This window comes from Erithacus rubecula (assembly GCF_903797595.1).
Source record: "Erithacus rubecula genome assembly, chromosome: 1".
Lineage (NCBI taxonomy): Eukaryota > Metazoa > Chordata > Aves > Passeriformes > Muscicapidae > Erithacus > Erithacus rubecula.
The window spans coordinates 57,942,400-58,014,488 of NC_136658.1; positions in this window are offsets into that span (position 1 = coordinate 57,942,400).

The following is a 72,089-nucleotide window of genomic DNA, read 5'->3' on the forward strand; positions in this document are numbered from 1 at the left end:
CTTGCTGGTGAGTCTGGAAACACAACTGGCTTTTTTGTCCATGGCTCCTCTTCAGCCAAAAGATCTCATTATTCTAAAGTGTTCCTAAAGCAAGTCTGAGATTCTGGTATACTGACTGCTACAAGTACACAAGATGCTTGAAATATATAATTTATTGTTATAACTTGCTAATTTTATTAATCAGTCTTGATTAGGAATGAAGCTTAAATTTGGAGTATATAGAGAATACTGTTGAAAATACAGAATGTTATTTCTTAGGGAAACAAGAAGGCAAACCAGTGATGAATATCCCCATGTTTTTAAATCAAACTCTGAAATTAGCACAATTCTATGGAAGTTAATGTAATTGTTCTGGTTGAACACTAGATTTGGCCCATTATGTTGTATTCTCTCTTTGATTTCCTCCCAGCATGGTTTTATTATGACACAGCTTTAAATCATAAACTTATTCAGTCTAAGAGACTATAAAACAGAGTAATCAATTTTTATTTTTGATGTATTTGGTTATTTACAGCTTCATTGTCCAACTAGGGAATATGCAGCACTGATATACCACCACTGCTTTCAACAGAATTATACCCTTTTATACTGAGGCTGAATTTGGCAATAACTGCTAAAAATGAACATATCCAGAAAATGCAATAAATTGCAATTTGTCATAAAACTCTGTGAAATAAATGGCTTGGAATCTCCTATTACTTAAAGTTCTAAAAAATTATGTTTTACTGTATCAGGTATAATTTGTTAGTAACACCCAGATGGTAAGCGGTCTAGAAATGACTTTCTGGGTGGAAAGGATCATATACTGAAAAAAAAAAATTACTCTTGCAGTATAACCTTGAGATCAGTCAAGGCCACAGAGGATAGTTTTCCTTAAAGTTTATGTTGTGGTAAGTTTGTTTTTTTCCTCTGGCCAGCTGAGTTGACTTGCAGGAATGAAGGCTGAGTTTCTGTTGCCCAGACCCACAGAATTGTTTCAAACATTGATTTCTCATTGTCCATCAGATCTATTACCATGAAGCAAGTATAATACTTCTCTGCAGCAGTGTGATGCTGAGGACTAGATTTCAGTGATCTTTTAATTTCTTTTTTGTGATCAAATTTTAGGGTTGAAATAAATTTCATGCTACTAAATGAAAATACATTGAAAATGTCAAGAAGGTTTTCAGATACAGCTTTGAAATTTATTTTCTATGAGGCAGTAAGTTCTTCCTGGTAATTTTATTTAGACTTAAACTGTATCCAAATTGGGAACAACTGTTTGGCTTTTTAGACAATGCCCTGGAAATTTTCATAAACATTTGTGGAGGCAAATTCTGGAAGATGTCATATTAAATGAGGCGAAACATAAACATTCCAGTTTTTCACATCACATGGCCAGGTACTTAAAAAGTGTTAAAAGTTACATTTTAAAGAATAGAGCAAAGCAAATAATGTGGTGAAAGAATACAAGATAATTGACCTTCACTTATAATTTTGGGCAATTTAAGATTGATTTCTGACTATTGAACCAGTATCTAGCTTACCCAAACTTCATTGCTTTGCTAGTAGAAAGAGTAACTTTTCCTTTCCTACCAATTTTAGTTTAATGTAATTCTCTCAGTAGTATACTCTCACACCTTTTTGCAGGAAACCTGTTTCAAATTTCTGTATGAAATGCATCACACCAGAGCAGGGGTATGATTTTGTTGCTTGCTTGGAGAAGTCTAACATCATGTGAGATTCCATGTGGAACCTCCTCCACCTTCAGGTGCCATTCCTGGAGCTCATCACATCACTACCTCAACTCTTGGCCCAGGAAGATGCAGACATTTGGGATGCCCTCCCATAACACATCTATCTTTTATTTTACTTTTACTATTTTATCTTATATTTTACTGTATCTGAGATCTGAACTTGCAAAGAATGAAAATGCTCAAGCAAATGTTGGAAATATACCAAATTCCAACATGATTTGACACTCAAGAATAAATCAGATGTCAAAAGCTCCTTGACTGTGCACAAAACAATGTCAGGTTCTTGCAACTCAGATTTTATGGTGGCTTTATTTAGCAGGTGTTTCCTGTCAATTTGTTTAGAAATGCACTGTATGTTTTTATTCATTTGTAGCTGTCATACTAAGTCCCTTTTTCATCACTTATTACTAACAAGACAAACTCCTAGAACTTTATGGCTAAATATTGTCGTCAGTTTACTTAGGGAATTTTTGGGATAACAATCTAATTTACAATAGTAAACTGGAGAACAGAATTTAATCTCAAAAATGTGAAGAACTTCATAGACATATGCCAGCAAAAAATAAATGCATGGAAATGAACTGCATTTGGTCAAACTCTTGGGTTCATTTTACAGTCTTATTATACTTTAACTTTTCCAATCTTCTTCATTGTTCATTAATATGTACATTTTATAGAAAGACATACTTAATGATCTGTAGGAAACATTTGTACATAGAATGTTGTTTCTTCCAGATTTCAGTATGTCATAGCAGCATTAGGCACATATTTATATAAATGGACACTTTTGATAGTTTCTTGAAAAATTTACGAAGTTTTTTTTATGGACTGGCTTCTCTTGTTGTTTAAAATGAGTTACTTTGTAGCAGATGCCTGGTGTAATTTATGTTAATGTTAATTAACAATATTTGAAGCAAATAATGATAAATAGATGCTCCCCCAACATTATGCATCTAGTTGTCTAGGTAATCAAATTAGCACAAGCTTTGCCAGTGTTTAGACATAGGTCTTTATTAGAAAAAGTATACATCATTCCAGATGTGAAATTTCTTATGCTTATTATTTTGATCAAACGTGAATCACAAAAATTACTCTAAAGAAATTTACTGCCTTTGGAAACTATTTATCTTTGATTCTAGAGGTTAAGTTTTATTTCTCCTTTCTGCAAATATAAGATTAAAAGATATCTACATTTAAAAAAATAATGCAAAGAACTTTGTTTTATAAAATCCTTTGATAAAACAGCTTTCATAATAATGGTAAAATCAAGTATTTCCATCTATTTATAAAATACATAGAAATATATCCTTAAACTGCTTTGGTAACTTAACCATATCATGAAGATAAACTTTTATGTGTTTTGATTTTGACCTCCATACCAAATGCTAACTGATGGACAAAGGGAAGGTACACACTTAAAGATGTATTAAAGTTGTGTGTTACACTTTATATCAATTAAATAAATATTAGACAAACTCCCACTACTCTTTGTTTGGCTGTGTGGGGCTCAGCTGTGTTGCTTCTAACCCCAACTACATCACTTCAAATTACCAGTAAATTAACAGAGTAACACTTTCAACCTCAGAGCAGATTTGATCCAAATAGTCTTTAAATGCCATTTCTGTTCCTATTAACCTAAAGATCGGCATAGCAGATATTTTCCTAAGGCTGCCCAGCAATACAGGGCATTAATGGCTAAGTTGTGACAGCACTTTTCATGATGATTTATGATTCAGTGTTTAACTTGATTACTCCACTGCTGACTCTGAATACTATTTCAATTAGTGCACAGAAGGTCACATCACAAATATTCCTCTATAATCTATTCCTATTAACACTAATACACAGAGTAACCAAATCTTTTCACCCTTGTTGATTCAAACCATCCATAGCACTAACTGCAGACTTGTTTACTAGTTTACTTCTCTGCACACATCTGAAATGGTAATTTTCAGTGCTTTGAGTATCATTAGTAGCTATACCATGCCATCATGAATAAGCGTTCCTTTGCTCCTGTGTGTGGATTCATAATTATCAAAGGTTTAGAACTTCTAAATGGAAGGTACATTTTAAGAAAGAACTCACATCTAAATATTTATTTCACAGCTAATCGCGAAGGTGAAAATAATAAGATGTTTAAGAAGCACAACAGGAGAGGTGAACAAGTTACACTCAGGATAATAAAAAATCTAGGGGTAGAGGTCTCAGTAAAGATGAAATCTGGGAGCCATGCTTTGCCTGATGGTTATGTATCACATTCCTGCACACACCTCTAGCGTTATTGGCAGTAAATGAGGAACAGTTAAGGTTTACAAAGTTATAAAACGGAGCAGGAGGAAGCTAGTCAGCTCAATAAGAAACCTTAATTCTCCTGGTCCTAATCTGCCTTCTGCCACCTCTGAGTCTTAAAGAAGTTACTTTTGTGCTTCAGACTTGAGAAGGAGAGACATCCTAATGCTTCCAGCTCGTATTCTTGGCTGCCTCACTTTTGTCAGGATGGGCTGTCTTTTATTTGTTTCATATATAAGTTTTGTTTGGATCAATAAATTGAACCTCTCTCTCTCCATATCTTCCAAATAGAATTGCATCAGTGGGCATTTTTAACAGGTGAAGGTCAGTCTCTACCAAAACTACAGCAATACCTACTGCCCCTTGCTATGCTACTCCTGCCAGCCCTGTATGCCTCTGAAAGCCCTCAAATGCTGAATCCCAATAAAGATTCCTGGCTTTTGGCTGTTCATGATTGAGTGAGATCATGGGCTCTGTAGAGGTGATACAAGCTCTCTAGATGAAGTTCTGAATTAAATAAATGATGACTTTTTAACAGAACAGAAGAGGGAACAAAATTCCCTGATGTAATGGGCAGGGCTTTAACTAGACAAAAGAGTGGGATTGCTTCCCGGCCTCTTCTCCACAAGCCATTTGCACCTTTAAGACAAAGTAATTTCATGCTAATATCAAGTAGGATAAGACACTCTCATGAAAATAGCTTGCATTTCTAGCCTTCCAGGACTTTAAAAAATGCAAATGCAAATATTATTCGTGTTTTTGGAAAGAATATATTTGCAGTCTTAGATTTTGAAGAAACTTTTTCTGGGTCTGGGAATAGACTTATGTTTTGAGTTGGCTGACTTTACTGGTTGTGAATGCATTAAGGTTTCAATTCAGATCAGGAATATGCTTTTAAGATCAGTAACCAAATCGTTCTCACTTTCCATGTTGTGGTTGGTACTGCAGACCAAATTTGAGAGTGCATGAACTGGATTTCCTCTGGGATGGAATTAACACAAAGAATGTAATCTAGGAGCCACCAAAAGAGCTCCAGCTGCTAATTTATTTTCATCCTGTGGACCAGATTAGAAGTTCGTAATAAATTTTCCCCTAAACGTATTTGTGTATGTCAGGTCCTTAGCAGCAACCATTTAGCTCCAAAGACTTTGTGTGCAGGTCAAAGATAGTGTTTCTTTAGACAGTAAAAATCCAGGCATAAGACTTAAAGATTTTGATTTTTTTTAACAATGTACACATCCAGAAGGTAACAAGAGTGTTTTGAAATAAAATTAAATTACATTATTATTACATTTATTATTTTATAGGTAAGTTCCTTCTTCCTCTCCCCCCTCCCCCAACCAAATATTGTGTTCAGAGCTAGCTTACACAAATCTGTTGTTAATTTGCACACAGATGTCACTCTCTGCAGGACATAAAACCAAAGCAGAGATAGCCAACAGTACTATTTGTTGTGGCATCATATTTACAGAAGCAGTCTGGCTTTCATGGGGTTTTTTTAATAAAACAAAAGCAAGCTCTCCAGAGGGAAAATGGACTAACCTCTAATTTGCTGCTCACAAATATTTAGGTACATACTTATTTATTTGCTGTATCGCATGTATTCTTTTTGAGAAACATAAAATTGTCGAAAATTGAAGTGTTGGAATCACGTCTAGAACAATGCTACTGTTTCCCACTGTGTTGCAAAGTGTGCCTGACTGCAATTTTGGACAATGTTTTCCAGGAGACTAAAATTGTGACTTTTTCTTTTCCAAGTTTTATCATGCTGAAACTTCCAGCAAATATTTAAAAATGAAACACACTGGCAACCTCTTTTCTCACATAGCTGGTAGGAACTGAATTGAGCAGCTAACACGGATATCTGCAAGCTGTTGGAAAATTGCAGCTTGGAAACAGAAGTATAGTGGTAACTTGCAGGTGGAGGTTTGTACCAGCCACCCACTGACTTATACCCCTGGCAAAATGCAAGTAAGCTTAGACAAATTTATTTCAGTCCATAAATCTATAGGCAATCTATACAAATAGCCTCAACTTGCAGCATCTATGGATGAAGAAACACAAAATTGTATTGATCACTATGTAGAATAACTTTCCTTTATCTGTACTGTAAGAATTTTGTCTCCGTTGTAATCAATGTGAAGAATTATGTAAACAGCACCATTTTCTTTTGGTATTTTATCTCTGATATTTGTGATTACAGCACAAATAGGAGCAGTATTAAAGGAATAGTGTGCCTTAAGGACTGAAGAAACTGCCCTTTCATAAGAGATTTCCACTAACACTGAATAAATCCATAGGATTATGTGCAATGTGGCTACATGAATGACTCAACCATCACCTTATTCTATTCATTATTCCATTTCAGTTTTAAAATACAGTTTACTAGGCTTTTTGTAGAGAAGAGGCCCTGCATTTAGAAGGCAGTCCCTTATAGTTACATGAATGTTCATAAACTGATACGCATACATTAAAGCATCTCTGGTAAAAATGTTGCTTATGAAGTGTCATACAATGTACTGTGTTTTAAGTTTAAATTGTATATTGAGTTTCTGTCCAGATTGGTAAGCTATGAATTCAAGGGCAAAGGAATTTGATTTATTCTTCTATATTAGCCTTTTCTGCCTGCGATAAATATAAAGGGATGCCAGTAGCAAAAAGTCTTTTGCATCTTTGGGACCTTTGTTGAACTCCCTTACTGTTCAAATTCTTCTTTTGTGCTCTCTGAAATGTCCAAGTGATTTGAAGAAGAGTAAAAGTCTACCAAAAAATCATGCATGATAATTTCAACAAAATAATTTAATTTCCTAAGATAATCACTCCAGTAAGTGTTACATGACAATGGAAAACTAAAGAAACTGATATTCCTGTACTTCTTGCTTGGTGTAAATTCTAAAATATCTTCAGACAATTCAGTATTCCATGTGATGTATACCCAAAAGCAGTACTTTTAAATATATCTATGGGAAAGAAACTGATGTTTCTTGGATTAAAATAAGTATCATTACTTCTCATGCTTAAGTGAATGTTGGACAACTCCTGATATGTGCAACAAAAAGTGCTGGTTTTTTATACTTGTATTTAACATCCAAAGTCGACCTTCTGGAAGCTCTTTGGCAAATGTCCCAACATTTTCAAATTTCTGAAGTGGTCTGAATCACTGTAGAGGAGAGGGAATGAGAACTATAGAAGAGCAGGCTGGAGGGAACCTGTTCAGGGGTGGACAAAGGAAGAAGAGATTAATAGCAATAGAGAGAGAAAGGACTAGCATGGGCAAAGCAGGATACAGGCTGTGCTGGGACCTTACAGAGGATGAGGAAGGAAAGCTTGCAAACACTAAACAGCTACTTCTATCCAGAGCCTTAAACAGAGTAGCTGAGTTGCAACACCCCTCAGTTGCATGGGACATAACTGCACAACTGGAAAATGAGCATCTTACTCCCTCTGGAGCCTAGGTCACAAGGAAGTGGAATTTGTTATCACTTTCATGGCTTATGTAGTGTGTTTTCTCTTCTTCTTCTTCTTCTTCTTCTTCTTCTTCTTCTTCTTCTTCTTCTTCTTCTTCTTCTTCTTCTTCTTCTTCTTCTTCTTCTTCCTCCTCCTCCTTCTTTCTTTCCTTGTTTCATTTTTTGTTTACTTGGGAAATTGGATACTTAGGCAGTATAAATTTGTGATAAATTTCTTTAGTGTGCAATCTATGCAGAAAGAAATACACAATACAGTTTTCCCAGATACAGTAACTTCCGAAATTAACATTGTTAAGTTCCAGAGATTTTCAAGTGACATCAAAAACTGCTTAGAAATTTACATTCTTCTAAAATTTGATGTTATGAAAGTCCATTGATTGGTGGGTAGAGGAGAATTTAGGGAATTGCTAACGTTCAAACTATTTTAATGGCCCTCACTGAGGTGCTGAATTAAGGTTATGCAGGTACTTTGCCATTCCTTAAATCTGACATGAGTCTTTAGAAATTAATTTTTTCTGTGACCCAATTTTTGCAGGTAATTATCCTTTCTGTTGTTTTCTCTAGTGCAGGGAATACCTCAGCTAAGATTTTCACCCTGAGACTTGGCATATCTCTTTCCAGCCATCACTACAAACAGGAAACAGTGGGAACCATGAAAATTGGTTTGTGAAATAGTTGAGTTTCTAAAGTATTGCATATTCACTGGATTTAACTTTTAAACAAAGACTCACAATAATTTTTACTTATCTGGCTTCTGCTGATCATAACTAAAAATAAATAAATGCATAAAACAGAGAACAATGAAAAACTTCCTTCTGCAACAAAAAATCACCTCTGCCTTCAATTTGATTGTGTCCTAGGGACACGCAGAGAAGGAATTAAAAGGAAAGATCCTCTATCAGCTCCTTTTTGTTAGTGTATTATTTGTCACTGGATCCGTTTATTAGCCTGGAGATAATGTGACAGTTGACTCGAGCACTAACACAGCACTCATTAGTAAGCCTGACAGGGAGGTGCCAGCAGCTACTTGAGATTGTATTTTATCAATCTTCATGCCTCATTTGGGAGGCTCACTACACTGTGATCTACTCCCAGCACTCACTGGGACAGGGGCAAACAACAGCGAGTGCCACTGAGAGTAGGGACTTGCATAAGTTCTCTGTGATGAGATAATCTCTGAGTGAAGAAATATAATGCTGACCCAACGATTCTGCAACATCTACCTGACAAATTCAATATCAAATGTAGGACACTTTTAGAGAGCTTTTAATGTAAATTTTTTAGCATTTCTGTACCCCTTAGGATAGTTATTTGCAGATATCTCTCCAAAAGGAAAATTGAAAGGATACGTAAAAACATTAATGCCACTCTTGAAACAGTTGCCAATCAAAATAAGCAATGCCAATACTTTACGGATTTCATGTTTGCTCTCTCTTTCTTGACTTTTCCCATGATATTTTTGGTAGAGTATGGTAATTTTGAAGAAATGTAATGGTTTAAAAAAAAAATAGGATCATATTGATTTGCAGCACTATGATTCATAAACATGATGCCAATCCCCATATGAAAAGATTTTGTATCATTCCTTCCACAGATATTAAACTGCAGTAAATAACACGAGATAATATAAAAGTGAAAAAACCCAGTGTTTCTCTGTTCCTCTCTGCTCTTCAGAGGGATTAGGAACACATTCTCAGTGCCCCTGGAAAAGATAGTGACATATTCATAAAATGCACACAAGCCAAGATTCTAATTTATTTACACTGTTCAAGAATAAGTACTTTGGGTAAAAAATTAAGTATTGTAAGATTCATGATAAAAGCATGACTCTTGGCAAAACTGGTGCCTGTTGTGTGTATTGCTGAAATATCACATGCTGCTGATAGTTTCCTACTGCTGTGTGTTGGTAATGTCCCCCAGATTACCAGCTGAGGAAACAGAATGTCAGCTTTTGTCATGCAAGAAGAAATGTTTTAATATGTTTAGGAGGTTAGTGCAGTATGAATTACTGAGATACCATATGTCCTCTACAACACATGGCAAATTCATCTTGCCAGAAGAACTGCAAGTAAAAAGAGCTTGGTTGTGTGGTCTGATACCAGGCATATAAAAAAACTCCAATCCTCCCACCATGCTTGCATGCCGTCTTTAGTAATAAATTTTATAAAATCAGTTAAGGATTACATTACAATGATAATGTATAGAATAACTTTTAGAATGTGTATAGAATACTCTGCATTAATTTATTCCAATCTTTTTTTGTGTATTTATGTCTACACTTTTATTCATATTTTTAAAACCTTATCCATATATAGTTTGCTTATATCTACAAAATAATACTTTCTTTTAAAAGAAAGTATCATTCCTGTACCAGAAAATGGTTCACCACAAATTCCAGTAATAAAAAATGAAAAATGTCTATGCCCAGTCAGACTCATTGAGTAAAGACAAGAGATACCAAAGATGACAGAACTCAGAGTCTTTAGTAAGAGGGAGAACTGAGGAAGAAAGAGGTGAGGCTGGGTGCTCATTTGGGAGCATGTACATATGTAAAAGGAGAAGATACTGAAAGGGAAAAAGGAGCCATTCCTTCACCAAAGAAGGTGACCATAATTTGAAGCATAAATGCAGCATTCACAATGGTGTCTAAAATTATACCCTTTGAAGTGATTATGTCCTTTTATTATTGATCATTCACTTGTTGATACTAATTACATATTTGGGGTTTTTTTTTTTTATAATCTGGAAAGGATTTCAGTTTATAAACCTAGAAGTCAACATGTGAATTAATTTGTTCAGCAGTATCATCACTGAAGTAATGTTATGCCTGTAGCAGAAAACAATCAAAACAAGAAAATTCACTGCTAAGTCTTCACCATGCCATATGTCCTCTAATATCTAATTACAACAGAGGCACAATAAGCAAGTCATTAAACTTGCACCCTATTGTGCATAGGTATTAGACAACATGTGGTGCATTTAAAATAAAAGAATGACATTCCACTCAATTCTTTTATTTGTGGCAACAGTTTCTAATGTAGGAAACTTTGGTCTCTCTTTTGGTCTTCTGGGAAAATTGCCAAGATTATAGTTTTTGACAAAAATTATTTAAAAAACACCCTCAGACCTCCAGAATCTGCATTAGCTATTTAAATTAAGTATACATCAGCTTTGTTACAGAGGTCTTGAAAGTTTTCTATATTCAAACATTTCTAATGAGTCTTTTCACCAATTAATGAAACTGAGTAGACACAGGATAGGAAGAAAGGTTCCTTTATGAAAGGTGTTTAATAGGAATTAAACACAGAACAGACCTTACTAGCCCCTTTTTGGAACAGAGATAAATCCATGCTAAAGTGCTACACAGAGAAATGGTTGGATCAGTTTTATTGGAATCTTCATTAACAACCCAGAGAAGGGACTTGACCAAGAAATATTAGTTTGTAGACATTTCAGTAAAATGCTACCAATGACAGGGAATGCCAGAATGACCTTAAAAATCTGAGTCAGTAGGCGAAAACATGGCAGATGAAGTTTAATGCAGGTAATTTTAAAGCATCTAGGAAAAAGTGAAGTTTGAACACAAACTTGGGAGTCACAACTGTGGAAAGGGTCACTCCTTAAATTATTGGTTTGGTGGCTGGGGAATTCCAAAGAAACCTTCAAAATGCTGGTCATCTCAAAGAAGGGAAGGAAGGGAAAAACAGAAACTCTGATTTTCTTACAGCCTGAGACTTCATTAGCTCAATATCTTGAGTAGTGTGGGTAGTTTAGGCCTCTCCGTGGATGAACATAATGAATTTTAGGAGTAAGGGAATTAGGAGGCAGAGTAGCAGATTTATAAGGAGATATTCAGTTTTTATAGGAGGAAGTCAAAGGTGATACAGCTGAAATTCACAAAATCGTGAAGGTGGATAAAGTGCAAGTAGGTTAATTACGTTTATAAATAGTTGAACATTCTCCTTTCTGATACACAATTAGAATATATCAGAAGTATTTTAAGATGACATTTCAAATTGTGATCTCAAGCTTTGCAGATCCCATGAAAGGGAAAAACAACAGAGCCCAGGCTTTAGTTTGCCATTACTACAGTTACTATTATAATTATTTCTTTTGCAGTACTTTTTTTTGTATTTTTAAAACTTAGTCTTATTTTGAAGTTTCAAAATTCTCACTTTATGTTCAATAGATAGATTTTGGTTCATAATATAGTTCTAACTGAGTAGACAATGTTAAACCATGGGAACCAATGCAGTCCTTCATGGCCCAAAGTACAATGATGTGAACTAACCTAGGTAAGATTATAGTTAACAGTGCACAAGATTCAACTGCAACTCTCAAAAACATTGAACTATGTAGAAGTGAGAGTTCAATACAAACTCCACATACAGCCTGATACCATATATATAAACCATCTTGCACATTAAAACCATCACTGTTTTCTGTTATATTTCTACACTTGCTACTTGCCCTTTTCTCTGTTTTTTAACAGTTTTTAGGCAGAAGTTCACTTATCTTTCTTTTATTTTAAGAATTCTTTGGAAACATATCACTCTTCTCTGCTGTTGCAACTCTTCCTATAGCTTCTGCACATAGTACAAGAAAGGGTATTAACTTTCCTTAGCACAGTGTGCTGATTTCAGATGGGGTAGAGTTAATGTTCTTCACAGTGGTTGGTATGGGTCTGTGTTTTAGATTTGTGCTGAACACAGGGTTGGTGATATAGAGCTGTTTTGTTATTGTGAGCAGGGCTTGCACAGAGCCAAAGCCTTTTCTGCTTTTTATACTGACTCACTGGTGAGAGAGTCAGAGATGCATGGAGGTTGGGAGGAGACACAGCTGGGACAGGTGACCCAAACTGGCCTGAGGGATATTCCAGACCACATGGCACCACCATGCTCAGGATATAAAGGTGAGGGAAAGAAGGGGGAAGGGAGGGATGTTTGGCGTGTTGGTGTTTGTCTTCCCAAGTCACTGTTAGGTATGATAGGTTCTGTTCTCCTAGAGATGGCTGAACACCTCCCAGGAAGTGGTGAATTAATTCCTTGCTTTGTTCTGCTTGCATGACTTTTGCTTTCCCTAATAAAATGTCTTTATCTCAATCCATGGGTTTTCTCACTTTTTTCCCTTCTGATCCTCTCCCTTATCCCACTGATGGGGGAGTGAATGCTTGCATGGGGCTTGGTTTCTGTCTGTGGTTAAACTGCGATACAGACTATTAGTGTAAAAGAGGAGGAAAATGGAAAACAATTATGTTCAAAACACAATGAAATAAAGCAAAAACTCTGCTATTAAAATGGACTCACTCCTGTATTACTTTAGCATCTCATTTCAGGCCGTATTTTCAAAGTGTTTTCTTTCCTTGATACAGCCCGAATACAGACATTCCAAATGTACAGATCAGCCATATGAACTTTATGAAATGTCAGTAATTGCTGTGCTTGCACATAAAGTCATTATTTTAAACAAAAAAGCCTCCTTAGATTTCCTACTACCCCTACAAAATAGGTGTAGAGATTAGCTCACATTAAGGTCCAGTGGCTTGCAAAATTAAAACTGTTGGAGCAGAAAAAATCCCTGATCAGATATTTTAAAATCTGAATGATAAGATCAACAATGGGCTACCAATAAACTTCAGAGCTTTAAAATAAATCATCTTGTATCTAAGATTTCTATGTCAAAAAGAATATTTTAGGACTCAGTTTCAAAGTAAATAACTAGCAAAAAAATAAAATCCAATTTCTTTAACTATATTACCTTGTCCATTAGGTTAAGGCTCCCTGAGGTTTTCATAAAAACTGGACTATCTCCAAAGGCTTTTCACCATTACCATTTCAATAAAATAGACTAAATGCAAGCTCGTGTACATGTGTGCCAAAACCACACAATATATGTCTATACTGCTACTTTTCATTAATATCATGTAGGGTTGCACAGAGGAAGAAGGGAGCAGAACTACCTGAACTAAAAGCATTGTAAAAAGCAAATATCTGTAAAGGGAAAAATATGAGGCCTTTAAGTACAGGAACTTCGTTTAGTGCCTAAGAATTAATAAGGTTAATATGTCTTTTGAAATCCATTTGTTCTTATAAATAAGACCTTTAAATATCTTGCTTTAGCTAAACGCCTCTATGGATTGTTAGGCTCATAATGATGTCTTTTAGCAGGATCCTGCTTTTTCTTGTAATTTTCTTGTGATGTTAGTCATGCCATTGTCAAACAAATTTTTTCTTGTTATTTGTTTTTATATGATTAGTTGCTGCCAAAACATAAAATTAAGATTGTGTTATGAGTGTAGCACTGTACATAAGGGGGTTGGTGCTGTTGTGTGTAGAAAAGAGAAACATGCTGAAAAAACAGAAGTGGAAAAAAGATAAATTCTTCCCATGGGAAAGCTTTCTTTATTTTTATGATATAGATTTTTTATTACACAGGAATTAGAAGTCCAATTAAAAATAAATATATAAACCATATCTTGCCAAGCATCTTATGATCTAGAATAAAATACTGATGTTGGCTGCCCTGATATACAGATAGTCCCAGATAACTATGCTGCAAAACATTACACAGTGCTTTAAAAATGCAGCAGCATACAACTTAAATTTTAAGCAGAAGAATTACTACATTTGCTGTTATTACAACAAATGACTGAATGAAAACTTAGACAAATACAAGATTATCTAGTCATACTGTGGGTATGATGCCAAAAAAAAGTTAGCTGTACCTGTTTAGTTTTTCCTGAATGCTTGAAAATGCTGCTGGCAAAACAAGGCTATCTGAAAGGATACACAGATTTTCAAATATTCAAATGCATTCTCATCCGTGTCAAACCTTATATGTCTGTGCCTCTGTGGGAGTGTGTTTGTGTAGGGAAGAATGTCTTGACTTTTTTTTTTTCAGGGTTAGCTTGGGTGCTATTTTTTTGCAAATAACAGCCACAAAGATTATATTTTCACCTTTAGGAAATGCATTTTTGAAACTTTTTGATGCTCATTTAACCTTAAAGTCTATACATGACTGATCTATACTTCATAAGAGAAATAATTCAAACTTGAGATAGATTCTAACCAACATTTTAAAAAATGATGATTTATGAGATGGATAATTCAAATTGCCTTTAAAATTTCTGTTTTACATGAAATATTTTGAAATATACATTAACCTTAGGTATGTTTTGGGCAGTTAGCCAGAATCACAAATCTTCTTTGACAATAGTAGTAAGGTTTTTTTTCTAAACACCATTACCTTGTCATAGACCAATGCTACAAAAATAATTTAATATTTTTCCTAATAGTGTCATCTGCCTTGAAGTTTTATTTGCTATGTGTTTAGATGTCTAATCTCTATTTTGGATGAACTGTGTGCCCTGTGTGAGTGGGAACAAAGCTGTTTGGGAAACCAGCAAAAAGCTGTCACACTACTTGGTCAGTGAGCTGACCTTTGCTGAGGAATGGCTCAAGGTGCTTTTTGTCAAGAGCACTGCTTGCTTTGGTCACACTGTTTGTGTGGTACAGATGCCTTGGGTAGTCTGAATCACCTGAGAAAGTCGTAATAAAATATCTGGTGCTGCTGCTATCACTAGCTCCTCTTTTCCAAAGGGTGCACTATAACTTTCTAATTACAAAATTTAATTTGGTAAGACATCAGAAAAAGAGAAAATAGGTTTTCATTGAGTTGTGGAGATTTTTTGTCACCTGCAGATGCAAATCTTCTGTCTTCTAAATTAATAAAACAATTTAGTTTCCTACTGCACCACTTTAATACTTTTTCACACCTTCTACAAGTTCCTTTCCTCTTCCTGTAGTGCCCACAGTTCCCATGCACTTGACCCCCTGTCTGGGAAAGTGGACACGGAGAGCTCATTGATTCCAGGCTGCAGAGGCGCCAGCAGAGCACCAGCACAGGCGGGTTAGGGCAGCAGGGCCATGGCTACCAGGGAGCAAAAGACTTGCTCCAGTTAAACATCTTTGGCTCTTCTATTACTTTATCAGGCTTGGCTAAAATAGACCAGAGTTTTGTCAATGGCCAGGAGCTGATCAGCTCTGATGGATGATTACTCCTTTATTCATTCATAAACTCCTTTGTTTTCATTAGGGAACCAGCACAAGCAGCCTGTATGTGCAGTCTCTAAGGCACAGGTGAATGTTGGGGTGCTTTTGCCACCCCTCAGAGTTTTCTTGGTCTCACTTCATAAATATATTTTTTTCTCTTTGAAAAGCTTTTTATTCTGGCTCATGCTGTAACAAAAGCATCCCTTTGAGATTCCAAAGCTTTCTGCGGTTTTGCTGCATGCACTTTATAGAAAAAATGCAGCTCAATTCATTCAAATGTTCTGACTGTGGTGATTTCATGCATCATATTAAAAATCTTATAAAATTTTGAGATCATGTCAAGAGCGAATTAAATTCCTCCATCCGATTTAAGCAAAAGGCAGCCTTTGTGAAACTGCTATCCTAGCTTTCTGGGTTTTTTGCTTCTTTTTAATTTTTATTAAAAAGGAAAAAGATCTACATTTATACCATCTTGGCCTAGGTCTGTTCTGTTATGTCCTTAACCTCTCCTCTCAATACTCTTTAGGTAGTTTTGACCAAATTTGACAGTAGACTATAGGTTTCATGGATCACAGATCAGAGACAATGTGTGATGTAAATTGCAAAGTTGGAGAGAGGGACTCCATTAGTGACCCAGCTGAAGAAAATATTGCAACCACTGTTCAACCATCATTAGACATCAGAGAATCTGCACAAAGCAGATGTGCTTTCCCTGAGCAGGAAATGTTCACTGGAAATGAAGCATCTGTGAGGGAGAAAGCATCACCTGTGCCATACTAATCCACAGAACCTCAGCTTTGTTTAGCTCTAGTACTCACTAATCTGTGAATGAGCATGTTATTGAATCTGTCATATGTAGGAGAGTGCACATATTCCTTCAACTAGATGAAAGCAAGTCTTGTTATTTTTTAAACACTGTTACAAATATGGATTCAATTGTAAAGTTTTTAAAATGTGCATTTCATTTGCTAGAGATCTTATGTTGCAATTCATCTACTATTCTTTCTAACTCCCCCTCAGCAACACAATCCAATACAGCAAGATTTACTGTCGCTCAAGTCAGATTACTGAATGTTCCTGATTTCATTAAATATTATGCCTACAACTGCACCATGGAGAAGAAAGCTAAAAGGCTGAGAAGCCACTAATGCTATTTAACAGAAAGTTTTGTTGTTTTATGTCTAGCACTGGGCTAGTGCTGAGTTGGGTAGGCCTCAAGAAAAGTGCCTGCATTCATTCTAGGATATTTTGTAGCACAAGCTTTTCTAAGAATTTGTTAAAATCATTGCACATTCTTATTTGCCACTTCTATGCATTTGATTTGCTACATTACTTTGATTTTCTTTTGGAGGGAAAAAACCCAGTCTCATCCTACTTGTGTCTTTTGTTACCCTTGGCATCTCAAAACACTTAGAGTCTGACCTGTCATGTGCTGTTGAATTAGCAAACAAATTAATGTAAAGATTATAGTATATCCCCATTCTTTTACACCTCCTCAAAAACACTTCAGGGCTTCAATGGCTTGATTAATTAAATCTTGAGTTCCATAAATGCGTATAATCTGGACCAGAAGACCTGGAAAGCATCTTTCCTTTCAAGAGCAGTGTTTCCCTCCCATTAAAGTTCCTCTGTTTTAGTACTCTGAACCAACCAGATTAGTTAATACTGGCAAGAGAGTAGGTGAAGTGGACTTAGACACTATGATCCAATTACTATCTGCTAATGTTTCAGATTGCTTTTTGATGAAAACTGACTAGAGAAGCAAACTTTACTGAAAACAGTGTATAAAATTACTAGTTTGCAACTGGAAAACTTTCTGTAGGAGCTGTTAGCCGTTCTAACAGTGCATTGCCTCCTTTGTACCCTGCACAGTTTCTACAGTGCAAAACTCCTCAGAATGAGGAATCTATATTTGGATTGATTACATATAGCTATAGTCCTTCAGTGAATTTTAGAGCAAATCAGCATCAGAAGTCTTTGATTTGAGAAACAGGGTTTATAATAAAAAAGGTAATGGTTTAGCCAAATGATGTTGATCTGGTCAGTGAGGAATGTTCCCCTCTGTGCTGGTGGATCCTCTTGGGCAGCAGAGAAGGGTTTGGGAGCTCTTTGAAAAATCATTTCTCAAAGTGCTCAACCACATCAGTAATACCACAGTCTAATTCAGCATACTCTAATAAGTACATCTGAGCCCTCTAGAGGTTTTTGTTTAAGAATAGATTTCTACAAAAATACCAGTCTGAAAGTATATATTTTTCAGTGGTGCAAGGACTGTAGAAAATTATTTTTGTAATGAGGTAGCATTTTCCTTTCCCATGTGAAACACTGATGGAAATTACAATAAATAAATGCAATGTCAGGTTAAAAAAAATGTTGTAGTTTCATGTTGTTGGTTTGCAAATTGAATTTTTACATAAAATTTACACTAAATGGAACCTCATTATACAGTGATGAGGTCCAGTATGATCCAAATCGTTAAAATCACTGTACTGCTTAATGATTCACTAAGTGGTACTGCAGTGCCATAAATTTAGTACTAGTTTCATGATTCAAAACACCAGACTGAGACACCAGCAAATCGTATGTGGATCATTAAATTTACAATGAATGTCAGAGATGAAATAAGGGGGAAAAAACACTTTGAGAGATAGGGATAATATGTGCTCTAAGGTGACATCCATCAAGATAAATGATCTTATACTACTTCTGCTTGGATAATAATGGGGGGTTGCTTTTTTGTTATTCTTCATTTCATAATTTCTAAAGGAGTTGAAAGTCTAAGCCTTTTAAGAATTAAAGTATCTGTCATTTTCTGAGTACCTTGTGATCTATTTTATTGGTATTTATACAATATACATATGCTGCTACATTCTCCTCTGACCCCACTGGGTGAGATTCTCCCCTTGATGCAATCAAAATAGTTCAGTTTTGTACATCCTACAGTAGTGGATTAAAATAGCATAGCTAGTACACTAAAAGTGCTATCAGAACCCTTGAAAAATAATGTTTTAAAGTTTTGTATACATATAATGGGTGATCAACTAAAGAAGTTCCTTTTTGATAACAAGAGCAACAACAACATCAACAACAAAAACAATAATCTTTTATATTTCATTAGTATGCACATTCCAACTTACCTATGTAAATATAAAAAATGCTATCTGAAGAAGCAATATAGTCATATTCAAGGTACAAGCACGGAATACTTAATTTTATCAGTTTTACGAGACTGAATAGTTTGTTTTTCCTTTGATTGACTATTCAATTGTTTTAATTCTCCACAAATAGCTGTTCCTCATCATGAATGGAAAAGTAAGAACTCTGGAATTGTGTATCTAGGCAGGAGACAGGTTTTCCAAATTTTACTGTCTTATTTAAAATTTCTTTGTATTTCAAAGACGCCAAATGCAAAACTTAGGACATAAATGCTGTGAAATATAGCACTTAAAAAAGAAAAAGGTAGAAATTACAGAATATAAAAATATAAACATTGATTGTCATTTCAGAAGCTTTATATACCAGTTTCTTTTAAATGTTGACTTAGGTAGCAAAAAGCATGTAAAAAAAAGGCAACTTTTTCCCACATTTTCTCTCTTTCTGAAATAAGATAAATTAAGCTGTTTGCCATGCAGTCAGAAATGCAAAATACAAATATTCTTTTACAAAAGTTTAACCTTTGCAGTGTGTGTGACCTTGAAATCACCTACATTCTGAATTGCTATTATGTTCAATTATTAGTAAGAACAGTTTAGGAAAAGGCAGGAAACATCCACAGTATCAATCTTTCACTCTATCACTCTTTTTGTGTCCCTCAGTAAAGTGTCTCCTGGCCAGTGCTTCTGTCCACCATTTTTTAAACTTCTGGCTTCATAAACAAAGAGTTTCTCTGTTGCCTGCCCTGACCATTTCTTTTTTCATTGAAAATATAAGATCTTTTGCTATTCCTGCTGAGTTCTCAGTTCCTTCCTTAACCCTAGTTTGTGGAATTTTCATCAACCCACAGGATTGATTCCAAACACAGTCCACACTTTGCATGATGGAAGCAGTGATCCATGTTATTACAATAATGCAAGTTTAGGCTGATTGTAGTAATTTCTTTAGGATTAAGTATCAAAGTGGAAAAAAAGCAAATGCTTTTTTTGCACATCCAATAGCTTAAGTCATAGAGAGCTCTTCAAGGTCTATGCAGGTCTTGAATTGGTTTGAAATTATATTTTGTACACTTATTTTAAATCACTGCCAGCCACAGGATTTTTTTTCTAAAAAGGTTTTTTAAAAATATAGTGTCTGTTGTAAGGAGGTTGCCGGCTGTTTGCACTGTGAAATTGTACTTTAAAACAATTTATGCCAGCCAACCTGGATTTATTTTTTTTTTCTTCACACTCGTCTTGTAAAAGTGGAAAGTGAGATGAAAGGAAAATGAATTCATTTACTTTCAGACACAGGAAATGCTACTAAATTTGGATATGTGAAAATCTTGAACTTTCACTGGGGAAAAAAATAAATGATTTGAGGCCCTAGTGATCACACAGAGGATCCAGACAATTTGACAGGTATGAATTTATCTCACTTGTGAATGAATAACCTTTGGTAACTCACTTGAGACTTAAATATTCTGAACACATTTTCTCTAGAACACTTCAAAAGACACAGTTCATTTCTGTCTCTACCAAACAGCCCCTTTGGTTACCTTCAGTTTACTGAGTTTTTTGCTTTGCAAGCTTGGAAAATTAACATAATAAAAGCCTACCAGTGAGTTTTACTCATGAAGGAAGGAAACTAGGTTAACTCTTTGATTATTCTAAAGTCTAAAAAAACCTGGTTTTGTATCAGCTGGCGGGGGGGGGGATAGGGGGGGACTTCATTGATCTCCTCTAAATCTTGCTTCAGCTGTAAATGAAAATACACCTCACTTTAAAATGCAGGCATATATTTCCAAAGCAATGCCTGAATATATTTAGTAGATTACTTCAGTGTAAGCTGTTTTGTGCAAGGTGGACAAGGAGCACCTCCAAGAAATGCTGCATACCCTCAAAGGAAACAGAGAGCTGAAGATATGGATGAAAGCGGAGCAGCCCAGGTGAGAGTGGTGTATCATGGGTTAGAAGTGACCTCAGTTTTCTGAATGTGTTTTGCAGATGGATGAAGCACACTAAACTTGTAGTTTAAGGTTACTTAAACTTAATGGCTGTGTCCCTTCACCAGTCACTAACTACAAACTGGCAGCTATGATACATACAAAAGGACCCAGTACCTCTTTTGCAACGCAAATTTCTAAAAATTCTTGTGCAATATGTGGAAATTATTATGATTTCAAAGTTTTCAGAAGTTGAGTTGTTCAAAATGTTTTATAGTTTCATAATTTTCTGTTGACTAGACATGTGGAACTGAGAAACCACGAGATTATAGAATGGCCGGGGTTGAAAGGTATCTGTGGAGATCCTCAGCTCTGGATTCTAAAATCTAAATTTAGGTTTCTAAATGCAAGCACCAACATGTGAGTTAGGTACCCAAGCTTTCATTTAGTCAATAAAATTAATAGAAGATGAGAGTTCTTAAAATCACACGAAAATAGCTAATAATATTTAGTCAGATGTACAGCCTTGCTTGTTTTGACTAACATTTAGCTGACCAGAGTGGGAGGTGTATTGGCTGAGATGGAGCTCATTTCCCCAGAGCAGCTCTCCCATGCAGAGCTTTGCACTGGTAGCTGGAAAGGAGCTGATAACAGCCCAGTGCTTTGGGCACTGCTGGGCAGCACTGGCACTGCCTCAGTGCCCCCCTCCAGCCTTTCACCCTCACCAGCAGGATGGGCATGGGCAAAATCCTGTGAGGGGACACAGCCAGGACAGGTGACCCAAACTGACCAAAGCGGTGTTCCATACCACATGATGTCATCTCAGATATAAAAGCTAAGAGGAAGAGAAAGGAAGGGGGGATATTGGTTATATACAATATTTGCCTTCCAGAGCAGCCCCTACATATGCTAAAGCCTTGAGTGCCAGGAAGTGTCCAGGTATCACTTCGTGATGGAGAGGAGAGATTAATACAAGTGGATTTTTTTCCTTGTATTGTGCATGTGTAGCTTTCATTTTTGCCTTATCTCAACCTCCATGTTTTTTCCATCTTATTTTTTCTCTCCCTGTGAAAAGTATGAGGACAGAGCAGCTTGATGAGCCCCTCCTGTCCAGCCAAAGTCAACTGAACACAGGAGCTTAGACTCTTAATTTACTCATAGGTACAGATGTTTTGACAATTAAATTGGGGTTTGCACCTCACACTGATAGTCTTGGGGATGCTTATCCACTGTGTTCATTGTTGATAAATTCCTGTTTTGGAAATTCACCAGCCTTGTAGGGCCCTTCTCATAGGGTATGACCATCTGGGACAATACATGCATTTTTTCCCCCTGTCTCTGCAAAAGTCCTCTTTTGTCTGCAGCTGAGGAGATCTAGTCTGCAGGTCTGAAGGAACTACACTGATGGCAGGTTTTTTAATACACATTTATGAGACTAAGTAACAATTTGTTCATTGCAAAGGTGTCCTAATAGGGTAGCAATGGCCCAAGCAGGGAGGTTTTACTTCTGTGAGTGATATGCATCAGTGCTGATGTTCCTGTTGTCACCTGAGTAATACAACTGCTGCAGGTCTGACCTTCTGAAACCACATTAAGGAGACAAGTATGAGTTAGGTGACTAATAATAGCTAATGCACGTGCTTCCTAGATCTGATGCTCTCTCTGCTTCATCTTTTCTTCTGTAAAGCACTAAAGCTAAAAAGAAAACATGTCACTCATCTAAAAAGGATTATAAGCTTTCCTTGAAAACAATAGTGTAATTTAAACAGGCTAGATCAATAAAAGAAATATATATATGTCTTCAAGCAGCACAGTGACAGACTTTTTTGAAGCTAGAGTGCATTGTAGACTAGTCATCATACAATATCTTAACTAATACAAAAAAATGACATATCAATCACTTTTATTGTGCTCCATCTTCATATGACATTTCAGCTCTTTGTATAGATAATAATAATTGTATACAACTCTGTAGAGCTTTGTTTCTTTAGTCTACCCATGTCTAAAGCATTGTTATGTTCAATAGGAGGATTTCTATTTACAATATAATTACATTGTATGTATAATTACATTGTATGTATTTAATTAATCTAAGGCTGTATTTAGTATTGATTGACAAGATGGGCTGAAACATAGCATGAAAAGACTTCATGGTAAATATCAGTGTTTGGTTTATAGCGGTAAAAAATTTTAAAACTACCTTGGTTAAAAATGGTAGTTGTGAATTATGGCAGTTATAGTTTCACACTGATTTGCCAGTGGGGCTGCATCCACAGTGTGAAACTGCTGACTGTATCAAGATATGAAATTACATAACTTTCACAGGATAAACTATTCCTTTATATATTAAAGGGTTTTCCATATAAGGTCTAAATGCAACACACAATTTTAAAACTACATCTGATAGAATTATGCATAAAAGGGTTGAAAATAGAATTCATGTGAATCTAATGTCAAAGGAATGTCTGTTACTTCCTGTAAAACCCTCACAGCTCTATGACCAATCTATTTTTTAAAAGTGTGGAAGAACAGGTGGTTGAAGATAACAAGATCCTGTCTAATCAAGAGAGAAAAGAACTCTCAGAGCAAAGTAGATCTCAAGGCATGTCTACATCTGTACTTTTAACAGAAGCAATTGCAAACTTTCCCTAAAATAGAAGTTTGTTTCTTGTGGTGCTAAAATCTGGTTTGTGGCCTAATGCTGAACAGGCTGAGGAAGTAAAGTCTGTGTTACTAATATTCTATTAATTAGAATCAGTAACTGATAATAGAGTTTTAAAAACTCAAATATATATGAACTCTTGTGAGAAAATGTTGTTAACGGCACAGCAGTGTCAGTGCAAACTCTTGTGATTAGATTTGCCACAGTGATATCAAAGAGTGAGGGACAAGGAATCTCTCAGAAATATGTCTGTTTGGAATTGTATGCTTCCAAGTGACTGCTGTAAAAATTTGCTCTGGTCATTTTACAGCAAGTGAGGCCAAGGTTCATGCATTCTTTCAGGTAGGTTACTTACTGTGGAGGCTCACCAAATTCTGCTTGTTTGGGTAGCTCTGAGTATAGTCATATACTGATTAAACCTGGAAGTGATAAAGCCCTGGGTTCCTTCAGAAAGGCTTTAGCCCTAAAGAAAGAGATGTGAATATGTTGAGTTAAAAAAGATCTCTTTTGACTGAAAGTGATGCTGAATAAATGTTGAAGTAACCAAGAATCTAACTGGAAACTAACCAAGAATCTTGTGCTGGAAACTTTAGTCTCTATAAGTAGAGGTAATAGGTGGCTAAGTATTCATTTGGTTTTCAAATTTTTTTAAGGTAATTCAAAATTATTGCTCTCAATTGCTGTCACCTGTATTCTATGAGGCCATCATTGCACATATTGCTCTGCTTCTTGCTTAACTGAACTAGAAATTTAAAAAAAGAAAGAAAAAAGGAAAAAAAAGGAAAATTAGGGAGTTGCACATTGTCAGTATCTGGGATATGTCATGCCACTAGCTTTCCTGGAGTTTCCCTATGTTGCCACTAAACAAAGGAAACTTGTGCTAGTTTATTTAGGAATAAACAAATACATAAACTCATGTTGACTTTGTCTCTTAAGGTTAAGGTGTGTCTCATAGGGTACTTTCACTCATGAAATTATATGCTTGCAGATGACCTTGTAAATGTTTATGCATTTCCCTTCATTTTTTCATTTTAGAGTTGTCCTGATTAAGTGCACTAGAGTCACTATATATTAATGTGACAGCTCAAATTACGAGTAGCTTGTAGAATAAAAAAGTAGGTAAATTGGATAAATGGGGTTATACTGGGATAGCTAAATTAATTAATTTTCTAGGAAAAAACAGAGTCTCTCTCTAATACTTAAATATCTAGAAGGTGATTATTTGTAAATAAATAATGCATAGAGAATACTTTTAATAAATGTAGTTGGCGAGATTTATTATCCTCTGCCAGCAAGTATTTTGCAATAATTTCAGCAGAATGTTCCAATCTGACATCTAACCTAAATCTTCACCACTTTGCTCATCCTACCCCTCCATTTTCTGAATTCTCATATTTCTGAGTTGGCACCTAATAGCAATGACTGCAATAGAACCTTTTGCATTCACAGAATTATTAAACATGGAAATAGAACCTTACTGACAATAGTGCCAGAATGCCTCAGTATCTTTTTAGGATGACTGCTCTGAAGGTGAAAGAGGAGGTTAATTTTACCAGCTCCTCAGTTCTTCTCACCTTAGATCTTTAAAGGCTACTGAATTAGTCTACTTGTATTTATGATTTTCTGATGTGGACTCCTGTCCACAGTGACTGAAACTTCTGCAGTAACCTCTTCCCTCTCCTAAAATTCCTGCAATAGCCTCTGCTGTCTGTGTCTGTGTATAATGACTTTCATTGATAACAGATATAGATGGATTTATTTTAACCTCCTACCTTACTTGTCTAATTCCAGTTGAAGATTTCATATTGTCAGATTTGTTTAGAGAGTTAGACAGTTTTAACAAAAATCTGAATTTACCACTGGTCTGTGAAGACACCAACTAACTACAATGAGGTGTGACATAGAAAGAATGTCAAAGGATCACCCTCTAACTGTGACAATTAAAATGTTAGGTACCTACATAAATGAAGTTTCTCTTAGTACAGTTGTGTCTGCTTAATGATATATCTTTACTATGAATTGTGAGATTAATGCCAACAAAGATGGCTCTGTTGCTAAACTAGCATACAATTCTCACAAAGATTAGTAATTTCTACACTTGGAATATTCTGAAACATAGACCATGTTCTTGTCATGGCAAATTAGGTCATATGGAGAACCATGGAGTCATGGGATGATGAAACTTTAAAGAATACATTATGAGCTGATGTCTTTTTAATTTAATTTTTCTTCTGTGACATTTAACAAATTGAATGTTAAATGTTGAGGGACACAGAAATGCTTTGTTTGATTAATAACAAACAGGGAAAAAGAGTTTCCTCAGCTGGTTTGTAACACAGTGATATAAAGCTGAGCTTAATGATAGATTTGGAGATGCTGTTTGAGGTCCCCTCATCCCCCAGGTATGTTAGAGGTTGGTGTGCCATAATACAGTCCACATGATTTATTAAGCATTTTGTGTACTTTATGGAGCAACCTTCAATTTTGCCTTTGCCATATCCCATGAGAAACATTAGAATCTCAAGACTCTGCAAAAACAAATGCAGCAATTCTGCAATCCACATACCTCAGAAGGTACCTCTCTGTCATCAGCACGTCTTGAGTGAACAACTGTTTTTTCATGTTAAGAAAGGTAAGAGATTTGGTGGAGTTATGCAGAATTGAACACTGAATGAATCCCCTTCCCTGCTTGAGAGGGTGGAAGTCACAATGAACACAAGAAAAGTTAGCCTTTCTTATCTTAATTTTTTTTTTCTTAGTTGCAAAACAGAGCAACATATGTTACTGCATCCAACAGCAAAGGTCTATAAGGTGACAATGAAATTTGTGTAGAAACTTCTAGGTCTCCAGCCAGGGGACTAACAGAGCAGCCTGCAAACTCATGATTCAAGAGAACATGTATTATATTTTAGACCTGCATCATATAAGATATGTATTATTCAGTTTATGTCAGCAGGTCCTAAACTGCAGCCATGAATGTTGCAGTGTATTCTGAATGCCTCTTTGTTAAATACTCAGTGCAATGAAGTCATTGAAAGGATTATCATGAAATGTAAATCATGAAGTCAAGATACATCTTGGTTTACTGCTAATACTAGCAATATTTATAATTAGTAAATTATTGACCATGTAACATTTTATTTATTAATAAATAAAAATAGATATACATAATTCTGTTTCTGAGACAAACATGTTTTGGGGTTTGATCACTTGGGAAGAAATTATGGAATGTAAAATAGCAAAGAGGTCTCCTAACTTCTGCCCTGGCTGCTCCTAACTAGATCACACTTCTGAGTTACAATTTAACTGTATGACTAATATTATATATGAAATAATAAATGAGACACTTGGGGCATGGGACAAGGGACTTAAAACTCTGTCTCTGTCTCAGGACTGTAATTGTTTATTTACCTCTGTGTGATTCAAACCTGAAAGTATCCTCTTATACCCCAGTGATTATATTTTAAATTTGGGTATGATTTCTTGCTCTTTATGTAAGTGGCAATTGTGTTGAAAGGAGTAAACATAATTTTGATTCCAGTGATGATTATGGCTTCAGAGATGCTTGATTTTTTTTAAGACAAAAAGTAATTTACTGTGTAATACATAAATAAATTGACATATATTTAAAAAAATTATTTTCTGTAGAAAAATCTGGCACTAAATTTGATTGGAAAAGAAGGAGTTAAAAATAATAGACCTGTGGCACTTATTGCTGAGGTCTTTTATACAAGAACATGAAATTACTTGCAGCCCTGGTGACTTATCATGTGAAGTTCATAGGTTGTGTCTCCCTGTCCAACAGTCTAGCTGAATGTGGTAGATCATTATTCTTGCATTCTTCTCCTTACCTCTGCCCATTTCTTCTCCTCACTTCCTCTCACCTCATAAGAACAGGAGTTCACAGCTCTGAGATGTGGTTGGGGTACTGCTGCTGCTTCCTGTAACACAGAGAGTTCTAAAGTAAGGCCTCAGGCAATCAGGATCAATACCATCTATTTGTATATGATGCAGGAGTTTGGGAAATGGGAAGCATGGGAACAGTGGGCTTGTAATGCACTGATACACACTGGGGACTGCCCAGCTGGAAAGCTGCTTTGCAGAATAGTACCTGGGGGTCCTGGTGGACATCAAGCTCAACATGAAGCAGCTGCTGCCCTTGCCACAGGGAAGCCAGTGGCATCCTGGGTTGATATATGTGGTTGCTCCTGAGGCAAGGGAGGTGATCCTTTCCCTCCACTCAGCACTGGTGACATCCTCCTGAAGTACTGTCTTGAATTCTGAACTTCTCAGTCCTGGGGAGTAGCAGACAGCTCTCCAACTACACTGAAGAGAGCCCAGCAAAGGGCCATAAAGATGATGAAGGAGTTGAAGTATCTCTGCTATGAGGAAAGGCTGAGAAAGCTGGGGACTATGTGGCTGGAGAAGAGAAGGCTTAGGGGAATGTTGTCAATGTATATAAATACCTGCAGGGAGTGGAAAAAAGCATGGAGCCAGGCTCTTTTTCAGTGGTTACCCAGTGACAGGACCAGAGGCAATAGCTCAAGCTGAAACTCAGACTTTTCCTTGAACATCCTGGAAACACTTCTTCACTGTGAGGGTAACTGACCACTGGCACAGGTTGCCCAGAGAGGCTATGGGATCTCCCTCCTCAAAAGCTTTTTGGACATCATCCTGGGCAACAAGTCCTAGGTGGCCCTGTTTATGCAATGGAAGTTAGACCAGGTAACTTTCAGAGCTCCCTCCAACCTCAATCATTTATTGACCCTGTGAAAGGCTGAGAGGCATGTGGAATGGAGTATTTAAATCTTTATTTGGGAATGCCAGGTTAGAGAATAGTGGTGCCAGGAACATCACGCTGGTGACCTGGCTTTAGGAAATTATTTTGAAGGTTGATTGCTATATACAGCTTTGCAGTGCAGTTCAGAAAAGAGTTTGATTATGTCTGCTGTACTTAGATTCAGTTGGTGGGGATATAATTATTTCAGGAGTAGGAAACAGGTGATTTCTAATTTCACACGTGCTGCAAAGGAAACTTTGCTTAGGTCCCCCTGTGTAAAAGTGCTATCACCCTTAAATGCTTTCTCTTGAATTGTTTCTTGCCCCCCATCCCCTCACACAGAAGGAAATAAGTGTATTTACTGCTTGGACACACGACCTGGAAGCACAGAAGGAATCTTCAATGCCTTTTATTTGCAGAGTAAGCTGCTAAACCATGGCTAGAAATGGTATTTAATATATATTTCCTCCTTAAGCAATAGCTAAAGCTTTTTCATGTGTAGAATTAAGAGGCTTCCTACAGAACTTGCTGGCTGCTGAGAGGCAGCTGTGTGCTCCCACTGATTTATGCTCTTATTCCCACTGAGTCTTGGCCATCTAATCTGGGACCTTGATAGCAGAAAGGAAGTCAAGCCGCTTAAAAGTTTAGGCATTACAAATCCCAGCACAGCAGCACCCAATCCATTTCATATATCTTGCCTTCAGTGTCTAACACATACATTTTATCAGCAGCTTGTAGGGCATGCAGTCAGACAATTTCCATTATGGTCAGTGAAATAGCATGGTTAAAATCCTGTGCAATGCTTTATAAATTTAAATTTAAGCATAAATGTTCTGTAACAAGATTATTGTATCTGATCTGATGGTTGGAGAAAGCTCACTCATTTTGTATTGTCAGCACTTGGAGCAGTCATTGATGTATTAAGCTCTTACACAAGTCATGGCATCTTACTTGAACCAACGTGCAGCCGCAAAGGGATTTCACTTGAAAGAGTAGATGCAAGATACACATTTATAACAGTGAGGGCAATCAGCTTTGCAATGGATTACTGAAGAATATGGTAAATTCCTCATCACTTGGAGTCCTTTTATCAATGTCAGGTGTCTTTCTAAAAGAAACAATCTATTTCAATAACACTTTATTAGGTTATATGAACAAATAAGGAGAAGAAATCTACAGTTTTCATGCAGAAAATTGCTTTAGATTAGCACAGTTTCCACTTCTGTTCTTAGCAATTTATGGTAAGTAAGGTTATGAGAAAAAAAAATAATTGAGACAAACTACCAGATTGTTTCCCTCAAAGCCACTAAAACAGGAAGTGAGCTGTGACAGTATTGTCCTGAAATTGCTGCCTTAACAATCAAAGAATCACAGAGTTGCTTAGATTGGAAAAGACCTTTAAGATCATTGAGACCAACTGTTAACCCACTAGTGCCAAGTACACCACTAAGCCGTGTGCCTGAGCATCACATCTGCACACCTTTTAAATATCTCCAGGGATGGGGATTCCACCACTGTGCTGGGTGACCTGCTGTGATGTTGAGCAAATCTTATAATTAAGAAATTTTCCCTAATATCCAATCTAAACCTTCTCTGGGGCAAGATGGGGACACTTGAAGAGACCAACCCCCACCTGGCTACAGCCTCCTTTCGAGTAGTCAGAGAGAACAGGATTCCCCAAGCTTCCTTTTCTACAGACTAAACAGCTCCTGACAGGACTGGTGCTCCAGACCCTTCCCCAGCTCTGCTGCCCTTCTCTGGACTTGCTCCAGCATGTCAACACTTTTCCTGTAGTGAAGGGTCAAAAAGTGAACACATGATTTTAGGGCATGGCCTCACCAGTGCCGAGTACATGGAAAACATCTCTGCCCTGTCCTGCTGGCCACACTGCTGCTGATACAGGCCAGGATGTCATTGGCCTTCTTGGCCACCTGGGCACAGCTGGCTCATGTCCAGCAGCTGTTGATCAGCATCTGCTGATTCTTTTCCACCAGCAGCTTTCCAGCCACTCTGCCCCTTGCCTGTAGCACTGCCTGGAGTTGTTGTGACCAAGTGCAGGACTCAGCACCTTGACTTGTTGGACCTCACACTTGTGTCTGGCTGGATTTAGTTCCATTTACACCACTTTAGGTTCAGCCATCCAGACAGTTCTTTACCCAGTGAACAGTGCATCCATCCAAGCAATGGAAGTAAATTTCTCCAGGAGAGTGCATTCCTTTCAGAGAAAATCCACTCCAAATTTAACCCAAATTCTGAAACTCCTGACTCCATGGTTATGAACAGAACTTTTTCTGTTTGTTATATATTTTAAAACATTGTCATCTCTGTCTGCATATGATGGATCTAGCACTTACCTACACACGGGATAGAATTTTCTGAAGCAAATCCCTTTTGTCAAAATGAGTTTTGCAAGTGTAAACTCCATTACTTACACATGTGAATGCTTATGACTACATATTTGAAAGCCTCTTTCAAAATTTATTCTGTTAAATAAACACACAAATTAGCAAGACTAGTATGGTTCTCCAGATGAAATCCTTCCTTTAAAATAAATGTGGTATTTCACCAGAAGTAAATGGAACCACTCATATAACTGGGTTGATAAACAATATTGAGTTTGTGTAGATTTGCAGCAATTGATGTTTTAAGAAAATTGGAGATGCATTTTAACAGACATTTTGGCTTGACTTGTCTAAATAATAAATTTCTGTAGCCTAACTCAGACACAACAAAGGTATGAATCAACTTTTCCACCTTCTTCAAGCAGAATTCTCAGGCATGCATTGTACCTGTGATGGTGAAAAGGGGTTTGGATATTACACGAAAATGACTGTCAAAAGGTAGTTCTTAATTCAATATCACATTGGGGATTTTTATGCTTACAGAGAATATGAGATTTTTGGTCTCAGAAAAATATCATAGAGAAAAAACTCTGCTGTTTGTTTTTTTGCAACAATTAGCAAAATGCTGACCTCAATTTTTTGTGGTCTGTTAAAAGAAACCCAAATCTGGAAACACCTGAGTCTATTCTTAAGGAAATTATTCAGATGTATACTAATTCAGATGTAAAACCTATGCCTAGATTCTACTTTATAAATGAAAATTTTCCATTTTCCACAAAAGACTGAAGAATCTGCCTATTAAGAACTTTACTGCAAAATTCAAGTTTCAAATACTGGAGTGTAATGTTCTTTTAATGCTATATTCCACAAAAATATGCAACAGTCTTTTTGGTAGTTTTGCCCACTTTAGATCAGATTCAAGACTTCTGTAAATGAACTGAAAATGAACAGGCACAGTGAGCCTGGCTACATTAGCTACGTGTTTTTACAACCCAGCCTTTTATTTTGGCAAGCATAAATCTTGGATGACCTTTAGCTATTAGAAAAGGTATAGTAAATACCTTAACGCACCACAGCTGAGAAATATTGAGAAAGTACCGTGCCAGTTTTTAGATCTTGCATTTGCTGTTATCAAGACAAGATGCACATTAAAAACCGCAAGTTGCAACTGCTTTCTGTAAAATTTGTTCTTTCCCCATTCTACCCTTGTGCTGATTCTCTAAGTTACCTGATGATAGCTCTGGTGAAAAACATTACATCAGTCAAAATGGTTGGGTGTTTGGGATGCTTATTTCTTTAAGACAGAGACTAACGAGTGGCTGTATCTATCATCTTTGCCAATATATAAGAATACTGTGCAGAGTACTTGAGGTGAGCCTGGGTATAAGAAAAGCTCTGGGAGCTAGTGAAACTCCTTGAAACAAATTAGACATGGGTGTTCTGGAATCCTTTTACCTGGATATTTTAAAGATAAATTAAATAGACTTCTTGCAAGTATGGTCTTGACCAAGTCTCAGAGGAAAAGGAAGGTCTAGATTAATTCCTAACTCATTATTGTTCTGTATTTAATTATACTTTCCAGTCAGGATAACTTTATTTTGTCAGCATTATTTGTTCAGAAAGCATATGCTTTATAAATTTTTGGTAATTGTTAATAATATTGTTTAGTGAATTGTTGCCAAATACCTTGTTGAAGAAAGAGGTTTATCTTTATTCCTTTAGAGTTTGGGACATAGAGGAGATTTGACAATAATGTGTAAAATACATATTTGATACTGGTGGTGTATTTTCACCTGGGTTATCATCTACAGAGTTCAGGGCACTCAGTGAGACACAGTGTTCTTTTCTGATTTTTTATATGATTTGGTTCTTATTCACATCTTTGGGGGTCAGTGAAAATCATGAATGAATACACTCAGGTTTTACAAAGAATCAAAGAATGGCTGAGGTTGGAGGACAGCCTTGAAGACAATCTAGTCCAGCCTACCCAAGCAGGGTGGGTAGAGCAGATATCCAGGATTGTGCACAGTCTGATTTTTATTTTGTCCAAGGATAGAGACTCCCTGGCCTCTTTGAGCAACCTCTTAGAGTGTTTGACCACCACTTCAGTAAAAGAATTTTTTTTCTTGCTCCCATCACCTCCTGCACTTCAGTAAGTCCATGCCCCAGGCTTAGGAAAGCCCAGTATTGGCTCCATTTCTCCAGATGCTTCTCAGTTTAAGGTCTTGCATTTTCTTTTGTTGAATTTCTTGAGATTCCTTTTAGCAAAGTTTATTATACTTTTCTAATGATTAAGCTTTATCACCTAATTCAACTGTTGATGCATCACATTTTACTTATAGTATAGTGCTGAGTGTTGTTGCAGTCAGTACATAGTAAAAGTCACTTCATGTATTTTCTCTACATATTTATGTAATTATAAATGAATCATTAAAAGCTGGGTTATTTTTCACTTAAATTAATTGAATATATTTTTTTTCTATACTGTCCACTTTTTAAGCTTAATTATAAACTTTGGTAAGTCTTCCTAAGGATTATAGAAAAGGAAGATCTCCAAACAGGATTCATTCCATCCATAGAAATACATCTAAAACACAGATGTTGACTCGCTATCTGGAAATCCTATTGTTTTCAACTGACTGCAGATGGAATTTGCATAAGCAGTATTTGTTGGCTATAGAGAAATGAGAATTGGTTACTCTCAATAAGGGGACCTGGAGGTGTTGGCATTCTTACCTGACACGGATGAAATACACATGGATTTACCCATTAGATAATAGTCCAGTATATAAGTTTAAATATTTCCCAGCCCTCATGCCACAAAGTGTTTTAAAAGTAATAATGAAATAAAATGTTGCTAAAATTTATTTTATAAGTATTGACAAAAAGTCCCTATATATTAAGTGCAGCAGTGCTTTTCACTGAGTTTTAAATTCTCTAAAGCAAAATTTCCTGATTCTGTCTGGCCTTAAAAACTAAAATATGCTTTCTTCAGCTTATCATCTAAATTATTGTCCATACCAGTTTCCAAAGATTGATCCATTTCTGCCCTACAAGAAGGTAATAAAGAATCAAGTTACATCTGGTTTGATTTCCCTGTAATGAAACAGCCAATTGCCCCATGTCAGAAAAGATCTACTGTAGGTATTCTTCTGGGATTTACCTGGCTTTTGCCAGTCAATAAAGAAATAAGATCTAACATTTCATTTATAAAACATGAATTCCTCTGGGTTAGAAGCATCAAGAATGATAATAGGTTTTACTCTTACATACAGAATATTTTAGCAAGATTTTCTTTCTGTCTACCATTAAGAAAACAAAAATTACCATTCTTTGTGATTTTCAGACTGGTATACTTATTTTTCTAGCAACTAGATAGTTTTCTGCCATGCTTACAAATGCTGAACTGAATTAATGAGGAAAAGTTACATAAAATTACTGTAACAAGCCTCACAAGTGAGATGAAGGATGCTCCAGTTCAGAGTAGAGGGGTTTTCAATGTACAAATTACCATATTGTAGCAAATTCCTCAAGGTACAATTTTTATTTCATTTATTTATCTTCCTGAATACTTCAACATTTGATTTGACTCAGATTTTCCCTTGTCTGTTGCCTAAGTTGTATTGGTTTTTTAAAAATTTGACTGCACCATTCCTCATTCTGATCATGATGCTGCTGTTCAGAGGTAGCTCCATTCAGCATTTGGATATAGAAAATAAGAAGAAATTAATCCTCAGCTTGGAAGATATTACAGCCACTTTCCCACAAATAATACTTTTGTCTGCAGACAAGTTGTTTTATCCAAAATCATATCAGAAATGCTAAAATGATGTTAGCCCTAGAAGCAGCACATGCTTTAAGCTGAGCTGTTTAAAGGTTCAGTTTGCCTGTTCCCTCTACACCAGCTGCTCAACCCAGTGTTTTGCTGGGCCCTTTTAATCCCTGGTTCCCTCCACACTTTTAAGTGTTATCTTAAATGTTATCTTGAGCTGAATTATGGAAATGCTAATTAATTGGAAGACCCATCTGGCCTGTTTTCCTGCCTCTCTCTTGGCCCCCACTGCCAGGTGGACCAAAAAACTGCTCTGCCCCTTGACAGGCTAGAAGGAAATGGTAGTGCTGAAACAGCCACAGTCCATTTGCAGAAATGTCCTGCTGTGCATGCCAAAGATCTGATCCCCTCCACTCATCCTGACATGTTTCTCCTTCTCTGAGAGAGCAATGAATCCCCTTCCTGTGTCAAGAAGCAGAAAGGTGCTGGTATGCCTGGTCAGAACACAGCCTAGGGTACTTGCTTCTGAAATTCCTTGGTTTAATATAATCTGTGTCACTCACTGGCTGTATAATAAAGCCTTGGCTCTAGCTGAGAGAATTCAGGTAGGTTAATTAATTAAACATTTTCATACTGGGGGTTACAAGACCTTTCAGGTCCACAGGGAACATACAAATGATATCATCCTCTGGGGTAATATATCACGCTTCTTTGCCTCTGTGACTGCCTTTATACATAGCCCCAGTGTGGATTTTTAATATTTCTGAAACTTGTTGCTGATCAAACAATATTCATAAAGTACTTTAACAATTTTTATCTTAATCTCTGAAAACAACTTGAAGTTTTTACATAGTTTCATCTCTGACCTATCTTCCATATCTTTACCCATGACATGAAAAGCCATCACCATCCAAGTCAGTAGAGAATGAAGAAAATCACTTCTTAGAGCTCTTCTGTATGCGATATTCTTTCTTTGACACCTCTTTTGGATTTTTGGTGGGGTTTTTTTATTTTTTTTTTTCATAAAAAGAGATGATGTCTAAATAGCAAAAGCAAATATATCTACATCTAAATGACATTCAGATTGCAGCACCCATATTAGCTGGTTTCAATAAGTTTTGAAGTGGCAAGTTTTAAAATCTTCTAAGAACAATCTCCAGAAATTCATGTCAGTGACGAGCTCTGAACTAGTACACTGGCATTGCAAATCTCCTCACTTCATGTGTTTCTTCTTGCTCAATGTGACATCACACTCACTGAGAAATAAACTCTTCTTCTTCTTTCAAATTCTGACACAATCACAGTGCTGGGGTTGGAAGGTGAAGCTTTTGTGGAGTGCCATAATTACCATTGTGCCACTTCTGCGCTCTAAATTAAGGGTTGCAGTGACAGTAACTATTGAGAAAATTAGGATGCTAGCATGGCAAGTCTTTTTTCTACTCTGGCAGAGTATTAAAATTTCCTCACTATGAGTATTCAGCATAATAGATAAGTACCTAGCATCAAGTGGAGGCGAATGTGAAGCAGCTTGTTAGAACATGAATTAACCTTCATACAGCAATGAACAGAGGTAGTGCTGCATTATGACTTTGGGTGGAAATTCTCAAGTCTCCTTTCAGGTTCATAGTTTTATACTGCAGATTCAGCAATAATGTGTGTTATAAATTATAGTTTTCTTGAGTAATATATTATCAGAGTAATGAGGGGGGATTTGCTTTCATTTTGGCCAAATTCAGCCTTTTTCTTCCAAAAGAACTTTCTTCTTTGCATACCATATGAAGGAAAAAATTCTGTGAAGCACTGAGATGTTGTAGTTGCATCTGCATGTCTGTCATGTGTCTGTCAGTTGGTTATTCTTGTAATGCTGCTTTGAAGGGGCTGCCTTCCCTTAAGGGGAAGAACATCACCCTGAGCAGGCCCAAGTGTTGATTTTTCCAGCAAACCAAGATGAGGCAATGTAAGACAGACATTTGGTAAGTGCAAATAAAATTTAATTTCAGCCATTTTTCCTTTAATGAATCATTATAGTTTTGTTACTGGAATATATTACATTAGCATAAAAATCCACTTTTAAATGAGACAATCAGTATTAGCAATCATATCTATTCTCTATAATAGTTTATTTACATGATGAAGACAACTCAGACAACACCAGTTGTGAATAAACATTATTTTGTTACATGGCTAAATGCATCTTTTTGTATTTCCAAGTCATTTAGGCTGTCCTTGAGCTTTGTATCCTTGAATGAAAGCAGCCAAGATGTTTCCTTGTTTTTGAAATACTGAACTGCAACAGAATTCCTGGGCTGGCTAAATATTTGTGTGTGGCTCCTCCTAGACATCTAGGGCTCCAAAGTCTATAAAGAAATATGTGAAAATTATGTTATGTGTTCACACATTTCCTGCTTTTAAAAAGTTGGACATTATTTTTAGCACCACCAGGAGGGGAAGATGGTCTCTGTCGTAAGTAGATGCTTTCAAACATACATTGAGCTCATGACATCCATAGTCATGCTCCCAATAGTTTTTAAATCTTTCATTTCTGGCCTTCTGTAACTCAGAATTTGATTGTGAACCTGTCATGTAAATGGTCACACATGCAAAACCTAACCTGAAATCTGACCCGTTTTCTCTTGGCTTCTTTTTTTTTTTTTTTTTCACTCATTAAGATAAACACCTCCTTCCAGAGAAACCAGTTTTAGCTGTAGGAAAGGAATGATGGAAACCACTCATCCATAGTGAGATCTTACAGTGACTGCCTGTGATGGATTCAACAATAGTTCTCACAGGAATTGTGCAAATGGAGTTTTTCAATTCCACATCCTTTCCTGTGGCTCACAAGTATGAGTAACATCTTACTTTTAAGGGTTTCATGAAAAATCAAGCAGGATTTCCTTTTACTGCAAGTAAAAGCTGTGTTTTATTCACCATGTCCTATTTTTGGGCAATTTCTTTTCTGATAGATCAATAGCAATATGTGGTCTCTCCTCATTGTTTGCACACTGATTGACTTGTTTTTTAATTACTAGAATCACTACTAATATGATTCCACTAGTTTCAGAAATGTTGACATATTCCCAAAGCTATCAATAGCAAAAAGAATATAAACTCTGCAATTAGAGTTTAGTTTTGTTTCATCTGTTGTATCTTTTCCTTCTGGTCCTTGTTTTGCATCCTTATTAAAGGTGAACATGTAACATTATTTAACCATACAGAAGATACTTATCAGAACAGTAAAGTGTTCTACAGACATCATAGTTTGCACTGTAGTTTGTACTGCAGCCTCAGTTTGTACTTCTGCTGTAACAATTACTTATTTTATGTTTTGCCATAACAGTGTTATACTGCTCCCATACACACATAATTGTAAAACATACTGTGCTTCTGCATTCATTTAAAGAGCGACTACTTGATAAGTACAAAGTAATTAAGCAATAAGACATGACAGGCAGTGCATTTCTGGGGAGTTATTACACTTCTCAGATGTCTTGAAAGATATGAGGCTAAAGGTTGAGTGACTTCAGCCACCTGAGAAGTGGAATAATACCCCAGAAACGCATTGCTTACCACAGTTTATTGCTATTATGAAATGGAAATTATGAAATCAAAATAGGATGAAAAGATTAGATCTGTGCATTTATGGAGGATTACTTATACAGGTATGACATCATTGTCAGCTCTATATGTGTCCTGAGAGTTCTTAAAGACACTTTAGAATCAGCACATGAGAAACACAACTCATCCAAAACTGCTGTTTCAGCACTCCTCATTACCAACTTTACTTAGACCAGCCCCCCAACATTTCCCTACAAAATCATATTTGTATTCTCAGTACAGACTTTGTCTCTGATACTAATCACACAACCTCAGGGGGTGTGGTTATTCCAAAATAATCATACCCCCTGGAGGATTAGAGGCATTTGGTTGCTTCCTTGCCTTGTAACACCCCAAGGTCATTATCTCATGATAATCACATCTCCTGGAGTTGCCTTATTGCTTAAGTGTAACACTAAATTTTAATTACAGTGAAATAGAGCTCTTCTGGTAGTTTGTACAATATCCTGTGTGCTCAAAGCCAGATGGAAATAATGCCTAGCTTTTACTGTAATAGCATGTCGTGGGCTTGTGCTCCAGCACAATAAATGGTTATGTTTCTGTTGTTTTTTTGATGTGAAAATAATTTTGAACCAAATTTGAAACACACCACTGTCAAATTTAATTTGGAGTATTTTTGTTTTCTGATTTGTTGTAAATAAATTTTAAACTAAAAAAAAAAAAAAATACAGTGTGAAGGCACACACTGACAACATCCCAAATTGCCACTAACACTGATTACTGAGTTTCACATGAGTTTTCTGAAGGTAGGGAGAATAACATCTAGCTCTTTAGATTTCAATTTAGATTTCAATCAATCTTCACTAAAATATGAGTTTTCATTGATATTTGAAATACTAAATTTCAAATATGATTCTAGATTTCTGATTCTTTCAAAAGATTCCAAAGAAAAAAATTCATACACATCCACATAAGGAGTGCATTTCTCATATCCTAACTCTTCAACTCTGGAGTTGGAAATGGCATTACATTATTACATTATTATAGACATTTTCTGAGAAAGGTGAAGCAATTTAAATTTCCAAGTCCATGATGTTCTTCTCTAGTCAGTCACAGTTAACTGTTATATGATGTTTTGCTTAAGAACTTATGTGTACAAACTTATTAAGCATTTTCAATAGTTTGCATATCAATAACTTAAAGTATTTTTACACCACTCTCTGCTTTGAATAGAGAAGTTATGGTATTTTGTATTTACCAGTTCTCTGGTAAGGATCTTTGAGGATATAAAAAATGTAATTTTTCAAATCAAATAGATGCAACATATAAGATATAGTCCAATAACTTAAACAACAGAACAAGGAAAACAGACAAAGTAAACAAGCATAAGATCTGTTGGGCTACATGATACTATCTGAGTGCATTATGTTTATAGCTAGATCTACACAATTTTGATTCCACTCAGAACTGTGCTTGTACCTGGAGGCATTTAGAGATAGATGTTTGCTGTCATTCTTAGTAACTCTAGGTATAACACAGAATTTTTTCAGACCACCTTAAAAACATTGTTTTCATTTTCTTACACTTTTTCAGATATCTACAACAAAGATGATAATAATATGAAATTCCCCGTGAAAATGATCAAAATATACAACCCTAGTTTTGTCAGATTTTATTTTGTTGTGTTTTACCTTTCTGCTCTACATTTTAGTCAATTAAATATTAATATTGAATTTACCTCTTCAAGGGTCATGTCATGATATTTGTATTGTTGTTAGAATAAATTTTACTTTCTTATTAACTCAGCATGAAAATAGAAATATTCTGCTCTAGTGTGCTCACAGACAAGGTGTGCTGTTATGTGCTTGTAGGAGAGAGAGTTTCAGATAAATCACTCTGCCTCAATAAGTCTCCCTATTACCAATGCCTTTTCTCCACCCACTGATGCCTTCTTGGAAACCAGTGACCATTTTCCAGATGACTTATTAGGAATGGATGTCATGAAGATATTAAGCTTCTATATGCTGCTTGAAAAGCAGTGTGTCTCAAACAAGGGAATTCTTAGTGTTCTCATCAGGATATAAGGAAAACTTTCCTAATGAGGAAGAAAATATAACATCCTTTAGAACACCTCATAGGACTGGTATGTGGCAGATGTTAGAAATTAAATTTCATTAGATGTAATTCTAGTTAATCTATTTTATTTTTTTAAGGTTTTTTTAATGTTTTCTTTGAAGAAAGACAAATTCTTTCCTTATACGTCCTTTGAAATCAGTAAATCACTTGAGGAAGAATTAGTTCTAACATGCAGTGACAGAGAGCTATTGTCTTCACTAGGATTATGCTGTGTGGTAATTGTAAAAATTTGACCAATCCTTCTGATACAAAACTAAATTGATCCTGTAGTATGGAACAACAAAATTTAATCAGGTTTTTCCTGTGCTGAAGTTTGCTGTCACTGCCAAACGTTCATTATTTTTTAGCAGTATTGATGCTGAATTACCTAATTGAGGAAGAAATATTTTAATTTTGTCACTTTGTTGAGGAATAAAATAATAATAATAATAATAATAATAATAATAATAATAATAATAATAATAATAATAATAATAGTAATAATAGTAACAACATAGTGTTGGGAAACCAAATTATTAACTGTTGCACAAAGTAACTGTACTGTGAATATTTCACCCTTACCAAGGCTCTTATCTTGTTCTGCTTTTACACATAGGTCATATTATGCACTGCTTTGTGCTAGTTTGACAAGAACTAATGTGGATACTTAAATATTTTAAAGGCTGCACATTTCAGAATGATAAAATAGTCAACTGATCTTTCTTTCTTGTTGAATTTGTGGCTAATGATAAAATAATTCTTTTTTTTTGTCTATAAGAGATTTTTAACAACAAACAGTAAAAGTTCTTCTGAGGAAAAATCTTCATATAGGGCCATGCAATGACACTTTTTAACTACAGTTGTTTTTTATTCAGCCATAAAATCTATCTTTCATATAGAAACCCACTTACATGTCTTACTTCAGTGAAGGTTATTTGTAGACTGAAGGTCTTTTCTTGTCAAGATATGATGAATACCATGTGTGAAGACAGAAGAGCATCAGGACCTGTATTAGCCGGAAAACCCACTGATCTGTGAATAACCTAAAAAAGAAAACCTGAAGATTAGCAACGTCGCTTTTAAGAATGATCCATCAAATTCAACAAGCAGATTCACAGAGATGAATCATCTAGTTCCTTTTATTCCAACAATACAGTAAAGGTTATTTCCCTTCCTTACAAATAGAAGTTCAGAAATAAAAGAAATAGAGAATTGTGAGTTCTTTTTCAGTCATAAGGTAATGAATCTACATTTTTTCATTCAATGTGGTTTTAAAACATTTTTTTTATTTGTCAATTAAAGTAGGTGTGGCTTAGCCCATCTAGTGCACTGCTAAATTTTGTGATTATGGCCTAATGTAAAATGAGATATTTTCTGCAAATATTAGGTCCACTGTCAAAACTATTTTAAAAAGCACAAAATAGATTTTATGTAATTTATAGCAATTTTTATTAATTTATCACAGCATATTGAGCTATTTATTCCTCCTAGCTTGAAAATCCAGTGGGACCACTGTGATAACCTTCTGTGACGTCTGATAAAAAACTCGGAATTTTTCTCAACCCTCTCCCTCCCCCCCCTACTCTCACTCTCCCTCCTACTCTCTCCCTCTCCCTTTGGCTTTTGGAGTTTGACTTTGGCCCAAGATCCAATAAAGTCCAGTAAAGGAGAATCCATTCAAACAGTTGATGGATTATTAACTACCCTTATCATGGAAATTAACTCAGAAATTCTTACTTGTAGCTAGAACTTTCAAGATTTCTGGGTTTTAGCCATTGATTGTTTGAATACCAGACTGGAAAGCTAGTGATAAATAACCCTTTCTTTATAAATACTTTATTTTATGTTGTGATCCTCACTAAACATAATCATTGTTTGCCCTAAGAAATGGTTAAAAAAGAGATACAAGGTTACATGTGATTCAAACTGCTTTCCTTTCTGTTGACTTTGCATTTCCCTTTTTAGCATTTGCTTAACATTTGTAAAGAAGATTACTTTCCAGCACCTAAACAATTCAGAAACAGCTGGGATTTGCATAAGAATTTTGCATCTTACTCCTATTTCTGGGAGGTCAGGACCAAGAACTACCTTTAGCACTCAAAGATTTTAAAAAGTTAATTTAGATGTGAAATTATTTTTATAATTTTAGTGCATTTAAAAACTGACTGGATTATCTCCAAGCCACAGTTCTTACATTCTAGAAAATAGGATAGCTGGTTTATCATTATGGTCAAATGGAGAACAAATCAAATAGAGTGGGAGAAATTGCAATAAAGCATAATTTTTATTTCTTTAATGGGGGAGAAGTGAACACTCAGTGAAAAGGTCATGGGATGCAGTTACTTTTTACAAGGATTATGAGCAGAAAGCAAAATTTTATCAGTTGACTCTCATCAGCTAATATGAAGATGTGATGAGTAAATTTAAATATGGATATATTGTGGATTTCTGTACACCCAAAATAGTTCTCTGCTTGTGCTTGCTGAAGATGCCCCCCCAATATGCAAGAGAAACATTTTGTCCATCTTAGTGCTGAAGCATCATTGCCACAGGTGTCTGTGTGGTAGGGAAGGGGCACCAGTGTGACCCAGGCTCCTCTACCAGCCTGAAGGATGCTGAGCTCAGGGACAGACCTCTGCATTTCTGACAGGTTCTGGGTTTGCTGGCAGAAGTGAGAGAAGTTGATTTTTCTGATAATACCCCATACTCCAGCTCAGTCAGAGTTTGACCAGTCAGGCATTAGCATGCATTTTCTCCCTTAAATAATCTTCCTCATAAAATCCTGCGACAAACAACTTTTATGTACTTCCTCCTTTCCTTCCATCTATGTAACTCTAAATTTTACTGGACACAATAAACTTTTCAACTATGAACAAGGGAATTGCAACATTTTTTAGGAGCCATCAGGTGGCAAAATTCCATTTTTCTTCCCTTTAAATAGGCAGTAATTATTTATACTGTGATATAAAGCCTTTTTTGCAATGTTATTTATATAGTAATTTTCATTATGCAAATGAAATAATAAAATAGTAGCATTGTAACATAGCTAATGATTTATAGTTACAGGAATGAGAACCTTATGGCTTGAACCATCTCAGAATATCTGGAATAACCTTGAGGGCATTTGGACACTTAAGTATCATCCATTTAGAGGTTTTAAAACTAATAAAGAATAAACACAAAGTGAATCTAGGTATTTATAATAAATTCACTATTTAGAGGGGCTCTGGGATGTGTATTTAGAATTTTGGGTTTTGTGAGGACCAGGCATATCTAAATATTTGCCTTTTGACACCTGAAATTAATAATGAAACTCATCATGTCAGTATATCCAAAAGAACTGCAGAAGAGGGAAATCCCATTGATTATAGAAAGCTTAAGCAGTGAAAAGGCCTTGAAGCATATGCCCCACCGAAAGGAATAACCATAAATCACGTGTGAACACAGAACTGCAGCAAAGTGAAAGGCCTAAGTTAGACTTTGGCAGCAAAATCTACCTGTATTATTGATTTGAACTTGAATTTAAACAGCCACCCCTTCAATTTAATATCCCATTCTGAGGACATTAAAGCAATCTCACTGCTAAATAAAACAGAGAGTTAAGGAGACGTGTTGCTAGATATAGCAAAACAATGAAACAATTTAATTAGGCGATAATGTTTCTGGCACTGGAGTATACACAGCAATAAACTTTTTGTGGTTGATTAAATGCTGAAGTGAAGCAGAGCATGAAATCTTTCTCGGAGTGAGGAGCTGCTTCTGGCTCTTCCCATTCCCCATGTGTGCCCAGGCTGGAGCAGGCAGCAGGTCCCGCTGCCATTCCTCTCCCCATCAGCCTGTGCTCCTTTGGGCGGCAAATGGGCTTCCTTCACTTCCACAATTAGGATACCAACACAGAGTAGCTCCCCACTGCTCTCAGTAGAAGAGCAATTGAATATTTTTAGGAGCCAGAAGCAAATGCTGCTCCAGCTCCTTGTCCATGATGTCCCTGAGGCATTAAGACATGTCTTGTTGAAAATTTTCTGCATTATTGCCAGGTCTACAGGTGCTTATCAAGGATTTTGATGATCACTATTATTAAGGAATATATAAGGCTATCTTGGAGCATCTAGTATTTCTTCTGTGAAAATCCCAAATTATTCCCATAAGGTAAGTTATGACAGCCAATGCCATCACTTCAATCTGCTTTGGTAAAGGAAGATTTGAAATAACATTTTTATTGGACAACACTCAATTTCTTTCCCCAGCTGTTCTGCCTTTTTCCAGATGCATTTTGGTGTTTGTGAGTACATTACAATTGAGTAATGGAAACATAGTGGAAGAAATCACTTCAATTAATTTAAGAAAAATAATTTCTTAACACTGTCCATTATAATTTTATAAATGGAATCAAACTTCAGTTCTGAAGTTTGAAGGTCCTGAAGATCATTTCAGAATTCTAACACTTTCCATCACAGTACTTTGCACATAAGCTAACTTTCAAGGAATGTCCTTGGTTTGGCCATTACATAATTCAGTACTTTGGAATACTTCTGGGATCCTCTGAAGTTATATTTTTATATTTAAAAGTCTAATTGCTATGTTCCTAGGTGAGCTTTTTAAATGCAAATTTAGCACATCTACCACCTTCATTCCTCTTCTGCTCCCATGATCATCAAATCAAGCACCCCTCTGTCAGTCTAGGCTTCCTTCAGATTTGTAACCTGAACTGAAATCTTAATGGGTCTTCCAACAATTAAATCTTTGACAAAAGCTGGTATTTCTTCACCACAGAATGGCGTGTTTAACAAAATGGCTTCCCTGGGGCCCAATCTCCATCTTTAAACAAAAACAGTTCTGGTTCTCTGGAGACATTATATTTATTGAATGTAAACGTCATAATAGCTTGACAGGTGTTGAGCCTTGTCTGAATTTTGTGATCTGAAGCTGTAGTATCCTACTGCCTGCCTCACAATTAATCTTATTGTCTTTGTAGGGTCCCAGGGTCTATCTGCCCAGATAACAAGGGGCAAAGTGACCTGTCAGTTAAGCTTAGAAAAGTGCTAAATCCTGAAAGGGCACTTAAATCCAGCACTTAAAAGGACCTCCTGTACAGAATTGCCTTTCCTACCTTTCAACACACTCCCTAGATAAGATGATGGAGAAAGGGCAAAAGAAAATCAAAAAACAAACTTAATAACACCTTCCCTTCCAAAGACCATGATTTATAACAAGATTGTGAGAACATTCTGAAGCTATTTCATGTTGAATTACAGTATACCTTTACAAGTGGCTGCTAAACTAGGAGTTCATGACAGGACTACTTGTGTTACTCTCATACTGTTCCTTGTGCTGCCACTAAAATTTAAAATGCGGTACATACAAAATAGATCTATAAATTTATGTAGTAACTATCCCAACAAATGCAAACTCATTCTTAGTAACCATAAAATTACCTTCTGTTATCTATCACCCAGAGAATTATAGTTTCATCACTTAGAACAGCCAGCAAAACTGAATAACACTGCCTGTTTACCCACTATTTCACTGTTATATTCTGTGCAAGTGCTGCAGCTTGCAGAGAAAAAGGATAAACAACAAAAAATTAAAGCTGAATATATGGTGTGGTAAATAAGGGTTGTGTTATCAGCTCTGCACTGAATATTTTTTTTTTTTAAAGTCAGCATATCCCTCTTCAGCTTTTAGTTTGAGCCACAAATAAATCAATATAATTTTGGTCCCTAGATATGCCAACCAGGTTACATTTATGGAACATTCCACTGTCAAATTACTTTCATTAAACATGGCAACAGAATAACATACACAAACTGCATAGGTTTTAATAGCATACAAATTGATATAACTGTCTCTTTGACAGACTGCTGGGAACAGGGAGCTCCAGATTGTTAATAAAACTTTTCCTTAGTTCCTCTCTCTGTTCCAAGTTGAAGGGGGCTCCTCCAGCACTGTCCCCAGAAGTGGTGGTTGGGGGTGCTGTCATGAGGACATAACTCCTTGCCATCACAGGTGAATGCCAAACCCACATGTGCAAAGGAGCCATGGAAAGCACACTTTCCATACCCTGGAATAGTATTTTTGGGCATGAAGCAGTTGAAGCAGTGATCAATGTAGAGGCAAACACTGCTGCATGCTTTGTTTCACCTGTCACAGCTACAGAGATATAAGCTCTGAAAACTCAGAGGAAGCTGTGACTAAAAGTTACAGATTAAAGCTATTTGGGAATTTGGATTTTGCTTCAAATAATTGTTGCCTGATCACATATATTATAGCATATTCAGCATAAAAGGCTGAATTCATCAGTCGAGTTGTTTTCCACTAATTACTTGCTCAGTCTGGTTAGCACTACTAATGCTGTATGTGAAGCCAGGATCTGAATCCACACAAAGAAGCACTGCTTTTGAGGAGCCCTTCAATGGGACCTTTTAAATCCTGCCTTCAAATAGTTTTGCATTAAGAAAAAAAATAAAATGCACTGTCATTTGGCTTTCACAGTATGGACTCCCAACATACATATTGCCTAGATTCTACTCCCCAGTATAAAATCTGGATAGCATCTGTTGTGATCTTGTTCTTCTCAAAAATGTGATACAGAAACATTTCAAGCTGTATTTTACTATTTATCTAGAGCTTATTAATTCAAAGTGTGATAAGAAACTTCTTTTTTTCTTTTCAAAATGTGTAAATAAAGCTTGACATCAGTCAGAAATCTAGGTCTTTAAACATTAACATTTGAAAATTGTGGATTGTCTGCCACAGAACTTTGATGATAATGGTCTTATAAAGGAATAAACAGGAAGGTCAAGCTGCCAGTGCCTCGTATACAAAGAAGAACTAGAACGTGCTGTCTGAATAAAGCTAAAAGTAATGTTAACTGATATGCTACAAAGCATGAGGAATAATTTAGCATTTTAACCAAGCAGTTGAAAGAGCAGATGAATACTTTTGCTTCACAATAGAAGGCTTAGACATTTGGGCAGTGAACTTCCATAAACCATACTTCTTTTTGTTTTAATATTCATGTTTATTATCCAAATAGCCTTTTACATTTTTTTAAATAAATTAGAAAAGCTCATTTAAAAAGCTTGAGGAAAGCTCAAAGGATGGAAAAAATTATCTCTGACATTAAGATAAAATGCACATTACCAACTCTAGTATGATTGTTTGCTCTAATGTGGAAGCCTTGGATTTGCTGCATAGCATCTGATTTGTCCTTTAAAAACTGCATATCTCTGCCTTATTATGGTCACTTCCTCTTCATTTCGACTGACTTGGTTAACACAAGTCTCCTTGCCCATTTTCTTTTTAATCTTTCCATTATCCTTGCCTTAGTGCCCTTCCTCACACATCTTGTTAGAGGAGAAGAGAACCTTTCTTCCTTAATTTTCAGTCATTCAGACATCTTTAGCTTCTTAGAAATATTTAAATTAATTTTTAGAAAAGCTCAAAATGAAAAGGAAGAAAAACAGCTGAAAATCAACCTGGTGTTTTCATTAAGTTCTTGTCAGCTGACACGCAACTGCATTCCCTTCATTTACATGAGGTTTTTGTTTCTTTACCCAATCAAGCTGCAAATTAGTGAATCCATGGTGGCCAGTTTAGCATGAAACTTGTGTGGAACAAGGACTGGAATTTTGTCCAGTGGTGTGTGCAATGCCTCCAACAGAAACGGAGCACTAACATATAATTATTCTAAACTTTAATTGATATAGTGCCAATGCAGCATTTTATACAGTGTTTTATTAAAAATGACATCCTGAGACACCTTCAGTATTAAATACAGCTACAAAATTAAACAGACTGTAAAAACTATAAAGCAAATTAGAACTAAGATCAGGAACATTTTGTTTTCTGTGTCAGTAGTGCCTGATTACTCAGATTAAGAGCTCCCTTGATTACAAAGACTCCACTTGGGAGCACAGAAATGACCACTTTATATAGCAACTGTGGTTTCTGCTCTTTAGTTTACTTTCCTTTTTTAATATTTTTTAATATGTTTTTTAATCAAACCAGCATAACTGTGTACCACTTCCTGTTCTATTTCTTCCTAATAAGCCCTGGGGTTTATCTCACAAAATGAAAAGAACAGCAGATTTTCTCTCCTTTTTTTGCCAGTGTGCTGACACTGCTCTGTGCCAGTACAAGCAGCCAACATGCTTCCTCAGGTGGAGGTGAATTGTCCTTTTCTGAAGGGATATTTTAGCAACCAGCAAGAGTGAAATATTCTTTTCAACAGACCTCTCTGCAGCTTTATTTACAGATTATTCTCACTCTGCAGATGGATGGCAGCTTTTCAGAGCTAATCAATTTGCCGAGAGTCTTTAGCAAGGTCAGAGCTGTAATAATAGCACAACTGAAACAGTTTAAATCCTTTTTCTACCCCCAAAATGTTGATATTTATGGGAAGACAAGCAATGAAAGCATTATTGATGTCTAAAATATATCAGGTTCATACCATAGTTAACTGATTCCACTGAGATGGCAGCACTGAAAGAATCTCAGTGACAACAAAACAGATAATTAGACGACCTTTTTTAATGATCATCTGAATCCCAGAAATGTACCAAAACTCCATAATTTATTGTAGCTCCAGTTATCTAAAGTTGTTGAAAATTTTTAAAGTTAGCAAGGTACTTAAGAAAGTGAAATACTGATTCACATGGTCCAGAGACTGTCATCATGATTATAAGAATCCAGACTGAAAGGTCAAGATCTTTTCTGATATTTTCTCAAAAGTTGTTCTTCTATAACTAATAACATTAACATTTTTTTGACTGTTTATATTTTCTTCCCTCTTCAAGTGTGACTGTACCCCGAAATTAACAACAGTAACTGAACACTGGAGAGAATGAACACTTAAAATAGCTATGGAAATGTGTGTCAGTGTTGAGTTTATGTGAGGTTTTTTGCTCTCTCGTGTTATGAGTTTGCACACTTCATTTTAGGATGAAATCTTTCAAACTAAGGTTAAGTTTATTCAAAAAGGGCACATAGATTTCACCAGAAAATTTAAGAGATAAGCCTGCTGCATTATCTTTCAAATACTTAAATTTAGACAAGAAGTAATTACTCTAATGAAGACCTTAAGACATTCACTACACATGGAAAAGCAGAAGAGCTTTTTAGATGTCTTTGTGTCTGCATATTTAGGTATATTTTCAAGTTAATGTTTCACAATTAATTTGAAGAATGAGTTGGACATCCATTTTAAAATAATCTATATAAATATTTTTATTATTTTTGAGATATTATCCATCTTTAAATAATTATTTTCTGAAATATCATCTACAAATCTATCTTAGAGACAGGATGAACATTACTGCCCAGCATTACAGCTGTATCTGTATTAATAAAATACCCTCTCATGGCACAACCAATATCTATACAGCCAAACTTTTTCACCTCTCAGAATGGACTGGTCACCTCTAAAGAGCATGCTGAAATACTCCTTGATCCACAATAATCTCAAAGCCATGCACAGGGACACTATGAAATAGCACAATATGCCCCATTCTGAAGCTGTGATTTTTTCCCAAAAATCAAATGAAGTACATCATCTTGGTCTGTGCTCAGGACTGCACCCTGGCTTTCTTCAGTTTGCTGCTACATGCATCACCAAAGAATTCAAACATGGAAACTACTCTGTTCTTTGTTTATAGATTGCAACACATTAGATGTCATAAGAACTGCTTTGTGCAAAATAGGACACAATTAATTTGTATTACACAGAATTCAAAATTATATAGATGTTTGCATCACCAAGTACTCTGAGACCACACAGAGACCTGGAATACATCCAATACATCCAAAGTTTAGAAGTAATGCAGAAACTTTAGCTTAGACTGTTATCAGGATGGAGCTGAAAGATAAACTTTGTAAAGATTAAGACATGAAAAGAACTTAGGATACACAGGTGCACATTCTGTTCTATCATCTTTCTCAATCTACCTTAGCCGGCTTTTCTGTCTCATCCACCAGTTATGTTTGAGCTTTTTGAGGGAATGACTGATATTTTACCTACTTCTGCATTGCAGCTGTACCAATTGGGTCCATCTTGGCTTTGACCTTTAGGAATTAAGAGTTAAACCCATATGAACATTCAGATTAATGAATAACACTCAACAGTGTCATTGAATATGGATGGCAAAAATCAGCACCCTTTTCTCACTTCCTTTGTTCCCCCAGTTGAGAAGAAAAACTAAATTAAAGCTCTGCTTTATGGTGCATGCAAATGTCTGGATAAATACAGACTACTAAATTGGATGTCATGTGTGTGTCAATAGTGCAACATATCACAGATACAGGTAATCTCCTTAAGGAGAAGACATGGTATTTAATGTGTCTGATGGATGCCCTTTTATACTACAACAATATTGAGGACTCCATGACAAACTCCTGACAGCATAACCAAATTTCAGGCATGCATGATAATGATAAAAAATCTTAAACCATTCATACACTTTACAGTGGAGTGTCAAAGGTCTTTTGTAAGTCAGTGTATCTCAGTAAAGCAGGAAAGTTTCCACCAGGAACTGCATCAAATAACCTGTCAATGACGTTATTTGATTTTTGTGGCTCAGCTTGTCCTTAAGGTTGCTTTTCTAGAACTATGTCAATACCCTTAAAGTTCCTGCAGTACAGCATGCCAGTAGCTGCTGTTTTGGCACAATTTCTGATACATTGATGCTTATCAATCTAATCATGTAAGGCTCATCTTCCAAAGGGAAACAACTGAAAGATCATAGCATCATATTTCACAGTGGAGTGGCTGTCATCACAATATATCATGCATGTATGCAAAGGTCATACTGTAAATCTGTTTCATTAGGACCAAACACGGAAGGAGAAGGCAGCACATGAGGGAATTGCTGATGTTACAGAGATGATAAAGTCACTGCCTATATGTAACACCCAGAGCTATTGCTGCATTTTGCTGTATGTTTGTACTGTGAAAAAGAATTTTATTAAGCACTTTTTCATCTTCACAGAATATTTTCTTCTCTGAAATAGTAATTCTACATTCCAATATTTGTTGCTGAAGACAAACATTTCTTAAAATCCAGAAATAGTACAATAATAGCAGTTTGGGAGTTTTGATCCAGATCTAATTTAGTGTGATTTTTTTTTTTTTCACTAGAGCTCTCCTCTTTTTCTTAAATCCATATTATCTCTGGCCAGTAGGATGCAAATGGTAGGTTAGGTATGTTTTTCTCTTTAAAGGAAGTTGCTCAAAATTAAAGAAAAAGTATTTAAGCATTAATTTTTCTGGCTTTTCCCTCTCTATGGATGAATATATAACTGCAAGGCATATTTCCATATTTTCTTATCCACTGTTTTGCAGCACATATATCCACTAGCCAAGCCAAAAAGCACCTTAATAAGCGATCTTAATATTCTTCATCTTTCTGTTCCTCTCTGCTTGCTTGAGTCAAATATTCAATTTCCAAAAGAATTTACAAACATTTGAAGACTGATCTCTTCCTGCATTGAAGTAAGCCGTAAACCCTGGATTGAGGGGAGCTGTGTGAGCTCTGCCTTACTGGAAGTTTAAGAGGCAATTTCAGAGATCACCATCTTGCTGTTTCTCCCATTGTGTTCCACCCAGCCCATGTGACCAGCAGGACACAGGCAGGCTCGGATTCACACGGTGTTTTTCGAATCACAGCCACTGATTTATTCGCGTATCCATAATCTTTTATTCCCATTGGTCAGACTTAAAAAAGGTTGAGAGACCTTTGACTTATGTATTTCGGTAATGGCTGTTAAAATCAATTCTAGCATTAAAGTCTCTAAGAATGAACAATGCATTGAGTGGAAAATTGATTAAATGGTCAAAGAACAGTCCTTTGTGGCCTCGTTTGCTTTTTCAATTAGTACAGATGTCACAGCTGGTCTGGGTGGCTCTCAAACTTTCACAAAAAATGTCCTTGAAGCTTTGTCTTTCTATGAATCTTTTTCTTCTTAGAAAGATGATTTTGTATTGAAGCTAGCACTTCTGTAATTTTTTGTTCTTTTCTTCCACAAGAGACCAAACAGTCACAAAAATGAATTGTGCATTTGACTGATAAGACACTAACAGGAAAAAAACAGGTGAGCTAGTGTCTTTTAAGGAATTTGATTTCAATATTCTGGTATATTCCACTTGAATTTGTTTCCCTCCTTTAGGAATTATGGGGACCAGTTCATTCTCATGTTTGGCAGATGAAAGCTGACAGGCAGATGGCTCATAACTGCAGCTATCTCAGATTGCTTTTGACCAGAATTACTGGGGCTACAGGTGAAGAACTGATGGGAACATGTATGAATTAATTTAGGGGAGCTCCAGTAAGTCATGTGATGAAGGCACTTAACTGGGATTTAGATGATCTGATGGCAAGTCCAGTTCTGCTACAGACTTACTATTTGATGTTGAGAAAGTCATCCTGGGAATGATTTCTCATGAACTTTTAGCATTGGTCTAATTCTGCTGTCATTGACTTCTACATAAAAATAGTTCCCAGCATGTGCCATGACATGGAATACCATGTCTGTATTTATAACCTACTGGTGTGTTCTCTCCTAGAAACTATAAGTAATAAATCCTTAATTTCACTGCTTTTAGGGATTAAATTATTTTCAGTGTATAGCTATGTAGGAGAAATGGATAGGAGACAACAGCCTTAACTGCACTTTTTCTCTCTTTTACTTGCTGACTGCCATGTAACATTCATAAATGCAAACACTGAGATTGTTTCTTTATTTTAGGTATGCAAACAATTTAGTTATGAGAGGCAATAGGTTTCGTTTTAGTGCCTTAATGTTTTATTAATTTAATTTTCCAAAGTCAAATTCTTTTTCCATTTTGCCTTATGGCCTAAATTTCCCTTGATATTTGTAATTATATTTGTTTGTGATTATACTGCAACATACTGTAATTCTCAACCAGCTGACAATGAACAAGAGTTTTTATCTAACATCTTATTAAAAAATAAAAATAAAGACTGACATGGAGATCCCTTAATTTATTTTTTGCAAATTCAGAAATCAATTGCCTGATTAAACTTAATGCATTTAAAACTATACATTTCATCAGACATGTAAAACACATGAGCCAATGCAGGTCCCTTGTTGAGTGGCTTTAACTACCACCTAAGTTGCTGCAAGTTGTTTCAACCTGTGCATAGACTGAATTTCTCCCATGATATTTGGAATAATGAAGAACCAGATAATGGATTAAATGGCTGGCCTTTCAAAGTTAGTGATCTGCTTACAAATGAAGCCACTGTCAAACACTTCAGGTTATCTCCCAAAACAATCAGATAATTTTGCAGTTAAATCATAATGAAGCAACTACTTTGCAAGCTGGGTAGCCATAATTTGGTATCCTAAATGATAAGGCTTATTTGGCATTATTTGGCATTGCATAATATAAAAATTGTGTTGATCCAAATGCTTGCACTGGCCTCTAAAAAAGTGTAGGTTAGCATTATACTTCAATAATAGCAGTTTTTTGGTCTGCCTACATTATGCCCTCTTGTTCCTTCAGCCACCTAACATCAGGATAGAATACCTTTTTTGTGCAAAGCTAGCAACAGGAGGCAAAGTTGTGGATAAATCTTCATACCTGTACTTATGAGTAAAACAAAGGGTGTAATTTGTATGAAGGGCTGGAACTGTGTTTGACCAGAGCCTTTTTGATGCTATTTCTTCACATTTTAGAAAGAAGTTGTTAAATATAATTTCTCCTTTTCTGTGTCACAAATTTTTATTTTCACTTTGGATAAATATATCCAGAATTTCACATTTACTTGCAATGAAGTCTGACCTGTCTTTCTAAAATATGGCATCTTCTAGGAAACAAATCCATAACTATTCAAACCTATCCATAATTGAGAAAAGAATAAAACAATTTTTCTGGTGGAAGCATTAACAGAATATAGTCATTGCATTCTCTATTTCTTAAATTATGTAGAAATACTGTTGACTTTACTGAAGGTGATGTACTGAAGGCATGTTTTACAAACATTCTTACAGGGAAGGCTAAGCATACACTCTTCTCTGTCTCAGTTCCTACTTTAGGTTTTCCAGAATGTAATCATTTCCTGTGCCCATCTTGAGATAGAGCTGAGCAGGAGGCATAAAGAAAAATGTGTCCCTTACTGTTATTCAAAGGGATTCCTGTTGCCAGTGATTTTCAGAGCAGTACATGTAGATTTTTAGTCTACTATAATGAGTAAGAGGTTATGCAAGTGGCTACTTGTTCAATAGTACAGTCATCAGCAAACTCTGCCATCTTGCAATCCTCTTACTTCAAATTATTAAAAAAATATATTAAACAACTTGATCATAGTACTGACCCCTGAGACACTCCATTATTAATATATCTCTTCTTTGAGGTTATAACTATTTATTTCTTATCATTTAATCACTTTTTAATCCATGACAAGCCTTTGCCCCTTACTTCATTGTTATTTATTATCTTTAATATTCTTTTATGAGGGACCTTTTCTAAAGCTTCTTGAAATCCAAGTAAATTATGTCCATTGGGTCATGTTCATCTACTGCCTTATTAATATTTTCAGAACCTTCTAACACATTAGAGAGGCACAATTCTCAGTTGCAAAAAGGTTGTTGCCTTTTCCCTTGCCATATATATTACAATTCCCTAAATGTTGCACTACTATTTAATTTTCAGTCATTGTAACAAACTGTAACTCTCAAGACATCCTCTAAATCTTTAAAAAATAAAAAATCATGCTAATGACTTTCCAGTTCTCAGGAAGCATGGTGATTGGTAAGGGTATGGTGTAATTTGTTATTAAGTTAGTCAGTCAGTCAGTCAGTCAAATAACTTGAAGGATGGCTCCAAAACTTTCTGTGAAGAAGATTCAGTCCCAAAGCAACCAGTTAATTTTTTTAAAAACATAGCTTTATAAAGAAGAGCTTTATAATCTTATTTCTTCTGCTATCCTGAAATACATACATTCTCAGACTGCCAATTCTTGCACTCATTATCCCCACTTCTTTAGTAACACACACCAAGAAACCAATGAAAATAATTATTCTGAAAACCTTCCTTTTTAAAAATTACATCAGAGAACTCAGGAAATCTTCTCACCCATCACTGTTTTAGTACTTTATCCCTTCCAAAGTTGCCAGTGTATGCTAAGTATCTTTTTCCTATGTGAGAGGTAGAGCTAAATGTCAGTCACCTTAGCCTTTCCTATGGTGCCCCTTGGTCAGGAGAACACTGATGGAAGGGAGAAAGAAATAGGAAAGCTTTGTTCATCTCAAGGAGAGTTATTTGACTCTAGATCCAGGGCAGCCACTAGAACCAAGCAGTAATATCCAAACAGTGTATCTGCAGGTAGGTCAAATGAGATCATGGATAGTCGCAATGAAAGATCTCCTTGCAAAGAAGGAATATGGAAAATGCAGAGTCCTTCCTCTCTTCTTACGCCTTAACATAGAGATCAGGGAGTGAATTTGGAACAGAATTGCACAGAAATAAGAACTGTGCATAACCAGCAGAAAACATTGTCCTTTCCTTGAAAGATGAGAAGGACTTTAGAGCTGCAGGTATTCTCAGTCTGTCACAGAAACATGGACATGTAGACAAGGCATTGCAGGCAAGTGGCATCTAGTGAAAAGCTTGAGGAGAGCTAGGTCTCAAATCAACCTACAGATGCTGTGCCCCAGATGCTGTGCCCTGGAACATGGTCAAGAAACTCAACGTCTTATTTGCAAATCTATTAGAGGTGGACCAAGAGGAGGCACATATATTGGTTTTGGTCTTATTAATTATATTAAAACCATTTGGCAGCTAAGCTGACATGGAGACCTATGACTGCCAGTCTATCACTATACTCTGTAAAATCCTACAGCCGGTTCCTCTAACATGTTCCTTCTTGGAGTGTGCACATGAAGTTTCCTCCCTTGGGTTAGAGGATGCCCATCATGGATACCTCTTTAAATTGAGTGAGAGAGATCTGCCCATGAGTGTTGGTGTGGTGAGTTACATCAATCTCTACTTAATAATGGTTTCTTTTTGATAGCTTTCTTATAATTGCTTTTACTATAATTGCTTCGCTATAGTGCATTATCATATCCTATGCTATACACTACTGGTAGTTTCAGCTTTTATCAATAATAGAATAATAAATAATTCTGGTTCAGGTCATTTGCCACAAAAAGTAATTCATTTAATGTAAATATACTTAATTTGCCAGACCTTTAGATCCTGTGGGACAAAGTTGCTTAAATTATTGACAAAGTCTGGGGCTAAGATTGAACCCTATCACACCTGGACTCTTCTCTGAGAAGAAGGAATTCTCTAGTTAACTTTGTCTGAAGCTCCCACTCCATCCACAACAGTGTGAGACCAGAGCAGGATGCAGGAGCTACTGGGACAAGAAGCCAAAGTTCATCCAGCAGTCGTTACAACTCTCCCAGACACTGTTGTACTGGAACTGAGTGCTGCAGACAGCAGCCAAAATATACAGATTTCTTTATATAGAATATATTACTCATATTTGATATTTGAGTTTTCTTCTCAGCAACACTCAATTAAAAGCACTACTACAGCAGACTGTGGAACTTAAATTCTGACTGGGCTGTCAAAATTTCTCAGTGATGACATTTTTGCTCAGGCTGGTGTTTCTGTTCCTGGAATTATATTTGCCAGGTTCAAATCTGATAGGGCTTTCAGGCACTGGGAGACAAATAGACTTGGAGGACTTATATATACTGTGCCCATCACATCCAACAAGTCAGGAGGTGAGGAACAACTGTGGTTTCACTACAGCAAATGTGGATGTACCCAGTGAATCCTGGAGCAGTGCCCTTGTAATTAAGATCTGGATGCTCAGATAGTGGTGAAGGAGTATATGGTCAATATAAATGACAAATTAAAACACAGACAGACATATTTTTTCCTCAAAATATTACAGGAGGGACAGCACCATAAAAAATATCCATTTGACAGATAGGAATCTCTGAATCTCCTTGGATTTTTTTAGTTTATAATAGCACCTGGTCATTGTTGTTATTTCTTAAAAACAATAGAGCTGCATACACTATTGAGATAATATTCTTTATTTAATTTATCATTGGACTTAATGTAGTCTCCCACCAGGGCTTGTATACTTCATCTAAGCAATGTGGATGGAATTCCTCATGACTTGCCCAGCATTTGAATAAGCATTCACAAATCCACTCCTGTGATGTGATGTGATGTGATGGACTGTGCTGCAGGATAGCAGAGTTGATTCATATGGCCCACTATGTGAGTTCTTGTCTTTTACCAGAGAGTGTTTGACATAATGGTAGATTATTGCATTTTGGCAATAATTATACTTTTCCTAAAAACTGTTTAACCAATACAAAAAAAAAAATAAAATAAAGCTGTCTACTCGAGCCACCTTGCTAGCAGTAGGATCTTATGTCACCTAAACAATACCAAATTACTGGAGTCTGACAAGATTAAAATAGTGCTGAACAGGAATTCAGCAAAATTTACAGATCCCTAGGATGGGGAAATTATGATAGTAGATTAGGTTTGTTGCCAGTGGAGCAAGTCAGGTTCTGAAAAGAAGGTTTTTAAATTTGTCAGATTTTTTTTCTAATGAAAAACTATGCAGAATTGTACATTGGAAGCAACTTAAAAAAGTAGAAGTCTAGACCTCAGATTGAAATATTTTTTTAATTTCACCTTCTTTTGGCTCATTTTCAGCATGTTCTGCTTTTTCATTGCAGAAGCTTCTAATCAGCTTTTCTGTTTTTAATACCTAATAAATCTCCAACTTAATTATACTTAATATAGTGTTGTCAAATACTGAAAATCATGAGTAAGGCTTCCAGAATTTATAGGTTTGGGTTGGTTTGTGGGGTTTTTTACTACCTGTTAGGGTTTCTCCTTGTTTGACTTTTATCTTTCACAGTTTTAGGAAATGCTTTGGGGTTTTTTTCTGCTTAGATATCAGCACTGGAAACATGATTTTTTAATGGAAGTTAATAGCCTCCTAATTAGTATAAATCTAGCAGCTAGGTCTCTAGAAGAGGCATCAAATATCATGAGGCTAATAATAAAATTGCAAGAGTTGGCAATATTTTTATCCAAAAATGAGTTAAGATTCCTTATTTTGCCAGAACAATAGTCATTTGTCTCAAATTTATCAGTAGCTTTTTAACTTTTACAATTATGTCAGAGGTGTGGAAACATTTATTTTTATTCCTTACCTACAATTTACTTGTCTCTCTCTTAACGATGTTGTCTGGGTCTTGAGGCAAAATATTACACACCAACTTGTCATTAAGTCACAGTTTTGAAATAGAGCTTTTTACTCCATCCTGTGTATCCACTGATAATTAAATAAGAATGCCAAAGTACTTCCTTTGCAAACAAGATTTTTCCTTTTCTATTTTTTTTTTTTACTTCTTCTCTTGCGTTTCTTTGGGTTTAGTTTTTTCTCTCATTTTCTTTTCAGAAACAGTCCTTTATGTGCTCCTGCCTGAGAAGAGAAAGAAAAAGTACAGTAAAATATTATCTGAATTAATTTACAAACAAATTTGTTGACAACAGGGCAAACTGGTATTCTGCTATTTTGGCTTATACAGAATATGTGAAAATGTCACAAAAAAAAAACCCTGGCACAGGTTGGTCAGATAAGCTGTGGGTGTTTTATCCTTGAAATTGTCCAAGATCACATGGAGGGGACCCTGAAATACCTGGTCTAGTAGTGCATGTCCTTGCCCATGGAAGAAGCACTAGAACAAGATGATCTCTAGAATCCCTTCCAACCCAAACCATTCCATGATTCTGCAATGAGCAAAGAATGTGGTTTTTTCCCCCCACAGCAGTACCTGCAAAAATGTAGGGAGTGCTTTATACACAGGTTTTCAGAAGTACCCCTTGGTAATTTGTTATGGGTGTTGCTGCTTTGTACCTCAGCAGAACACTAAAATTATTAGGTAAGCATTTGGGTGTACTCGAAAAGATTAGAGATTATCAGTTTTGTAAGAGATTAAATATATCCTGTCTGTGCAGAGCTGACAAGATTTGTCATAGACAGGAAAGCAAAATGGAACCTGGCTGTGTCAGAAAGGAGCAGCTGAACCTGTTCTTGCTCAGAAAACAAAGGGGTGGAGGACAATAAAGAAAGTACAGTGACAAAAAGAATTAAAAAAACATTAAAGACTATCCCCAAAGTAAAACTGCTGTCACTGGGAAGAAGGCAAAAATGGAAGGTTGAGGTAGTGCCTGTGTGAGGGCCCAGTACAAGCAGCCCAGAAGCTTCTAATGCTAATCCTCATTGGCCCCTGACCCTGTACCCACACTGGCTTTAAAATTTAAAATTATATGCTATGTCATGTTAAATGCCCCATCATTTTAAAAATGTGCTTTTTTTTTGCTGTTAATGCCATACCTTTCCTATCAGACCTCATCTCTACATCTTATTGTCTCACTAGAACACTGGGGAGTAGCAGACATTCATGATCAGAAAACTTAGATACGTAGATATCATTAGAATGTGCATTGTTTTCCAGTCTTTTAAAGAACATAGCTTATTTTGTTAGTCTTGCGGTCAGAATTTGCATTTATTATCAGAAGATGATAAGAAGGTCATGAGTAGCACTGAAATTAGAGTTGCATGTAGTTTGGAACTCACTTCCTATTGACAGGGCTCTGAATACAGCCCTCAGAAGCAGTGTGAAAATTCAGGAGACAACTGAAGTTCCTAAGAAGCACTTGTTATCCATTTGAAAAGGGAAAAACTACTTAGGTGCTAGATATTAAAAACCAAGAATATTACTGCTTGGTTTTAGTTCTGTACATTTTTATAACACATCAGATCAATTACTTTCTCAGTTTTATTGCACACTAAAAGACCATCTATCGTTACGACCATCAACTCTTAGTTCAAACACAGGAGTGGCAATCTGCCTTGGACTTCATCTATCATCTCTGGCAAATCTTGGGAAGACTTTGCTATATATTTTTAGCTCATATTAAAAAGCACATTGAAAATGGTTTAATTGCAGAGTAATAAGAAAAAAAAAAAGAAGAAAAAACCAACCACCCACCCTTATTTTCTATAGGGGAGTATCACCTCAGAAATTTAAAAAAACTTTATATCTGATAAAATAAAATAGTTATATGCTTCAGTGTTTTTCTGTCTCACCTGTACTGCTGTGGTGGGTCAAGCATATGCCAGATCATGCAGTATGTTCTGGGACTCGTCTGTTTTAGACTATGCTTTCCATTTTCATGTTTAGCTAAAGTAGCAAGCTATGCATCCAAAAAGTAACAGCAAAGAGCAGAACAAAGCTCAGCAGGTTTTCTCACATCCTCACAGTCATAGGTTTATTATTTCTTCTTCTGTCCTGCTAGCTTTCACTTGTTCAGATTGAAATGATTAAAAGCAGGTAAATGTAAAAAAGCTTTATATTTAATTTATTTTATACCTTATCTAATAATATACATGAGAAATACTGCATAGTATATTTTTTTGTAAATTTATGAATTTATTATGTGTGTTAGATATTTGAGAAGTGTCTTTGTGTACTAGAAAAATATTTCCCCACAACTTGCCTATTGCCATCATGTTCCTTCAAATTTTTTGCATTTAATTTAATAGAATTATATGATGCTTTTCCAGCTAAAGCATTGTGTAAGTGTGTGCAGGATCATAACAATGAATGCTTCTCGACACCAACAAGACAGGTAAATCCAGTAAAAATGTGAGACTTTTTGGTAAAAATGAAATAGCACAGAGAATATTAAAATGAGCCGAGAGGAGCTTCTGAGATGAGATATACAGTGTAAAAATTTGATCCTTTCTTGTTTTAGCAGACTATCAAGGAAAAAGAGTTGCAACTCCTTTAAGCATCACCTTCCTTCACAGGTTTTGGGAGTCAGTGATTCAGAGGGACAAAAGGTCTGTGGATAGCTTGGCAGGTCAATGGAGCTCAGGTCAGCAAACTGACCGTGTTAATCTGTGAGGGGGATGTAACCCAGACTGTCTAGCCCACTGCTCCTGCCATCTGCCTCTCCAAGTAAAATCCATCTCAGACACTCGTAGAGGATCTGCTTCCTCAGAAAACCTGCATTGGAAAAGACCAAAATCCAAAAGCCCTCTCAAAAGGAGGGGGTACTGGAAGCAGGAATCTCAAAGTCTTGTGTGACAAGATGAGAAGCCATCCTTCCTATCCATCATCTAAAAATGTTGGTGGATCACACACAGCGGGCCAAGGACCTGCTACCAGAGGGAATGAGAGCTAATGGCAGCCCTCCTACAAGTGAAAATAATTAATGAAAAATTTATTACCTTTATGATAGAAATTGCTGCTGGATAGTCCCCAGATAAATTATATTAATAAAGTTGCAGAGTAATTAAGCCATATCTTTCTGTTTTCTTGCATGGCTGGGGCTGATGCAAGCTCAGCAGAACAGAGGAAGGGGAGGATGTAGTTTTGAAGGGCTGGAGTTTGAAAAGCAGGAGACTGAATATATTAAAAAAGAAACTCAAAGTAAAGGGCCCATAGACAATGTGGACATGGGGTTTTTGAATAGGCTATTATGGTTCATTTTAATAATATTACAGTTTATGGAAGTTTCAGAAATGTGCAGAAAAACACTCCAATGTTTTTGCAAAGAAAAAAAATGGTCCTGTGAGACGAACAATAGAATAGAGTTACAACAAATTTTTTCAGTGCAGTGACATATTATCTGTTATAAATAAAGCTACATATTATGTGTACATTCTATGTAATTACTCTTTGAAGTGAAAAATTTGCAGATTGAACTTTCTCAAACTTTCTGACACAAATTGCTTTACTACATATTGATTTAAAATTAGAAGCAAAAGTTCTGAGGAAAATGAAAATTTGTTACTTGTCTTGACAATGTGCGAACAAATTTTTTACTTTTCTGAACTTCAGTTTTATTAAGTAACTTTCTATAAGACAAGTTTCAGCAGATCAGCACAAAATTTTCTTAATTTCATTACAGGCTGTAAATTAAAATTAATGAGGCTGACACCCACAATTAACAATGAAAAATGCAGATTGTTATAATTACTTAAGCAATAACATTGCTTTACATAGAAGACTTAAGGTGCTCCACAAATTATTTACAAGTGTTACATAAAACACAAAAAATGACAATTTCAATTTATTTTGTCAGTATAAAAAACAAAAATCCTTACTAAAACCTTTCTCAATTGGGAATCTCTCGCCATGCATAATTAAGCAAATTTGATTGCAATTAAGCCTGGCTTCTACACTGGAGTTTTAATTAATGCAAATCTGGCATCTACATCTATAAGATTAATTTTTGTGAATTAAAAGAAAACAACAAAGCATATTTGAAAGTGCAGTTGTATTGTTGAAAGGATGGAATGCAAAATCTGATTATGTTTCAGCCTTCCATGTGGATAGCCTTTGACTTACACTTTAAGGAGGGATATTTTATTTGGATCTGTTGTGCTGTTTCTCAAAGCATTCATTATTAAGCAGGATCATGGCAATTACATGAGGCTTCATCTAAGTAACATCTTTAAATGTAATTATATACATTTAGAAGTAGAAATGAATTATATTATAGGTTAAGGAGTGAGGGCACCATTACACTACACAATGTTTTTTCTGAAGTCACTATACTCCTCTTTCACTTGGGGCATAGAATATCCTGTGGCAACTGCAGGTATATTCTAATAAGATCTTCCCTTAAAAATTCCCCAAATTGGAATAGAACTTTTACAGGATAGGGGAAAAGAAAAATTTCCATTTTTTTAGCAATGTGTTTGAATGGTTTTTTTAATGTGGTTTTTCTGTCTTAAATTTGTTTGCTCTTAACATCTTTAAACAAAAAATTCTTTATTTGGAATTATGTTCCTTAAAAAGTGTCCTATAAGAGTCACCTATTCTGTCAATCTTTCTATATAAAACATTCAGCTTTTGAATCCACATGGTTTTTCTTCCTCTTAAATACAGTACTAAGTAATTTTATTATATCATTTGTGCGATAAAACGATCAAATGGAAATGGACCATTAGCAGGACAATCAGATACTGCATTAAAAACTATTCTCATTGGCACACCAGAAGGCAAATTTCATCCAGTCTCTCCATATGGATGTCAGTCAGGTAATTCCAATGAAGCATTTGTCTGGTTGGTGGAAATGCTCTGATGTGTAATTTTCTATTGCTCTATTTTTTTCTTGGTCTTGCTTTTGGAAAAGTATGGACTGGGTATGCAGAGAAAGTGTAAATTCTTTTTTACTCAAGGATGAAAAGGCTGAATCAAGGTTGTGTTGGAGAAAAGGCCAGTGCCAAGATCCAGGTGCCTCTGGGAGAAAATGAACCCCAAAACTTGCATGCTGATTATTGGATGTCTCTGACCCTGATATAAGAAATAAAATTAGCAGCTGTGTAGTTTGAATTCCTATCTAATACAGCTTCTTTGTAATTTCTTTCCTTGTCTTTGCAAAACCCAAAACATCTCCATTTTGTTATATGAAACATCATCTGAACTGAAGATTTCCCCAAGATGTTCTGTCAGAGGAGCTATTCCTTTATGGCTGTGTCAGGGAGATTACAAAATGAAGTCCTTAAGGGCCTATAAATGCTTCCACACTTGGTTCTCCCATTACAATCATTATTACAGCTCCCAAAGGCAGCCTGCAAAGCACCACACACAGGGTGCTCACAGGGCACTGGAAACAGCAGGAGGTGAGCCTAGCCTTGCAATCACATTCACCACTTTTTCAGCACTGGCTTTAAAAACTTCAACATTTTTTTGTTCTGCTGTGTTGTACAACACAGGTGTATTTACAGATTTTTTTTTTAATTATATTTAATTTCAGAATATCAAGTCTAGTATTTATTTTGGTTGTAGTGAAAGGGTAGTATTTTGAAACATTAATAGCAGGTTTAGACAGAAGTCTTCTAACTCGATTTTCAAAATTATCAGCTCAAAAAACAAGGTGTAAGACAGATGATGTTCTGCAAGTCTCTGGTTATGGATCAACACCTGCTTTTGTGGATCTGGAAGAGCAGCAATATAAGTGTTTTGTGACTTACACAATCTTTTTTGCCGAATTAGTAATGTCCATCACTCTCTTTCCTCTCCAATCTAAACACACTTGGCACTAGAACCTTGATCTATATCCTCCCCTAATGTTTGTGTTCGCATGACTGTGTTTGCATGCTTATTTCTTTTAAATTGTTTATCCTCAGTGTGTGCAAAAGGAAGATACTGGTAATTCTATTGTCTGTCTGTATCCAGTCTTTGATAATTTGGACAATGATTCAAAATGGGCACTAGTTTACCTAAAGGTTACCCTTGCTCTTGTTAAAAGGACTGAGGAAGGATCAAAGGAGAGATATCAAACAGCAAGTTTGTTTCTAGGGCACAATGCTTAAAACAGTCTTCTGCTCTTGTAAGCCAATGAAGTTTGGGGAGGTTTCATTTGTTTGCTTTCTGCATTTTTTTCCCAGTATTTTTCAACAGCCTCAGCCAAGTCATTTTTCAGTCTCAGTTAGGTAGACATTTTCACAACAAATTTAATGTTTATGCCCACACACACTCATCCTCTTAAAACAGAGAAGGAAAGCAGCAACCTCTTTGGTAAAAATTGGGGTCAGAGAAAGAGATTGTGGTTCCCATTTCTCTCATACAATTAGTTCAGCAAGTTTTTCTTGAAAGTTTTATAGCTTTGTGGGTGAAGAATGAACCAAGACACAACATCTTCTGAGATCAGAGAGAGATTATCAACCTTAATGAGAATAAGGAAAATTAAGAGAACATTAATAGTAATGATACCAAAATGAGAACTAGAAAACCAGTCCAGGAAATCTACACACTCTTGTGCCATCCATCAATCTGAAGACTATGATTAAAATACAATAATTTATTCCATCAGATTGTTGTGCTAACATGCTGAGAACATCTCTCTACTGGCTTGTGTTTTTGAAAAAAGCCTAGGGCCATTAGGCACCCAAATCCATTAATAAATCCTTGTCTTAGTCTACACCTTTTCAACATCTGAAAAATAATAAAGGTACATTGTGTTGGTATTTCTTGCTTAATGTTCATTATGCACTGAAGAGGTATTGAGAAATAGTTTTTCTCCTGCAGCAGTTATGAAAGAATTATACTATTTTCTGAGTGAATGAAATAAGAGCAGATTTCATGAGTCTATGCCAAAATCTCTTTAATTAGGTCATCATTCTTAGGAAAATAATGCACAAGCAGCTTCAGAGAAAGTGCAAGGCATGACATTTGAATTAACTCTATTTAATGAAAGGAACACCTTCTGAGGGTCTCAGATTTCATGGTAAAATCCAGTTGTCACTGTGACTGCTATCTTATGCATACAGGAACTCAAGTTTGTGTTGCACTTGTTGGTCTTGTTTTGTGCTAGAAGTACCTTGTTTTATATGAGCACTGATCACAGCAAGAGGAAGAGAACAACTGCCAACAAAACTGGAGGAATTGTCCCTAAGTAATGAAATGCAGTGGAGATGATGGAAATGGAAAAGAAGCAAAGAGGATGGAGGAGAGTTTTGAACAGTTCAGGGAATAGAAAAAAGATGAAATAAAAAGAAAAAGGGTTTAAGTGATGTGTAGCACCTGAAAAAAACAGGGCTCTCAAACAAAAAGTAGTAACTACTGCTGCTGTGTTTCCACGTTTGACAACTTTCCCTCTTCTCGGTCTGGAAGTGAAAGATTTTATGTCATAAGAAGGTCTCAACCAAAGTCGTGTTCACTAAGAACAGAAGTGCAGCTGTTTTAATTTGTGTAGATAAAGTCAAAATGATAAGTCTCTTTTTTTTTTTTTTTTTTTTTTTTTTTTTTTTTTTGCCTAGTTTCTTGATAGAACTGTATACTTCCCTTCCTTTTGGCTGTGAAGAAAGACAACCTTTTCCAAAGCTTGTTGGGAAATAGTATGTTGGAGGGTAGTCACAATAATTTTCAGCTGGTGTCATAGCACTGAAAGCAATTAGGGTTTCTAAAAGAGATGTCTTCTTTTGAGGGTTATTATTTGAGTTTTTGTGTCATGCTTGTCTAGCTTGTTGGTTGGTTATTTGGTTTGTTTATGCTAATGTAAAAGATGAATTATTCTCAGTATGAGGATAAAGAGGAAATTTGGAAGGGATTTTAAGTTTGAGGAAAGAAGAAACACATGAAAAAGTAGGGAGAAGAAATTGAGAGAAATTGTTGTGTAGAGTATAGGGACAAGGATCTATGAAGGGATAGAAGAAAGAAAATTGCTATGTAAATGCACAGAATGGAGGGTTCTGTGGAATGAAGACAAGAAGTAAAAATTTGCTGTATGCATAATCTACTATCTTTTATGCCAATTAAAAAAACACCTGGATTCAGCTTACCTGGTCAGTATATCACATTTTCTATAAGAGCATAACAAGGGTGAAGACACAAAAGACTTCGATACTCTCGATACTCCTGAATTTCTAAAAGTGGAAAAGAAAAAAAGAAGAGTCTGGTACACTGTGCATTGAAATTAAAACTGCTACTTATTATTTCCCTCTTAGAATTTAGAATCTGACGCTTGTTATTTGTAGAACTGAGCATTTACAGGAAAGTGTAGAGAGGTGTATTTTCTTCTAGATTTTCAAGAGGTTATTTGTGATGAACACCTGAATAAATTGGTAATTGTCTCCAAAAGGAAGTTTTAAAAGTCCAAGTATGTAGGGCAAGAGGGAGAAAACACATTGAAAAAACACAGAAAGAAATCTAGTAACTATAGTGATGGAGGTCTCTATACAATGAAGTAATTCTAAATCTAAGATATGTCTGTTATATGGCTGTTATGCCCTAAATGCAATATACTTATAAGATAATTTACCCTGGTTCCTTATCTACAAAGAAGATGGCCCCAGAGATAAATATAGACTTAATTTCTAAATATTTTTAATGTTCTTTTTTTCTCTCTCCCATTAATTGATTTGTTGATTTAAAGTTAGTGACATGGAAGCTTAATCAGTCTAATATGTGATATCTCTTCTCTCGCCTCCTCTCTGTGCTGCAATGATTTTAGTGCAAATATGAAAATGACAAACATTTCTTGTACATTGAAGATGAAAAATGAACAAAGATATGATTTAAAGGAGCAAATTTGATTTATCTAACTTCTATATTAATCCATTACAACCCACAAAATTATTTTAGTCCCAGGGAGGGATTTCTTCTCTTTCTTATTTACAGAAGTGTGGTATCATTAACATAATTTGCAAGTGGCTTTTCAAAGGTATTTCTATATTATATAAGTGATGTGCCTGGAGAATTCTGTATGGTTCCTTGCAGCATTTCATTATTCTATGATCTCTGCAGATCATCTCCTTTTAATAACATGAATTTCTCTTGCTTATTTCTGCCATAGAAATTAAGGGCATTATCATCTTTGCCAGGATTTGATGGACACTGAGTTGTGAACAAAGTATTCTAGATTTTAACTTTCTAACAGCAATCTCCTTCTTTACAGCACTTTCCTTGATCAGAACTCTGCAGTTAATACCATGGAAAAGTTTAAAACAGAAGGTCAAACACAATTTGCTCCTGTACATAGTAACTGCCATCTTGAAAAATATGGTACTGAAGCCTAAATTAGATTAACTACCTTATGATTTTGAATCAGTGCTCATGGCTGAAGAACGTAAGAGTTAAAGGTCTTGCAGATGAGTTCATTAAGTTATTTATAAAGTGAATACGCAATGACAAACTAGTTATAGCTTTGGTATTAATAAACTTCTAAAATGTTTCTGTAGAAAAATTGTTTCAACATTAATTGCTGCTCACAAGAGACAAAAGCAAACATTTCTGTAATTTGAACTGTGAATGGTCTCGTATTCTTATGAAATGCATTTTTTAAGAAACTTCTGTAACATTTTTAAAGGAATTTCTCTGGAAAGCTGTAATTAATATGATTAGTAAAATCAGTATATTTCAATAATTAAATGTTCATGTTTCTTATACAGCATGTCACTAGATGTCACTCTGGATTCCACTATTTGGTATTCTGGTGATTTCTAAATTTTTCTGCCTTTCTGTATCTGCTTTCCCCACAACAAACCTGAACAGACAATGTAAAATGTGCATGAATAACACGGAATTGCTGACTGAATGTCAATTTTCTAGTGTGTGACTTCTATTGATCATTCATTATTGACATGAAGGTCTCTAGTGTCTCTCCTTCCCTCTTTAAACTCTTTCTCAGCTAAAATTTCCAAACAACAGAACCAGAAGGCCTTGAAGAATGGGATGATTCAGGTCTCTTAGGATGTTTTACAGAGTACTTTGACCTCAGGAAGGCATCAGAGGTACCTTTTTATAAAGACTCAACAACTGTTTGGAATAAAAATTTAAACACCGGGAAAAAAAGAACTTTCTACTTAAATTGAACCACTTTCATTGACACTTTTTTGGTGTAAATATAACTGGCTGCTTTTGGCAAACATAAGGACTTTTTGAAACAGTTTCTTAAATGTATGTACTTCCCTTCCTTGTAGCCAATAAAATATAAATAACATTTTCACAGTGACAAATGACATGTAGTACTGTATTCTATGATCATGGTTCCAGGATTTTATTTCTTTTAGCTTTGTATACATTAATTAAGTATACACAATCAGGGTTGAGTGCAGAGACAGCTAAATAAACAAATGACACTGTAGAAAGGTCTTTCTGCATACTAATCATATCCTACATCTGCAAGCAAAAGCTCTATAAATCGATTTGCTCTTTCACATCAAAAGACAAACAGTGAGGCAAGTCAGCAGTTCCTTTGTCAAAGTCACAGAGATTGCTGTTCTTCACAAATGCATTTCTACAGAGCTGAATTCAACCATTTGATGATTAGCATTATTGGCAACTCTTCAAAGAAGATTCATCAAGTAATTTGCAATTGGATTGGTTGCCATTTTTGTGATTCTACCCCATGAAATTGAACAAAAAATGATTGACATTTGAATTCTTACTTGGAGGACAAAGTGAACTAGCATAAGAAAAAGAAGTAAGCAGATTCCCTAGAGGTTGAGAAGCTGCTGTGCTGTCTCTGGTGATTCCCACATGGACCAGACCAGATAGGTCTGAAAATAAAGTTAATGGATAGGGCAGAGGCAAGCAGGAAGATGTTACTTCCTGTGAATATAAGAAAAAATAAAAGTGCTCATTTTTTAAGATGTCAGCTTATGTATCTGTGCTTATGCAACTCCTCTAAACACTAAATCCATTCACGTGAGAAAAATCACACTGAGAAGGAGGGAAAATCAGTCTCTCACTTCACATCCTTTGCATGCAAGAATTGAGTTCTCTGCTATCAGTGCACATTAGATATGTATGACAAAATTAAAGAATAGCACAACATATTTGTGTGTGCATGTAAATAAAATGCAGCTGTGTGAGAAGCTGCAAGTGACGTGGCTGAGTACAGGAATTATTCAGACTTTGATAACATTACTTACTCAAAGATTTCTGATTTTCAAAACAAACCAGAAAGCAAACCAAAAATACTTGCTTGAATTCTTATATATTTTGTCTCCTGCTATCTCTCCTTCAGAAATTATGAATCAGAAGCCTCTCTGCCCTGACAAAATTACAAAGATATTTGAATTCCTCAAGCATGGTATTTCCTAAAATAGGAGAAGGGTGAAACTTAATACAGAAGTTAATAGATAGATAATTAGGAGTATATGAGTCGATTTGCTGACAGTTCCATAACCTTTTTCATCTGCAGGATATTTATTGTATGGGGTGTGTTTTTTGTTATGATGAAGCTTATACCTCCGTAGTCTCTTTTTTTTAAATAGATTTTCTCTCCTATGTTTTGACTGCTAATGACCACAGATATTTTTGGACATACTGACCCACCTGTTACCTACTTACACTATATAAACTAGGTTAAAACCATTTCAAACTAAACCAGGTCCTCAATTCTGAATTTTAACTTCATCAGACTTCCATAATCTAAAATTAAGACCCATTGATAGCTAAAGGCAGAACTTGAAATAGAAATTTCACATAGAACTTGAATTTTAGAAGGCTTTGGATTTCATTTTCCAGGATTAATTTGTCTAAAAAAACTGAAGGATGGATTTTGAAGATAGCTGGATCCCTACATGTAGGATCCAGAAGCTTCCTGGTCTGACCCTGGGTCTGGTGGAAGCAATCACTAAAATATTTTTCTTTTACAATCGCAGTGGATGTTCTTAAAACCAAAGGTGTAATAACTCTCTTCAGTGTAGTGGCTATCCTGAAATACCTCTCAAACTACATATCCTGCTCCATGGCTGGATTAATTAATAAATTGTCTGGTATGGTATGAAATCACACAAACAATTAAGGGTGTTAACCCCCTTCCCAAGGGTTATGTGCCTGAGGTACTGAGATTAGGTATGTGTAGTCCATGAATCCTGCCTGTCATCAAGATCTCTGTTAAAGAATGACAGGGGATAATCAGTATCAAAAGTCCTATTAAAGGTGATAGGGTAAAACCACTCCAAATAATGCCTAGGCATATATGTCACTGCTTTTGATGAAACTGTCATGCATAAAAATATAAATACATCTGTATAACTATATGTGACAAGTTCACAATAATCAGGTGGATAAAAATATCTGATATTTTTAAAGATTTTTCTTAAAATGACTGTTCATGGCACAATGGCACACATACTATATTTTAAAGAAGTAAATGCTTATTTCCTCTTCATAGCATATATTTCTCTCCTGCAAGTTATGTTCTAATGTCAGTGTTGGCATTATTCCCCAAATCAAAACAACTAAGCTATCATCTCAAGGTAGTACAATGACTTTTAATCAAATGATATTAATAAAAACAAAAGAAAAAAAAAAGAAAAAAACACGGAAAGAAAACAAACAAACACAAAAAAAACCCACAAAGGAAAAGTAAAAAAATCACTCCAGGCTATGATTGTCATTACTTTTAAGTTATATCAAATAAATAGTTTGAGGAAATTCAACAAAACTAAAAACACTGAATCTGCCCACTGGTATGAGAATTTCTACTTTTTCTGAGGAAGTCTTACTTTAAAGGTCAAGTAAACAGAAAGAATCAGCAATGCTGATTGGTATTGATATTCAAATAGCTTTGATCTCTGTCCCTATGAGATCTCTCACAATATAATTGGAAACTATGAAAAACAATGACAATGTAATTAACATGTATTCTAAAAGATCTCTGACTATCATATCTAGGGCCTCAATTGAAATAACTATAGTTTTATACCTTTGTTGTTTTGAATAATTCAATATCATATTCATTTCTGGAATAAATAGATGTGATTCTCACTGAAGTGAATATATCTGCTTTTAGAACAAATACGGTCCTCTGTAATAGACTATGCATATTATATGATGGCAACATTTAGAGAAACTGTAGATCACTGTTATCACTTTCTTAGTGAGTCTAAAGAAAATAATTCATCAAATATTTTACCAGATGCTGATTCTTGTATCTACATTAAGTGTTCCTTACATATTTTGGGTGTGTGTTATTCAGTGCATGTCTTCAAAAAGAGCATTCATTGCCTTGGTGATCCAGGTTTTGCATAATGGTATATGAGCTCTTGTAGAGTACCATCCTCACTGTTCAGAAAGTTACTTCTTTGAGTATTATATCTCCAAATTATACTAGCATTAGAGAGAGATTGTTTTTATGGATGGAAGTCAGGATATCACTCATATTAATTGGCTAGCTCATAAAGCCATGAATTGATGAAACTAACCACAGCTCCAAGGGGAATTCTATGGTAATGGATTTTAAGAAGACATCTGATTCTGGGGCTTATATTAGCCCAGTAGCTACACAGAGACTACTGCAGTGCTTTGTATTTTCCTAATTACAGCAGTGCTCGTCACTTCCAATGCAGTCTTTGCAGTTTACAAACTCTAGTCAATGTTTACAAATCAGATGGAAAGCAACAGACCAAATGAGTTAAAAATGCCAAACAACCATCTCTGACTTTGCTCTGGTGGCAGTTCACCTCTGAATACCTGTCCATTTCACTTGGTGCTCAGTGCACTTCAGTATGGAAACAGCTCTGTCCAGATCCCTGAGACCAGGCATTCAGATTTACCCTTCCCACGTAGCACAGGTAAAACACAAGTCACCTTAAAAATAAACTCACAAGGAGAATAATGCCAACCTCCTAAGAAAATAGGTTTTGTTGGTTGAGACCAGGGAATCAAGACTAGTGGTTAAAGCTCTAAAGATTATTTCTGTGTGA